The sequence below is a fragment of the Toxotes jaculatrix genome, chromosome 13 (genome assembly GCF_017976425.1).
Source record: "Toxotes jaculatrix isolate fToxJac2 chromosome 13, fToxJac2.pri, whole genome shotgun sequence".
NCBI classification, from domain to species: Eukaryota; Metazoa; Chordata; class Actinopteri; family Toxotidae; genus Toxotes; species Toxotes jaculatrix.
The window spans coordinates 16,258,512-16,313,710 of record NC_054406.1 but is presented as its reverse complement, the minus strand read 5'-3'; the positions used below and the strand labels follow the sequence as shown (position 1 = coordinate 16,313,710).

The window sequence follows — 55,199 nt, the reverse complement described above, 5'->3', positions numbered from 1 at the left end:
CACACACACACACACACACACACACACACACACACACACACACACACACACACACACACACACACACACACACCCTCTTTGTCTCAGTGCACTGCAGAGAGTACATTGCTCCCTGTGCACACACATGCGATAAATTTGAACACTCACACAACAGGCAGTTAGACTGCTTTGTTGGCCCTTTGTGAGTTGGCACACCCATTTCCTGCCTGAGAGCAAAGGTGAAAACAAGTGAACAGAGAGATAAATGAAAAAAAAGAGATGGACAGGAGGACGAAGGAGAGGGTTTATTATGATATGGAGACACACACACACACACACACAGTAAGACCCACACAAACCCAAAGTGTGTAAGGATTGAGACAATGACATTTATGTAGCCCATCAGACACAATACATCAAGGGTAAGCAGATTTGTCTAAAATAAGCACATTACTTACAATATGTGACAATAGATTATGTGCTGTGTGTGTGTGAGTGTGTGTGCCCTCCTAAGTGTTGCCCTGGGAAAAGAGTTCACTGGGTTGCTGGAAAAACAGGAAGGCATGTCATGCTCTGGATCGGGGAGGGTAGAAGAAGAAGAAAAAAAAGTACCGAGCGGCCCCCGCATTACATAACCAGGCAGGAAATATGCAGCAGAGAGAGAGGGAGCGAGAGAGAGAGAGAGAGAGCGAGAGAGAGAGAGCGAGAGAGAGAGAGAGAGAGAGAGAGAGAGAGAGAGAGAGAGAGAGAGAGAGACTATAGGAGGCTGTGCATAGACTGCACCTATGCCACTCTCCTTAAAGGCTTTTCACATCGAGTCACATCTCTTCATCTCTGCGTCCTTCTGTCACTTTTTCGTTTACTGCGGCCCCCACAGGAGCCAGACAGCGTGACAAAGAGAGAGAGAGGGAGCTGCATGAACTCATTGAACCTTGTTCGTCCCTATAGAGACACACACACACACACACATCAATAAATGATGGTCTGCACTTGGCTCTGGATGCATACATCACATCGCACTGAAATGTTTTAAAACATCATCTCTGGGCTGGATTAGGCTGCAACACACTCATTGTGAAGCTCTGGCCGTGTGTGTGCGTGTGTGCATGTGTAATCCATAATGCATATAGGTATAAACACACAGCTATTACACTTGTGCTGAGGGAACCACAAACACACTCAAGTGCTACAGGGGATGGAGCAGTTGTGGTGTGTGTGTGTTTCTTATTATATCACTAATATGAAACACGCAAAAGGCAGAACTCTCACATGTGCACACACACACACACACACACGAACAATGCTCTCTTATCTGATTGAGTCACACCTGAGAGTGTTGTGTTTCTCACTTGCTTATGCAACACGCAAGTTTTGAATTGTCTTTGTCCTCTTCCTCATAGACAGCAAAACACTGACCCTGAACAGAGGAAACACGCACACACACACTCACATCAATGTTTAAAAGACTATAAATGAGAAAATAATGTCAAAGGGCACAAATATGAGCACTCAGTATACTCTGTACTCAGGATAAAGCACAAACAAATTCACGCGCACAACAGCTGGCAGCCTGATAGTCGACCTTTTGCCACTTTCTTTCCTACAGTGATAAACAAAAAAGTTGCACATTCTTAACTAAGACCTTCACGTTTCACATACTTCTGCTCTGAGATTATAAAACAGTGTGGTGTCTAGGATTTTGCCAGTGCCAAATACTTGTCCCTCTGTATTATCTATAAACACACTCCACATTAACAAAAGAGACAGTTCTCATAAATAAAGATTCTTCTTTGTGGTCAAGAGGGTAGACCACAGCTGCTGCTCTATCTGATTAGCCGCTCGCATGTCTGTCTGCGTATGTGTAGGTGCATGTGAGTGTGTTTTCTGTCTCGCCAGGGCCAGATGGCAGAGAATGTTTAGTCAAATGGGATTAGAGATTAGGATTAAGTGGACTTCAAATTACCTAGACGCACAGTCACTGGATGACACACTACTACAGAGAAGCCCTGAGGTGGAGAGGCCTTGCAAGTTCAACAACAACAACAACACAGAGCCTGTCTTCAGCATCAGTAGCACACAAACAGAAAAATCAGGAAAAAAATTGTTGACTGAATAAATGTTTACACATAGGTAGCTATAGTAGTGTTGGTGAATTATCTGAAGGTACAGTATATTTCAGCATTTTGGGAAATACACTTATTGGCTTCCTTGCTGAGAGTTAGATGCGAAGACTGATACCACTCTCATGTTTGTATGCTAAATATGAAGCTAGCTTAGCTTAGCATAGAGACTGAGAACAGAGGGAAACAGCTAGCATCTTAAGATGACAAGATCAATCTACCAGCACCAATAAAGCTCACTAATTAACAATATAAATGTCTTTTGTTTAATTCACAAAAACATAAGTGTAAAAATGAAAAACAGCTGTTTTACAGCAGACGTGTTTTGGACTATATCTTGCTATCTCTCTGCTGGGAACAGTAACTTGGTAATTGGTTCCAGCCAAGAAAAAGTGAATTGTTGTTTTTAACACTTAAAAAAAAAAACAACAGGCATTACAGTTTATTTAGGGAAACACGAGTGTCTGTATTAAATATCATAGTCCAAAACCCAAAGATATTTAACTTACAATGATTTAAACCAGGGAAATCTGTGTTTGTTTGTTTTTTTTTTGACCTCTCGTGACCTACAAGAGCAACTGATTATCAAAATTGCTGGTGATTAATTTCCTGTTGACTACTTTTTTTTTCAAGCACGAAACCACACAAACATCACCCTGCACCCATTATGATACAGATTAAGTGGTATGTCACAAGCCAATACCAAAGTGATACACAGAGAAACTGAGGTCCAGTCAAAAGTATTAATCATAAGCATACGCTGGCTGCCAAAAAAACATGGTAAACAGGCCAGACAACAAGCATCTATAGGCTGCAGCATGTGTTACATAAGTGAGCCTTCAGTTCCCCACCATAGGCCCCATGTATAGGACAGTGTGTGCTGTGTGAACATATACACAGCTACTGAGCTGCTACAGGGCAGGACTGGACTGACAGAGACAGACAGAAATGGAGCGCTGAAACTGGGTGAATTACTGTACGGCTTGTTGACTGATGCTGCTATACGTTCACACACACACACACACTTACAAACACAGGAGAGCTCTAAGCAGTAGTCATCCAATCAAATACCCAGGAAAGCAGAAAACTCCACTTTAAGAGGGCTTATTAGTGTGTGTGTGTGTGTGTGTGTGTGTGGGAGGCCATAGTTGCAGGTTTCCCATTTCAAAGCTGGTTTGGTGTGTTGATTCTTTGTGCTCACCGTCTGCAGCTAATGAGTTCACTTGGTGTATGTGTGTCCGTAGATGATCCATTGCATCGCAGTGCGTAAATCACTAATTAGCCTTGTGACCGTGGATGCTGGCCTACTTCTCCACTTCTGCCAGTGTGTGTGTGTATGCGTGGTTCAAGGGTCATTGTATTGCGCAAGCTTTCTCCTTTAAAATGAGGAATGATTCAGCAGTGCCTGGAGGTGCCAGGCAAGACTTGCTGAGGAACCTGGTATGAGAACATACCCACATTAAAGTTGGATCAGATGACTGATGACACATTTTTTTTCTTATACAAAGATCAGTCTCACTGTTTCTGTTTTTGTAATTACAGTAATGACAGGGAAGAAAAAGAATAACTGGAGGGGAAAAAGAAACACAGTTGTAAGACTGATTAAACAATGTTCAGCAGAAGGAAAGAAAAACAAACAGAACGGTTTATAAAAGCTGGGCACCAGTTGCACGGTGATCTTTGCTATCAGTATGACTCCTGTACTGTATGGTAAGTCCCCAGTAAGCTGGAGGCCTGACCCAGTTTGGAATGAGGGAATGTGGGACAGTCACACACACACACACGCACATGCACACGCACACACGCACACACATACACATTTCCAGTTATTATGTGACTGGAAATATTTTTAGTCATGTGGATGAGGTCAAACACCGGGAGCCTGTGAACTAAACTTGTACTGAAAGAATACGTCTAAGACTCAGGCCGGAGACTTTAAGAAAGATATGGAGAGTTAGTCAGGAGCAGTTATGTTCTGATTCTTTGGAAAGGAGGGGAGGGGAGGTGAGAAGGAAAAGTGGCAGGTGAGGAGAGGGAAAGGGAGCGCCAAAAGAGGCTTTTGGAGAGACGCCAGGTATTGTGTAAGTGGTTTAACAGTAGGCAGGCACACCTTGGTCTGAAAGGGGTACGACACACCGTTGCATAAACAAAGACCTGCAATCACTGCTGGGAAAACACACTCTCTCCTTACAGCCTAAGCTGGTGGTTTATACTACTGTCGGAGCAGAAATGAGCTCAGCTAAGCTCCACTGAAAGACAACGGCACAAATCATGCGTCTAGTCATTATCAAACAAAGAGGTAGAAAAATGCATTTAATGACAGTAAAACAAGGCGGCAGCAGGGAAACAGAGCACAATAGTTGTGCTGTGAAAGCATCCAGATGAGATCTCACTGAGATAAAGGTAAAACTAGTGCAGAAGTCATGTGAAAAAGCTCTCAAATCCAATTTCGTGGATTTAGTTTTTGCACTTTAGTGATACAAAACAATCCTTCATTGGTTGAGAACATTTAAGATGTTTTGGTTTATTCAGTGTTTTCAAAACCAGCTGGACAATTTAAAAGTGCACGGTGGTTAGCCTTCAAACAAGGCAAAGAAATTTAAAGCCTAAAATATTTTAGAAATAGAAGACTTTTCATTCAGTACCAGCCATAAGAAAGGTCACAGCTTCAGTTAAGGCACATTTAGCAAAAAGAAAAAAAATAAAGATTTCTTCTAACAATTTGACCAAGGTTTTAAGGAGGTGACTTCTTCATCTGTACTTACAACTAACCTGACCTAACTTTCCTGACCATCAACATCTCAACAACAAACATGGTCTGCTTCATGGATCCATAGTCCTAGTCCACGAACACGTCCAAATGTGGACAAAAAGATATGCTCTTTGTTATCCACTTTCAGTAAGGATCAACGTTATAAAGTTTTAGGGCTGGAAGAGATTTCATCCTTTAGAAATTGAAATGCTTTGACAAATTATGTTTTGGATGAATTAGTGAAAATCAGTGGGAAGCAAGACTGTGTCCCAAGTACTCCCAACTCTCCCTGAAGGGAGATGGAGAAAAAAAAACACACACACATTTGTGATTCTATAAGAACTGTAAGGAAACTTCCAGTCGTTATTGCAGAACAGAGGCAGAAACCTGGAGAAACATGTATGTAGTCCAGAGTCAGTGCGATTACTCAAATGTCACATGTTCTTTGTGTGTTGTCCTGGTGTCTTGGGAAGACTCCTGAGAGGTTTCACTGCAGCCCGGGGCAACAGGAGCACAAGTGTCCTTTGAGAGAGTCTCACCTGCAGAGGCAGGAGCTGCAGCGGTACACTGGGACTGGTCAGGGGCCGGATCAGACTTCCTCTTCTTCCTCACATGATAGTGGTGCTTCTTGGACTTCAGATGAGCTGCGGGGGAAAAGGATCAAAACACAGGACATTGTTTAAATGCTGGGTATATTTTAAAGAGACTGAGCTCAGTGATACTTTGGATTATGAACCAATGTTTTGGGAGAAGTGGTTTGTGTTGTGTTTATACTGGCCCTGCTGAAATATTTAATTTCAGCTATATTTCTATAGCTGGAATGTCAAATAAATTTCAACTTAAGTTCATTACTTCCCAAATGATTTATGTAGATACTGACATCTTGTTATGTGGTTATTTAACGACGTGGGTCGACGGCCTTACCTGTCCACTCAAGGTCTCCAATGATCACTTTGTCACACAGATCACACGTGTGGAGGTTCCGCTTGTTTTTCTGCCCCGCCCCCAGCACTCTAACTGGTGGAATTACCGACTCCTCGCCCTGATTGGTTGAGCCAAAGAGTTTGACCTTACTAGAGTGTTAACGAAATATTCAGCTGTCAGACATCACACCACAGTCATTATTGCAAGTAAAAAAAATTGAGGAATTCTGCTGAAATTTTATACACGGAGTGATTTTGGACACTGTGATGGTTTGACCAATTCAGTGATACCTATGGAGCAGGATAAAAAAGTAACATGCAGCAAAACTAGAGGCAGGTGAGAAAGAAAGAGAGGAAGGAGGAAATGGAATTTTAAGCTGGTTGACTAATATCAAAGGGGGGAAGGGAAAGGAATTAAGAAATTAAGGAAGAAAAAGAAAAGGCGCAAGAAAAAAGAAATTTAAGGAAGAAGAATGGAAGAAAAGAGAAGTAAACAGGAGGAAGAAAAAGAGCTGGATAAGGCAGAACCGGACAAAAGCGAAGACATGAAGGAAGGACAGCGTGCAAAGCAGAGAAGATGATTAAAGGGAAAACAGGAAAATGAGACAACAAATGTTTGATGAAGATGAACTGTGGTAAAAGTGAAGAAAAGTGAAGAAAGTAGAAAAGAGGAGGAAAAGCAGCTGAAAAAAGGAAGGGAGCAAGGGAAGTAGCAAGGAATGAGGGAAAGAAGAAAGGAACAAAAAGGAGAAAGAAGGAAGGCGACGATAGGAAGAAGCTGCTCGTTGAGCCCACTGAGGCCCCACCTTACTGAGACTGTCCAGTATCTGCAGTGCAGGGTTCAGCACCATCTCCTCCCACTTCGACTTGTCCGTCACATCCAGGCCGTACACCGCTGGCACATTGTCTCCAGGTCCTACACGCACATGGAGGGCAAACACATACAGTTAACACACATTATGGATTTTACGGGGCCAACAGGGGCCGCCAATAAATGTAATGAGGGCGTTTCAAGGCTCATATTTTGATTCAGTGTTTGCACTGTTTTTTTTTTATTTATCTAATAAGAAACAAACAGGATCCAAAGTGAGTGACTGTAGATCAGAAAGGCTGAGGTTGACTTCAGGATGAATCCAGTACAAACTGGGAAATTTACTGTAGCAGTGATGTGCTGGAGCTGCACCCTGAAGCTCTGTCAACCTGCTGACTCACACTGGCTCGATAATGTCTCTCCGTCTCTCCCTCCTTCCTCCCACCCCTCCCTCTTGTGCACCATCTCTCTTTCTCTCTCTCTCTCTCTCTCCCTCTCTCCATCAGTCTGGCTTCGGCTTTCACTCACTCTCTCATTCTCCCTCTCCCTGTCTCTAACTCTTCCACCCCCGTGTTACTATTTTGCATCAGTCAGCAGTCTCTGGGCCAGGCCTCAGCACTAAACAGCAGCACCAGTCCCAGCCCTGCTTGTCTGTCTGTGTATCAGTCTGTCTATCTGAGTGCCTGTCTGCATCAAAAGCCACTGCCCCGCATTGACTGAAGACACACACATGCACAGGAAATGAGGATGTGTGCAAGTTGCAGAGAAAGTGAATTTTAACTGCTGCAAATGTATGTCGACAAAGTCAGATTTTTTGGTATGAATATCTCATTTATAGTGCAGCTATTATAGTTATAAATTAAGAATTATATTCAGATTAAAATATATACAGAAAATATGGAATAAATAAAGAAGAGTGAAAAATAAATGGAAATTACACCAGATAGCTTCCAGAAAACAAACAAGACAAAGTGTTTATAGCCTTGTGTGTGGCTAAGTAAGGTTTGGGCCTCTCATGTTTTAGCATATGCTACATAAAAAAATATTTAGTCAACAGAATAGTTTAAAAAAAAAAAAGAAGAGATTTTTAATCCATTTCCCGAGTTACACCTCTTTTCCCGACCCAAAACAAAGATGATACTCGCCGCCTACCTGGATAGGAGACAGAGATGTAACTGGCAACAGGATATAGAAAATGGATATATGGTGCAGCAGAGGGAATATTTCTTCATGCAGAAAGTTAGGAGAGTGTTTGAGTAAGTGACAAATCGAGTCACTCACTCAAGTGACATCACCTGAGGCAGTTTATCAGATTTCACACAGCTTCCTCTGAAGTCACAAAACTCACAGGGGCCAACAGCCATCTGCACTAGTACTCCATATGGCCTGTAAACAGACTTTCATGTGTAAAATCAGAGGAGTTTCCCTTTACCGTGCTGATGTTCAGATGTTTTACCACGTTCACCATCAGAATTTAGTGTGTTAAGTCGGGGCATCATCCTGACTTTAAAATTCAACCTAAGTAGGACATTAATGCATGTACTAAAATTTACACCCATTAGATGTCATTAGACATTTCACTCAAAACCACAAAGGTCAACCTCATGGTGGCGCTAGAGGAAAGTATAGGCAATCACCAAATTCATTAGGATACACTGTCTAGGAACCATGAACCAAACAGCTGGCACTCCATCTTTTAAGCCAAAAATCTGAAGCACACCCAAAACTGGCGTCTGCTCTACTCCGGTGAGGTTTTTGCATACATTGTCTGTGTGTTATGCGCATCCACTCAGGTAAATGGATCCCATTAACCTATAAGGCACAGTTGGTCAAGTCAATTATGGCTTAATCCTTTAAACACACAGACTGAACTGTGGAGTTGAAGGCAGCAGACACCCTATAGACTGAAGATACTAACTCCACTGGGACTCTATTATTCCTGAGGAACACAAAGTGCTAACTGTGTAACTGGTCATCTATACAGCCAACAGTATTGCCTCTGTCAGAGGGACGAGTGTGTGGTAACAATGAGAGTCTTCACACAGCTACGCCGAAGAGCTATAAACGTTTGCTATAAAATTTTGCCTGGGCTCTTGGCGCGAGCCACATTTCAGCTCTGTCTGGTCTAAATTTGCATATTGTTGGTTTAATCTGCAGTTGGCCAAATTTTAAACGTGATATGCTTTATTCGTTTCATGGTAAGGCCAGCCGTGCTTAACTGATTAACTGACAAAGTGGTGTAACAATAAAATACAGGGAAACAATAAACACAGGGAAAACACAGGGATCTTCAATCACAACGTCTAAATGCTCCTGCACCTGCATCATTTGGCTTCCAGTGTGTGTGTGTTTGCTCTGTGTACACTTCTAATCCCAAAGCTCTGTCCTGCATGAGTGTTTATACAGTCATACAGTAGGTCAATTTGTCAGGGTGGCTTTTTTTTTTTTTTTTTTTTTACAGCAGTGACTGTTAATCAAAGCCTCAGGTTTCACAGGTGTGGTTACTGTGTGTGTGTGTGTGGGGGGGGCTTTTGTGTTTGTGGCACAATGTTCGGCAGGTGGTGGTGGCGAGCGTCACCTGGCATACCTATACCAGATGAAGTGTTGGAGCTCTCCTGTGCCCTCCTGTTGCCACTATCTCTCTCCTTACTTTGTTCTTTTATCTCACTCAACAACCACCACCCCTCCCACAATTCCCCTTTGCAATCGCCAACCTCCCACTGGGCAGAGTGGAGGTAAATAAAAGGGAGATACTGTATAGTGGGTTGCCAGATGCTGGATGGAACCCCCCACCTCCACCATTCGTGTTTGGGATCTAGTGAAATTTAACTCTGCTAATCCTCTCTGTAATGAATGAGGGCTGATAAGAAATGCTGAAGGGACAAAGAGCAGGGTGGTCAACACACACACACACACACACACACACAGACACACAACAAACTGTGAGTGTTGCCATTCACTTTGCCAACAAGAAAGAGCATCTCCTGTCGCCAGGCAGCTGCTTGCCAGTGTTGATTGTGTGCGTGTGTGTGTGTGTGTGTGTGTGTGTGTGTGTGTGTGTGTGTGTGTGTGTGTGTGTGTGTGTGTGTGTTGAAACAGTAGTCCACCTGTTGCAACAAAGGGGCCAGGAGTCATTTGCTGTCTCATGTTTGCTGAGTGAGGATGTACGCTTGTGTGTGCTTTCCTATAAAAACTCAGTGCGGAGTCCCCCGGCCCAGCTGTGCTGCTTTGGCTGCGGTCCACACTGGAACACGACAGCTGCCCCTGTTCACTCAACAGCCTCCTTCCTTTTCTCCTGCAGTTCCTCTTCCACTTTTTGTCTCTCTTACCTCCTTTATTATCTGTTGTTCATGTTTGGCATCTCTAGAGCAGGTCAAGTATCAAGGGTCAAGAAGATTTCACAAGATGTGGCCACACAGAGCATCAGAAAATGGCTGTGCAGAATTTGAAATGATATTTTCTGGCCCCATATCCACATGTCAATAATCTGTATTGCCACTCTTGCCTCCCTTCTTGTTAGTCTCTTGTTTGGGATTTCTCAGTGAATTCCTCTCTCTCTCTCTCTCTCTCTCTTTCCCTCCTCTGCTTTCCTGTCTCTATCTCTACTGTCAACTGCCTAAAAAAAAAAGTAAAAAAGAAATTCGGCAAACTAAAACATAAATCACTTCATTCCAGCTACAACTTTTTCAAAAAGGCGTGACAAGATTAAATGATGAAACACCAGTAGCTCTAATACATCTTCCACTGTTTGAGTGGAAGAATGAAACAGTAAGCGGCAGCATGACCTGAATGTTTTGTCTGCAACAGAAGTGGAAGATGCAGGTACCACAACATCAAGTAAACATCTGTAAACATCTGTAAAATCTGTTTACATCAACCTTTAGAACATTTTCTCTTTTTTTGATATGTGAGCTTTTCCATCTTTTTTTCTTTTTGGTCATATTTTGGCACTGATTACAATTTTTAGTGTTTCCTCTGGAGCTGATAGTAACATGGTGCAGATTTGTTGTTATCAGTGTATATGCTGGCCAATAACTTAACAAGAAACTGCTGTACCGAAATGCAACCAGTGCCAACATAGTGTAGCCATTACATAGTTTGTCCACCAGAGAGCACTGACAGTTTTTTTTTTCTTCTTTTTTTCAACCCGAAATGTTCGATTTAGTACATATCATTGCCACAAAAAAAAGGATCCTTATCAAAAATATGTTGTTTATATTATGTTACATGTTTAAGTGAAAAAAAATCTGGACTTTTGTTTTTTCTTTAAATTCTATAATATCAATCTCGCCATCACGCTCAAAAATCCAGTATCAACCACGCTGTCATATAATAATAATAATAATAATAATAATGATAATAATAATGTCACATAAATAAGGGAGAGGCAGAACCAAAAGTAATTTCTGGTTCATGACTTTGTACCCTGTGGTGTTTTTATGAGCAGCTATGGTGATAGAGAGGAGGGAGACATGCAATAAGTGCCCTGTCTGGAGCTGAACCAAGGATGTTGTGGTTACATACCCCCACAACACCCCTGCTATTTTTATTCTTGGGGTTTCTAATGGAGAGCAGGCCTGTTTTATATTTCTCGATGCATCAACTTTTCCACTACAGTCTGACAAAATCATTTTTTGCAATATTTTGGATTTTTTTTTTTTCAATTTCTGGCATTTCCATTCAGCCCATAGATGGAAATGAACATATTGTATGTCCTGTAACCGTCGTCGTCATTCACACCTTCTCCACCCATCTCATGCCTTTCCCCTTCTACTGGAGGTGACAGGGAGGTTTCTGTGGCGACAATAACTCTTGCTCCACTTTATCTCCACGGGAGGAGGTGGCATTTGTGTGTGTGTGTGTGTGTGTATGTGTGTACATGAGAGCTTTGCACTTGCTGGAAGACAAGGGTGAAAACTCGCCCTACACCTGTTGCCCCAGCTGGATCAGATTACCTTCACTCTCCATCCACCCAGCTATCCATGTGTCGTTCTTCTCCCCTGTCGCCCTCCATCCATCCATCCTTCACTCACTCACTCACTCACTCACTCACTCTTGGGACTAAAAGATACCTACACCCCTGTTACTTAACACTCACAAGGCCTCAGTCAAACTACACCTGCGTATCCTGGTTACCGGTAGAGTATGCGTGCTTGTGTGCATGTCTTTGGGGAGTTAAAATTAAAAAAAAACTCTGAGGGCACTGGTGTTCTCAGCATAAAATGTGGCACTTATTAAAATGAATGTAACCTCATATTAACATTTTCTTTATGAGTAATTAAATCCACTAATTAAACATTCCCTTATACCCACACAGACACACATCCTATAAGCACACACCCACATACAGACACACTTAAAGGCAGGACAATTTAAGCTTGATTTAATTTGAGCTGGCCAACCCAGAGTTTCAATCCCCACAGCGACCAGGGCTGAGTTCATCAAGAACTGCAAAACCTGCTGAAAAGTATTTAAGACACTGAATGCCCACCTGCTCTTTCTCACTGTCAGTCGCCACTAAATGCTTAAAGTATGAACCATAAAACTGGGTTAAACTTGTGCCTTTGAGGCATGTGGTTCTGCCTCTCTCTGTATATTTACATGTACGGTCAACTTTCAGGTCATTTTCTAGCTTCTCTAATCTACTTCATTGTGTTTGTCTGACTGAGGCCTCTCTGTTGTTTCCATTCATCTTTCCCTTTGACCCACTAGACTCTGTATGCTTGGTTTGGTCCACATAGCCCTCTGTGACCCTGTTGCCCGAGTTTGTGTGGTCGGGGCAAATTCCCGGCAGCTCTGTAATGCTTCAAGAGATTAGCCTGCTCAGCTGAGGCCTGCTGGCATCTGAATGAATGTATGTGTGTGGCTCAGATGAAACAGAAAAGAGGTCAGCAGTCAGAGCAAGAGATGAAGGTGAACAGACACGATGCAGGACAGAAAGGTGGGACAAATCGGGTTAAAGAGTAAGGGTGGTTGCAAGGACAATCCCATCCTTTAGGCAAACACGTTCAAACTCTGACATTGAAAAACCATCTGAAATGGGTATTTACATATGGGAGCATGATCCTGGAGAGCTGTGCTCTAGACCTTGTAAAGGGAAATCCCTACATTTGTCAACCTGGGTTATATTCTCATATTTTTGTTCAGGATTAAAATTGATCATGATAACATTTTACCCACTCGCTCCATATCTATGGTATATATGGTAAAATGCCTTCAAATTCATGGATCTACTGGATTCCCTGGATTGTATTTAATTGTCTCACTGGTACCTGCAGCAACACGATGCCAACAATGCCTTTTTTTTTCTCTCAATGCAGGGCTGTTTTTGGTCTAAATACAAACTAAGATCCTGGTTGACAAATGCCAGAATTCCCCCTTTAAGACCCTAGAGACTCCTGCAGATTCCACAAATTCTGCAAAGACTGACATGGACACCTTTATAGTAGGGGGAGTGTTTTTTGAGGAGTGTCCTTACAGACTTCATGGGATAGAAAGTGTGACTTTTAACACTTTACTGATGATCATATCTGCTGCCTCTTTTACTGTCAGGCCCGATGTTGCAGACTGCTCTCAGTCAGCTTAAAAACTTAAAGAACTGGTCCCCTGGAAATCCTGCTGGCTCCTGCAGTGAACTGAACAGCATGGACAATAGTTCACTGCAGTAGCTAGAGGGATTTCCAGAGGACTACTTTCTGTGTTTACTTATGGTTATACTTGGAGACAACTGTCTGGGATGATTTCTGTTAAACTGAGGTTTTTGGGGAGCTGCAGGAGGCTCATGGTCCTTGACACTGGACACTCTGCTCAGCTGACTTCTGAGCAGAGCGTCCATGAGAAACATACACAGCCTGAAACACATGCGCAAAAGCACAGACAACTTCAGACAGATTACGGTATATGTAAAAGGGCAGTAACACAGATACACACACACACACACATGTGATAAAGACCATATGGTGTGTGCAGAGGGTAGGCAGGCAGTCAGAAAGAGGGGTATTGAGGTTTAGGGCCTGGCGTGGCCTAAGCCACTTGGGCCTAACAGGATTAGGAGGCTGGGTTACTACAGGGCATGCTGCTGGTGGGACAGAGAGGCCAGGTTTCCATTTGGGACAGAGAAACACACAGAGCCTACATATGCATTTTAAAACACGTCTGACTTTCACGGGTTGTGACCAGGGTGGGAAATCACCTCCTGCCAAACACAGACTGGTCTTGGCTGTGCTGGCTATATTTGTCTATTCTGCTGTGCCAGTCACCCTGGCAGCTAACCAGCCACTACACTTCATTTCTATGCATCTGATGCTACAGGGGACTTGGTCCTGGAAAAAAGGGGTCAGCTGCAGGTGGACACCACGGAAGGATGTTGAAAAATGATCCCCTCGATAGCGTCACAGCAGCTCATGTACGCTGCATAAAATCAAATCCAATTTTGTGTCAGTGAATAAATTAATCAGATATCCACAACTGAAATACAGAACACTATGACAAGCATAAAGACTGGAAGCAGGGGAAACAGTTAGCCAGACTCTGTCATATATAGATCACAAGTTGTCGTTTTTACACATTGGTGTTTGTATAGATTAAACAAACACAACATAACATCTTCATTACTGAGCTTATATTTTGGGGGAAGAGCTCAGCTAGCTTTTCCAGTCTTCATTTTAGGATAACCAAGTCCTGTGGTTAGCCTAGCATAGCTGGTATCAATATTCTCATCAAACTCTGGGCAAGAAAGCAAATGATGCTATTTCTGAAAATGCCAAATAAAAATTCACTTTTGCATTTTCAGGTTAAATTTGATCCGCAGCATTTGGATTTGCTGAAACTTTTTAACAGAAAATCAAGGCATGTAGTGATTATTGTGAAAGTAACATCCTCCAAATCCTGCTGTGCACACACACACACACACACACACACTCTGTAAACTGGAATACAATACAGTGTCTGAGAGGCTTATTGTGTGTCTAATGGAGTGCATGATTCGCGTCTTGTTAAAGAGACTGCTGATTGCTAAGGAACTGGACTGCGGAGGACAAACACACACACCCTTAGAAACATACTGAGTAAGGTGGGTGAAGGGTACTCACGTTTAAGGAAGCGGTTACGGACCCATTTATTCTGTTTGCGGGCGTAACGCTTTGTAGCCATCTTCACAGCTTCTATACCTGGACAGAGTTAAAAGGAGGCCGTTACAGAAGAAAAAAAAACAGGAGAAAAATCTTTAAACGTGTCAGCCAACCAGTGAATCTAAACCTATCTCTGTGACTTTGATCAGGTATTTTTCTGACCTTTGTTGCGTAGTGTCTCTTTCTCCTGCTGGGTGCTGCTTTCAGGACCGGTCAGGTAGTCATGAAACTCCTTAAACCCAATCGACTGGAAAATCCCATGTTGATAGGTCTGACTGTAGAGGACAGGGGAGGAAGAGAAGGGAGGAAAGGATAAGAGAGAAGGAAATGAAACATTATCCATCAATACAAAAAGTTTCCGTCTCCAACTTGACATTTCTAGACACCCGGTGGTGACTCATGTCACCTTCTCCTCCTCCTCTATCTCTCCTTCCCGGCCTGAACAAAGAATATCAGTCTGAGCAGATGCGAGGCCCTTCAGGGGACAAAGTGACAGACTGACATTAAAAAAAACTGAATGGCACTGGCAGAGAAACCCACAGGTGCTGGGACTCAGTCGCCTGACCGGAGTGACATCCGGTTGGGGCAGAAACCCGCTGGTTAGCTCACCAGACAGTGGCAGAACCTTTACTCTGGATGTTGTTATGAGTAATCATCAGTACTGCTTTGTTTTGTGTGTTCAGTTGTTTTCCACTGCCGTGTATACGCTTCACATGCGTACGTATAAGTTTATCTGGCAACAAAGTTCACAGAACAACAAGTCTAACCAGGCACTTTTTATCAGTGAAATAATAAAACCATGACTTGTTTATTTAATCTGTACAGCTGTAATGTGTCCAGGTGAAAGTATTTTTTGGCAGGTGAAGACGTGCAGAAAAGAAAAACCTCCCGGGAGCCAACAGGAAAGAGAAATGGAAGAGAGAATGTTTGCCGATGACCTGTACGCCGATAATGTTCAGGTCAATACGTTGGACATGGGAACAAGATTTTTTTTTGGGTAAACCACATGTTTGAACTGACTTGATTTATATACTTGCTTTTATCTTATCTTTTATTTGGGGCTTTTAATTCCTCTGGTTTAATTTTTACCTAACAGTCCCTGTTCTTGCGGTCAATTTTGTCTCTTTCTAAAACATTTTCATTTTCTTTATTTAAACATACCATAGACCAAACATTATAATAACAATAATTACTATGTTTGGCCCATAACTTATAACTTGTAACAGAAACAAGAGGAGGAAATAACAAAAATAAATCTGGCTAGACGGGCAGAGACAGAAATTTGAGAATAGCGACAGAGCACAGGAAATGTACAGTCAATGGAGGGAGGAAAAGAAAGACAGAGGAAGAGAAGGAAAGAGGGAGGGAGAGATCTGACCTTGATGTCTGGCCACAGCAGCCAGCTGGGGATGGAGATGTGAGGGTAAAGGAGACACAGACAGAGAGAGAGAGAGTGAAAGAGAGGTTGGGGGGGTAAAGTGCTTGGTTGATCAGATTGCTGAGAGGGCAATAGTGGCGGGGATGGAGGGAGACAGAGAGAGAGGAGGAGGCTGGTTGATGAGGTGGGATGGGGTGATGGGGTGATGAAAGAAAGGAGGGACGAAAGAAGGGAATTGGCAGCTTCCTGGGCATCATTCCACCAATGCATCAACTCCCTGCAGCCACACCCCAACACACACACACACACACACACACACACACACACATACACACACACACACACACACACACACACACACACATACACACACATATATATACAATATCAATATCTGCTCTCAAAGACATGCACACAGCAGTGTGCTTCCACATATCTGTTTCAGCTATTAGTGAAGTTCATACACGTTTCAACATATGTCATGTTGTGCACAAAAACAGGCCTAATTCTACTGTAAATGTTTGTTGTAAATGCTAAATTTGAACTCAGTGAATATATTAAGACTCATATATTCCACATGCCCGGAGATTAGAAAAAAAAAATATCCAGATAGTACAATTTGAGTACAATTTGATGCATTTATCTCTTTGTTTCTGCATATGGTGAGTAGGTAGCTGCTGTAGCTAAATCTAGAAACGTCTCGTTTGAGATTATGTGGCGACTTTGTTCCTGCCAAAGAAAGTGCTTGTTGCTAGAAAGTAAAAATAAAGCTTGCTGAATCAATTGGCGTGTGCTCGTAAGTGGAAGTGTCAATCATGACATTTTCCACGGTGACTGTGAGCGGTAATTCACAGACAATTACAGGGACTCTTTGTCTTACGAGCTGTCTGAAATTGTACATGTAGTGCTTGAACATTACGGTGCAAGACAGAAGTAAATGCACCCAGACGAACGTTCTGTTGGCTCAGGTCGCATATTATGAGGTCTGTGTTTTCTGAAACACTTTTCCACGGGTCAGAAAAGTCTCACTGGCGATTCCAATAAATTCCAATTCTCACCCTTTAACAAGAAAAATCCTTTCCTGTATGTGGCCAGTTGAGTTCAATTATTAGCATTAATGTGGACCTTATAGTTAACTATTAACCTTTCAGTCCAATTGGGCATTCATAACAGGTCACAGCCACACACAGCAAAGTCAGGTGTGAAGTAATTTTTCCTCATTTGGTGGCCAGTTTTCTTGCCTCTTCTTGGCAGCCGTGCTTGAAAGACCATTGTGGATTTGGCAGAAGTGTGCTGACAAATCTGGGTCATAGTGGTTTTGGTGAAAATACAGTTACTGCTATTCCTGTATCAATGAATTTGAAAATGATTCAGTCTTGAAACCTTCCAGGATTGACATCAAAAGCGGCAGAGCTCTTTGAAAGTATAAGAGGGGGCTGCCCTATTAAAACCATAGGAGGTCGGTTATTTGATAATGAAGCACGCTGAGAAATGGCCTCTAGATCACAGTAATGCAGACACAGCCCCATTCATTGTACAGAAAACAGTAGATCCATACAAATCAAACTCATGCGGCTACTGTTAAGACACAAGTTTGGTATTGTGAGAGAGACAAAATATCAAACTTTATCAAGTTACAATGTCCTCAAATAGAATCCATAGTATGACAAACAACTATAGCACTGTAAGTAATTTGTTCCAGGGCCACCACAATGTCCATTCAGTGTGGGATAAATTTCCTGAGGCCCCCGAGGTAATAAGCTCTAATCACAAGACTCCCTTGATGGTGCTAATGTCCTATGGAGCGGCCTTATCGCTGCAATTATTAATAATCACTGGACATCCTAAAGAAATATCAGTCCCATCTGATCTAAACTCGCAACAGTGTGGGCTGTATCTAAATTGGTCTTCGGGCTTTTGGGAAACGAGGCCGTACAGAACAGAGTGACCAGTCAGACTGGGAAGGAGAAATAAATAACTGGATAGCTGCTTGGCTTCACTTCACTCCTACTGCCCTGGTTACACAGACGAGAGGAGTTAACTCCGTGTCCGGACTGAATGTCTGGATTATTCATTTAAGATACAACATTTCCCAAGATCCTAAAATCCCAATTCCAATGGTTTTTTCCTTGAGCAAAACAACTATCCAAAAAAAAAAAAAGAGATTTATTAGCACAAACGTAACTTAGGATAAACAGGATCTGGATTACTGTTCATTTTCAGGAGGGTGGACATGTTTCGCTGCTGATTTGCTTACCTGTCCTCCTGGACTTTCTGCTGATTGTAGCGGACATGGAAGTCTCTGAGCTCCTCTATCAGTCCTGCAGACAACATCTCATCTACGCGAGCGTCCAACCGCTTGTCTAGAACTGGAGGGGAACAAAGATAAAGAAATGTACCAAGTGTAACAAGAATAATGAAACAAACACACGTAAAGGTTTATTTCATGCTGAACTGAATCTCCCACATAAATATCAGCGTTTCTGTTTGTGTGCATGGAAATGGATGCAATCCTTGCTCCTTACCCTCCATGTCAGCGCGCAGCCAGAAAATGCAGGGGTCCGGGTACCTCAGCGGCCCACCCAGCCCATCGCCTCCGTCTTGCCTCCTCTGCTCCTCCAGCCAGTGACTATGAGGGATGCCTGTCTCCTCATGGATTTGCAGACTCCTGTAGATAAACATCCAAGCAAAGACGTAAAGGTTAAATAAAACCCTAAGCTGCATTTCCCACAGGAACACTGTGTACATGCAACCAAATAAAACAAATCATTTAAAGAGGTTTTTCAGACTGATACAAATTCCTATGATTTCCACTATATTGTGAATTTACGTTCCCATCCCTGTATGTCAGGCCTCGGTGGGTAAACTGGGAGTAGCTGAGTTAACCATCCACTCATCCATTAAATCCAATATGAATTAAAACTCCCCTTCTGAAGAACAAATTAAGAAACTAGTTCAAGTAGAGCTTGAATGTCACCAAAAAGATGAAACCATTTACCGTAGGAAATCACACTCTTTTTCTCACCAGCACACCCTTCTATCTTTCAGCCAAACTTTTAAGATGCTCAGATTTAAATCCAAACCAGATTCTTTGCTGTGCCTGGCTGCACTCTGACGTTATGATGAAAAGATGATTCCTGTCCTCTCCTGTCAACTGGAAGAGCAGGGTAACCTAACCTGCTCACACAAAAGACCAGAGTGCGCTGACTGCTACTCATCAAGATGGTAGTGTTGTGCATATGCGTGTGCATGTGTGTAAACAGACACCCGTTCTGTCAGCGTACACTGGGCGGAGGTCATATACTGTGACTGTCAGCCTGAGACAGATCTTCAGAGTTTCAGGACATAACATGAGAAAACTCGAAAATATTGTGATGCACTCATGTACGTACAAACAACTTACCACAAGACACACCTACAAACATGATACACCACGAAAAGAGAGTTTCCCCAGTTCACTCATATAAAGATCTGGCAAAATGTTACCGAACTAGAAGCACTCGCATAAAAAACATATTCACAATTCTTAATGAATTATTAACAATTATGCTTCCAGTACAATGTAATTTGTACAAAGTAAAAATTGTTTCATATTTAATACTAGAATTAATATAATTTTGTTAGACAGGACATTTAAAAACAGCAAAACTGTGACACAATTCAAAATTCAATCACATTACACAGCAAGTAAGCCAGACAGCTAGCTAGTTTAGCTAGCTAGTTTAGCTAGCTGATAGCCCTCGGACAATCTGTTTGATAATTAGGCACCAAAATGTATATTAACGGAATGAAAAACATTTCTATTCTACATACTTCACTAATATTGCTAGTGTTTCTTTTCTTGTTTGCTACCTATCTATCAATATAGATATTCACGATAACACGCACAGCAGTGAAGATATTACCAGCTGTATCACCTGGCAATCTTGCGTTTGTCATTGGGGTGCAACATGGCAGCCATTTTGGGGTCCACCTCTGCCAGTCGTTTGTGTAACTCTGCTCCTCCCAGTTTTTCCAGCTCCAGTTTCCTGTTTGGAGCCCCATCGCCTCCATCCCCCGACTCTTCGTTCTCCTGCTGTGAAAGATATTTCATTTAAAGTTTTAGTTTTACAGAGGACAAAGGGAGGTGTATTTGTGTTGTACTGTTATGGCACTCACCCCTGTATCCACGAGAACTTTCCACAGCAGAGACTCAATGTAGTAATTTGTTCCTCCAACAATGATTGGCAGTTTGTTTCTGCTGTGCATGTCGTCTATGTTGAGTGTGTTAAGGAGGAAACTGATGTTCACACATTTTATGTACATGAACGCACAATAATTAAACACCATTCTGAAATGACCTGTGAAGCTTATTTAGTGGCATTCAAACTCTAATGGCATAAAAACAACTTGCTGCTGGTTCCAGCTGGTTCTAATTCAATCGGCCATTCTGAGACGCTGCCAGTCACATTTTACTAAATTGCATTCAACTCCTCAGGTTATTCATATCAACTGTACATTTTCAAAGAAGCCTGTTTAATGGTTTTATATTTTGTGCACATTGAAGAAAAGAAGAGAATCCAGGCGAGAGAAAATTGAGTTTTCTGCCTCTTTGATATCAGAGAGTTCCTATTCGAAGTAAAGTATTCAAATAATAGCAAACATTGAAGCGAACATACCACTTTCACTATAGCTCCACAGAAAATAAACACAAAACAAAGAATATGATATTAATCTAGCACTGGGTGGGCTGTCTAATCCTTAGTGGGAAAACGTTTGTTTCAGAATATTTACCTGGAAGAACAACATGGGAAAAAAAACAGAAAATTGAATAATATCTCATGACAGAGGAGCTGCAAAGCAGTGTACAGAGAAAATCAGTGTAGAGAAGGGAAAAAAAACCCAGCAAAAACCTCAACACACTGGAACTGTCTTTTAGTGATTCCACAACACAGCACGTGGAACATAAAAGTAAAAGCCACAGCAGCTGCTTCAAGCTTCTGCTCCACTGAAGAGACGAAAAATAGCGGCAGACGAAAACACCACATCCGCTTGAACCAATGAGGAGACTGTAACCTTCCTCAAATTAACACATGAAACAAACATAAATGTCATATTTCCTCTACATTTTTTTTTTTACAGAGTGTTTCACCACCCGAAGTTTGACAGGTGCACTTTTAATGAGTCAATGTTCCAGGCCCAAGATGTAAAACTATCCAAAAGATTCACAAACAAAGCAAAGATTATAGATGAGTATAAACAATGCATTTAAATCTGTGCAGTATGACTTTGTTTTTGTTCTTTTCTATCCCATCAATCATCTTGTGGCCGACTAGAAGGGCTCTGAACCCAGAGACTGGGAATCCAAGCTAAAGGAATACATCAGCTTGGACTATCAGACAAATTTGCTCTATCTTCTAAAGCTTCATAGACCATAAAATCAACCGATTAATTGTGAAAAACATCAGGCAGGTTAAGTCATAATTAAAATAACTGTTAGCTGCAACCAAAGAATCGACGCCTGTCTTATTACAAACTCAATATCAGCCACACAGTTTGGTCCACCTCTAAAATTAAACACAAAAATCAAAATCAATATTGGAGTTAAAAAAAACAACAAAAAAAACCAAAACCTTACTGGTCACAAAGACACATCCTACATGCCACACCTTTTTCCTCTCTCTCTCTCTTTTTCTGTCGCATTGTTTCTCTCATCTTGCACCTTTCCTTCTCGCTCCCCTCTTCCCTTCCTCTTGTCGCCCACCTTCTCTACTCAGGGATAATTAAATAACCACTCAAATGAGATCCAGGTCCACCAGCCATCGTCACTCACCTCCCCCTCTCTCTCACACACACATGCTCAGAGGGATGCATCACTGTGTTTTGATGGGGGTGGGCAAGATATAGAAAGAGAGTGAGGATCATTGACTAGAGGTGAAGAAAACTGAAGGAGGGACAAGAAAGAGCAATAAAAGAGAAGCAAAGCAGGGGTTGAGGAGGGAATTTATGTGATAGACACGTTGAATGAAGAATTGAAAGCTGATGATGTGTCATTAGGTCCTGTGTCTTTGAACCTCTCAAGCTTGTCAGCCCTCTCATGGTATTTATTACACACACACACACACACCCCTCCTTTTTCCCCTCTATCGTCTCTCTTTCGTGCTTTACAGTTTAAAATCCTCCACACCACTTCTATCCCTTTAATCTGTATTTATCCCTTTCCATTCCTCCCTCTTCCCACCAGCAGGCTCGCACTGCACTGAGCCTATTCTTGGAGCTACCGCATCCCCTCACTGCACTGGTGAGAGAGTGTGTGTGTATGTGTGTGTGACAGAGCGAGAGAGAGAGAATAAGAAAGAGAGAGAGCGACAGAGTAAGAGGAGTATGTGTGTGCATGCCATCCTGATCTATTTATACCGTCTCTAGTTATCGCCTCCTCTCTCCACATCTGTGTGACGGCCGTTGTCTGCAGGAGGGTGTGACTGCCCAAAGTGTGTGTGTGTGCGTGTGTGTGTGTGTGAATTTTAGTTCAACACCATTGTCGTCAGGACATTTTAGCCAGTCCTCACTCATTCAAAGAGCCATTTGAGGGTTAAGACTTAGTTAAGGGCTTAAGGTTAGCATTACATTTAGGTTAGGGTTAGCCATTTAAATAGTGAGGGGGGGATAAGGGGCTATGGAATACAATATGCCAATGAGGGTCCTCACAACTACAGAAGGGACCAACATTTGTTCGCATGTGTGTGTATGTGTGTGTAGACGAACCACAGACACAGACTCCTCTAAAAATATCGTCTCTAGTGATCTCTCTCTCTTCTCATTTTCAGTGCAACATCTGCAGTGAGACACACTGACAAAACAAGGACATAGCAGATCTCTCTCACTCACACACACACACACGCACACACACACACACACACACACACACACACACACACACAGACACACAGACACACAGACACACACACACACAGACACACACACACACCTGCCGACCAATTAGTATGAGTCAAATCGACTGAATTCCTTCCTGCAGTTTCCACTTATTAATAAGGGGGTGAAGATGTGACAGGGTGATAGCAACGTGTGGAAAGAGGTGTTACAGAAAATGTTACTCTTCTGCTTCCCTGTGTTTTCACGAAAGGATATTAGAGCCAGGGCTTTGTTCCTGAAGTCCACCACCGTGTAGCTGCTAACCAGAGGGTCCACAAAGCTGATCATGTGATGTCTGCACTGGACGAGCTCCTCGGGTGTCACCTTATTGGTGATGATGTCGAGACCCTGGTACACCTGAAGGCGACACAGAAGGAACCAATTAACAGGGGGGCAAAAGTACAGAAAATAAATGCTTTTATAAAAGCAGAACACACACTGATCAGTGTGTGTGTGAGAATGAAAATCACGATGGACTACTGTATGACACCCAGCTGGCACATTCCAGGCGGGAGCCTGGTCACTGGGTGATGTAAAATGGATAAAGGAGGTGTGCATCATCATTTGCGGGAACGTTCAGATTCACTTCATGTGGACGACAGACCCACTTCATGTGGTCAACTGATTCCTTCCTCCATAACAGCCCTGCTTCTAGTTTCTGACACTGACAAATACACACACACACACACAGGACATACACACAGGCTTGTACACACCCTACCACCAGTATAGATTTCAATTTCCTGACCTGTTTGTTTAATGGAAGCTTTTTTCTACACTGTTAACAGGGACTTTATGCTTTCTAGGACAAAGAACTTCCATTAAACTCCTACTCTTACAGCGGATTATAACAGACTTTTGGGGCTTTTATGCCATCATTTACTATTTTTATCTCCTCCATATAAAGTACACTAATCAGCCACAACATCCCACAGATGCTAGATTGGACTGAGATCTGGGGAGTTTGGAGGACAAGTCAACACCTTGAACTCTTTGTCATGTTCCTCAAACCAATCGTGAATGGTTTTTTTTAGTGTTGCAGGGAACATTATCCTGCTGAAAGAGGCCACTGCCACCAGGGAATACCATTGCCATGAAGGGGTGTACTTGGTCTGCAGCAATGTTTAGGTAGGTGGTACATGTCAAAGTAACATGTACATGAATGCCAGGACCCAAGGTTTCCCAGCAGAGAATTGCCAAATGCATCATACTGCCTCCGCTGGCTTACTATTTCCCCATGGTGCACCCTGCTGCCATCTTTATCCCAAACAACGCACACGCATTGGGCCATCCACATGATGCAAACAGACTCATAAGACCAGGCCAGTTTTGTCCACCACTCAACAGGCACTGTCGGCAGTGGACGTGGATTAGCATGGCCACTCTGCATTTTCAGCACTTTGTGCTACTGTAGCTCTTCTGTGGGACTGGACTGCACAGGCCAGCCTTTGCTGTCCACGTGTGTCAAATAACCTGTCCGATGTCCCTGTCGCTGGTCCATCAGTTCTCCTTCCTTGGACCATTTTTGGTAGGTACTAACCAACCACTGCATAGCATGAACTGAGTGATGTAAAGACGAGCAGCTTGGGAGAGGTTCTGACTCAGTCGTCTAGCCATCACAATTTGGCCCTTGTCAAAGCTGCTGACGCCCCTGCACATGCCCATTTTACCTGATTCCAACACATCAGCTTCAAGACTGATTGTTCACTTGCTGCCTAATATAAACCAATATATCCCACCCCTCGACAGGTGCCATTGTAACAAGACAATCAACGTTATTCACTCCAGCTCTCAGCGGTTTTAACGTCATGGCTGATCGGTATAAGCTTTCAGTAAATTTGTAGCTCCTGCATAATGCAGCAGTCGCTGTGGTTTGAACTGTTCTTCCTCTGCTCTCCTTTTCCAAGCTGTCATGGCTGTGGTGCAGTTAATCTACGGTTAACGTCCTCCACTGACAAACCTCTGTAAGGCCTTTATTTTGAAGCAGCTGGCAGAGGTTAGTGGCCAGCTGCTAACACCTTGTTCAACGGGTGTATATAAGACATTTTCCGCTGCAGTTTTATTGGTGGATCACTTTTAATTATAGAAAGGGATGAAAGGAAAAAAGAGGGTGCAGATGTAGTGAACTGGTGTCAAGTAACTGCAATTTAGGAGAATGTACAACCTCTTCAACTCTCAGCATTTACCACACTGCAACGTAACAAACGCAAGAGGAAATGTATGGCAGCATCGGTCCATCTGTCAAAGTATTTTGGTGTTGTTGGTACTGTAGATGAATTCTAGGCCAGTGCAACAATATTTTGACAGCAGAGAAACACAAGTTAAACTTTGATCTGAAGTTGTTCAGTTGTAGATGACAACATATACACATCTAACCTCATTTATAATGTGAATACACCCCATGGCCCTGTCTTCTGCTGAGTATTTATGTGTTGTCTACCAACACCACTCAAAGTGTGTGTGTGTGTGTGTGTGTGTGTGTGTGTGTGTGTGTGTGTGTGTGTGGCTCAAAATGTGAATCAGTGTGAAGATGCCAGGAAAACCTTATAAAACCCTTCTGAGTTTAAAAAAAACAAAAAAAAAACAAAACAAAACTTCCCTAACACTTTTAAGGGCTGAAACTTTTCTTTGGATTCAGCCTTGATTTGGGAAAAAAAAATCTTGGTGAACCTTTCCATTGTTCAAAAATTCAGAGAAGGAAAATAAAGCATTTATAGCGGCTATTGGGACTGAAGCAATGAACACACTAATATTATTCATACAGCATGAGAAAGAAAGAATGAATGAAACTGCCCTTGACTTAAATTGAAAGTTGATTTTCCCCATCTGAATATGATAAACAACACATTGTGGAAAGTTTTTAAGTCTTTAAGCACAACATGTACCCCTTTACAGAGTTCTCCTTGTTTAAATTTTAAAGCACTTCAATTAGAAACATCACAAACTCAGCCAGGGCCAACATTTTCAACAAACTCATGGAGCTAATATTAACTAATTTAGCTAACATTAATTAGCAACAACTGAAAATCCAATAAAATTGATGTTTGCCAGCTAAAACTGTGAAAACTGCATTTGTGCTCTGAGCTTCTTTGCTCCAAAGTTTTATACTTTTGTTTTCATTTTTCTTCCTTCTTAGATTCAGTTGCACTTTCTGATTGAGTTTAGTTGTAGTGTTTTGGTTTAAGGTTTTTTGAGTTGTAGATTTTTTTCCATAGTTGCTGTTTCATTTTTACTCAGTTTGTGTGAAACACCTATTTTGGATCTATTTCTGTGTAATTTTTGTCGGGTCAGAAAAAGGCAGAAAATGTAAGGGAAAACCAGACGTCTTTGTCATGTTCAGACATAGTTTTTTCAGTTTAGGAAGCACTTTGTGGTGTAAGGCATGCCCACATCCTCTTACATAGCCACTAACTTTGTTATCAAGCATCTTCCTGTAGTCTAAATCTTATATTTCAAGGCAACATTACAGACCTTTTAACCAAACATACATGGATGGGGTAGTCAATACAACAGTGCACAGGTTATTGATCCTATCCTTGGTGATATGGATGTGGGTTGCCTGTACTTCACCAAATGTTCTTCAGCGCCGCAGCAAGCCAAAAGTGGGGAGCAGGGCAGGGCAGAGCAACCCAGCCTGATAAATTATTCACGGCTTCCCTGCACGACACCACTGTCAGCCGAGGGAGAGATGGATGCATGCATAGATGGATGGACGGATGGATGGATAGATGATGGAGATGAATGGATGAAGGTGAAGGTCTGAAGGGAGGTTTTGTTTTGTTTTTTTCCAACTCCAACAACAGTGTTGGAGAAGATGAGAGAGAAAAGGAGATGAACAGACAGAAGAGCGCTGTGTACTTGTTACAGAGAACAGGATGCTCCCTGACAAATCTGCACACATTATCCACCATCACCCCTCCTCTGTCTTCACTGCTCTCTCTCTCTCTCTCTCTCAGACACACACACATACATACACACACACACACACTCACACTCACACTCACACTCATGCAGATTGTACAGAGAGAAGACAGGATGATAGGTAGCAGAAGGATGGTGAGAGAAAGCCAGATAGAGATGCTCAGTGAGATAGACTGGCATCAGGTTGGTGTGTGTGTGTGTGTGTGTTAACACAGAGAGAGAGAGAGAGAGAGAGAGAGAGAGAGAGAGAGAGAGAGAGAGAGAGAGAGAGAGAGAGAGAGAGAGAGAGAGAGAGAGAGAGAGAGAGAGCACCACTTACTGAGTAAGGGTCATGTGTCCCTCATTTTGAGCCACACACCTCCCACATTGACACACTTTTGTTCACCACATGGTGAAAAGACAAAGGCTCTCTTTATAATAAACACTCGCAACTTTTTCAAAGTTGACGCAACATGCTCACCACATGGCCCGTTCAGCAGCTGTCCGGGAGTTTTCAAACCACTCATGTGAGCTTCCTCAAAAGATGGAGTTGCCCGGTTGCCGTGGAGTTGCAGACATACATTTTTCTGAGGACTTCTCCTCTATGTCAACTTAAAGATGTTGATATCATGAATATTGGGCAAAACTCCATCTGCTGAGGAAGATGTGATGTGATACTGACTGAAAGCTACGGACCAGCTATTAAGTAAGATTTTGTCGACTGCTGCCTCCAAGGACAAGAACAAAAGTCAGTTCAGCTATCATCCGTATAGAATTACAGCACTGTGCTGGTTTTTTATCATCTTATCCTCTTTTCATCTCCTGAATCTTGCCTTTATTTCACTTGAGAGAGTAGTAGAGTGGCCTCTCCTCCATCTGTCCTCCTCCTCCTCACGATCCCTCTCATTTTGTCCGTTCTGTTACCTGCCGCTGAGAGTACACAGCTAATTGTTACGTAACCACTTCTTAATGTACATTTATGTGTTCTCGTGTGAGAGTGTTGGAAAAAACAGATTGTGATGATTTTAATTTCGCCTTAACAAGGACAAGGAGACCCATGAGTAAAAGCGGGCAGAAGAAGACGGGAATGTACATAAGAAAAATGAAAACAGCCACTTGAGTGGAAGATATGAGGAGGAAAAAAAAAATGCTTTGAGGGGAAGCTGCAAATGAGAGAGAAAATGAGAAAGAAATTAACACTTCCAGCAGAGGTGGTGGAAATGAGCTACAAATTGCAGTGATGTTCCAGCTCAGAGCCATAAAGGAATCAAAGATAAAAATATCAACACAGCTAATCGTGTTTATATGTCTTCTGGAAGGAAACAGAAAGAAGATGTCACAATAAAAGGAGATGATTGGGTGAGTAAGTGTCAAGATTTTTTAAGTAAGCATTTGAAATGATGCAAAAAAATTTAGTCAGGAAATTTCTGTATCAGCTGGGTTGGAAGGAGGATTTCGAGTACTGTTACAGAGAGAAAAACATGACAAAAAGAGGAGGAAGAATTCAATAGTGCTGAGCAATTTGTTTGGTCGCAGCTAATGCTGGTCATATTTCATGCCATCTGAAGACCAAACATGAAAATGCACTTAGCGGTTTCCTTTTAATCAGCAGCATGTTCATGGAAATGCCAGCATGTGCAACATTTCTAGGAGGTGGACAGATATTTTACAGCCACCTCTAAACTTGCGAAGGGATGAAACAACAAAGCCAATCCCGGTGTTATTTTTTCTTCCCATAAATGTTCCGATCTTAGCATGTTGTGTCATTTCTTTATCACTGAAAAGAATCAAATTAAGAGACTTGTGAGGGGTGTTTCCTGGGAAGTTGATGAGAAAATACTTTGGCGATTTCTCTCATCACATTCATCTTATTCTAACTGAAAACGTCATAATTCACATTAAAACAGTTCAAAGGAAACCCAGCTAACGGGGGTTCAGCTGCCTACTCTTTCCTGTCTCGCTTTTTAAATGGATGTGAATAGATGTGACGGCGTTGGCTTGTATGTGAGTAAGAGAGGAATGTCTGTGTGTGAGTGTGTGAGTGAGACAATGAGCTCAGTGTTCGAGCTCTGCAGAGCCTGCAGCCGGCCTGCCTGGCCAACCTTACGCCCTGCACGAGACAGCTGTTCCTCTGCCACATAAATAAGGAGGGGGGGGCATGGCCAAAAGAAAGAAAGAAAGAGGGCAAGAGAGACTGAGAAGATTGAGAAAAAAAAGAAAGACACAGAGAACAAACCCTCATTGACACATAAAATAAGATTCAGAGAAAGTCAAAAAAAAAAGAAAAAAGGAGATGAAGCACACCTTTCAGTGTAGAGTTCCATTTTTGTCCAACTCTCCACCTATTCCCTCACAGGTCAGCACCATCAACGTGACTTACAGCAAGTTTCCCAAAGCTGAACACGAGGTAAAAACAAAAACAAAAATTCCCTCATGAGTGAACCCCACGGTTGTGACCATTTTATGGCCTTTAGACACGTGATGGTGTGTGTCTGTCATAAATCTAAATCAAGCCCAAATAAGATATTGGTGTTTGATCATTCCCACTCTCCCTAAGCAAGGTTTACAAATTTTAAATATTGGAGGAAAAAGGTTTATCAGTACAGAATCACTCAGAATCAGCCAATAACTTTAAAAATGAGTGCACTGTAAAAGAGACCTTATATGAGCCGCAATTTTTTATTTCATTAGTAGTTTGGATTCCACTGAATCCATGAGGATCTAAAATATGTTTCAGGGATTTTTTTTTTTCTCCAAGAAAAAAAAAGGGAAAAAACATTTGTCCTTGACATTTTTTTCTTGCACAGAAATTTTCAAAAAAATTCACTGCCATAAAATGCCACAAATGTCGAAAACGTTGTTCAAAAATAATAACAAGGTCAGCTGTAGTAAGTCAGCCGTGGTCCAAAAAAGCAGACAATGAAATTCACCCTTTATCTGACCCCTGGACATGGCCCTATAGGCACACTGTCCCTGGTTGTACACTTATATCCTTCTCTCTGAATCCATTCCTCCACTATACTTACAACAGAATACCTATCTGCCTTTTTTTTCTTTTTTTTTCCCCTTCTATCCTTCCCCCTCAAGGCACCATCCTTCAACAATTTATCCCTCCATCCTGCTCTCTTCTCTCTGTCTCCGTGGGGACTGGCCCAGTAATGCCAGACTAATAAATCATTCATGGCGTTGGCCCCCAACCCCCCCACCCCTTCCTCTTCCTCCTCCATCCTGCCATCCTCTTCTCCCTCAGTGCCTTACTGTAGCAGTGACCGCATCACCACACCCGCAGACTGCAATTTACACACACACACACACACACACACACAGGCAAAAATAAGAGTTAATCAGCTCCCTTTTTTGGCACGCTCCTTCACAGGCTTAGATCACTTAAAAAGATGCATCATAAATCGGATGTGGGAGGCGGCAACATCGCCTCAGTTACAATACAAACAGATACGTCAAAGCCCAGACAGGTCATAGCCACACCAGACAGATAGAGAGACACTGGGGGGGAGAGAGAGAGAGACAGAGAGATATGCAGAGAGAGAGAGAGAGAGAGAGAGAGAGAGGAGGAGGGATGACTGCGAGTGAATTAGAGGGATATAACACATAGCTGCACAGTTTTTGAGTGTAGGATGTGTTTAATACGTAGATGAGCAGTTGGGGTGTGTGTGTGTGTGTGTCTGTGTGCAACAACCTCTGGCCAATAATAAGAATAACCTTTGAAAGAATAAGCAGCTCTAACAGCGGTCAAATCACTTGGCTGCATTGCCATCAAAAGACAAATCGGCCCTCGGTGTATTCACTAAGAAAGACCTCCTTCATTCCACTTTTATGGCACTACAAGGGCCGAGGTGACACATGACAGCTTTTCTACAGTTTCTATTTCTCACATTCAACAGAAAATGAATAAGCCACACAAATTGCCTTCCTTTGTCACAACCTCCACTACTCACGCTGTCCTGAGGGAAAGAGAAAAACGGTAACTCCTTCTTTGATACACGCATAAAGCAAAGGGTCACCCGGCCACCAACACTTCCAATGGTCCCACAAACTAATGTAATGGTGCGTGCATGTGCATGACCTGTTAAATTGCCCCCGAGGACCTCTGATGGCCCTTTAGCAGAAAGAAATCCACAGCCCTACCAGCACATACACATTCAAACACACCCCTTTATATACCCTGCAGTGAAACAATTTATTTTGTGGGAACAATGTGTTATTAGTTAACGCATCAAACAGGTGACTGTGAGTAAGTGTGAGAAATTTAGAGAGTGGAAATCATCAAATCCATTAAGTGACTGAAATCTTAATATTGAATAATGTTAATACTGAATAAAGTATTAACAGAACTGCACTGGTGGTTTTGTGTGATTTAGTCAATTAAACCACAATTGAGCAGACGTAGCATTACTAATGATCATTTTAGATTAATTTCCTACCTTCGAGGCTGCAATTGCTTCCCATTAATTTCACTATTCAATTTAAATAAACCTGAAATGTTGAGATTGTACAAGTCATCTGTTTCACTTCCCGGTTCCTTCAAGTTAATGAGTAAACTTTAGTTTGCACGCCTCAGACAGAGACAGGGGAAAAAAAAAGAGGTAATAGACAAGACGTATAAAAACATGGACAGTCTGCACACTGTCTGCGGCATGGCTCAGTCGCTGCCAATTTCCTTAAAATGAAGAGTGAGACGGGGGACTGAGCGGCGCTTCTCATCGCCGTAATGTGCAACCGAACATAAACAAGGCGGCGTACGAACGATGATCTAATGTTTCAGTCTCAGCACTCCTCACATGAATCACCTCTGAAGTGCACTCACTCTGTCCCCGTACTGTCACCGTCTATGTCAACTGTTTCTTATTACCGATAATGCCTTGCAAAGAGTTGTCATTAGCCAAGCGGCCTGATAAATCATCCTCTCCCTTGGGGTCACACTTGATTAACAAATGGTGTCGGCTCATCAAAAGCCTGATTCAAACAATTAAATACTACGACTCGTGCATTTTAAATAATCAGTGCAACAGTAACTCGTGACCTTGACGTGGCATTATCATAGGCAGGTAGATAGATAGAGACAGGAGTATACAAGTCTCCAGTTGTACACTTTGGCTGTTTCATCTGTTACAACTTTAAATTAAAAAAATTGTACATTCACATTTTAAAACATTCAGCAGCTGTGAGAAGCTTGAAAATGTTCTGATATCAAGAAGCTGATCCTCGTCTATTTAAAATGTTCCAAAATAGCCCAGGGAAACAGGGTTATTATGCATCTTTGAGGACTCAAATTGGGATTTTAGACTCTTTCGGGTGATTTTAAACAGACAAATTTAAGCCTCTGAAGACTAGAATCTATTTTAAAAACCAAAAACTCTAAGTGCACAGTACAAGAAAAGGAACCTCAGGAAATTAAAATGTAAAAGCCCACTGAGTCCAGTTAAATTTAGTAAAGCATAATTTGTACTGTACTACTAACCCAGATCTTGATTCCTCTAAACATGAATAGGGTGCACAGAAACCCAGGATTCTCTGTGTGAGACTTTAAATGAATGGCTAATTTAAGACTTCTCAGACTTGCAGTGAGATAAAATCACACTGATACTCTCACATTTTCCCATAATTCCAACTTTTAGGGAGTAAAAGCTCTGGAAGCCTCTGAAGGACCCCCCGCTGGTCCCCTGGACCCCACTTTGGGAACCATGGGTTTACACTATTTGGCAGTGCCTCATTCAATGACAGTACAGCGAAGCACTTGTGTGTGTGCCATAGATAGCATGTTCATTTAATGAGTGAATAATATCCCCCTGCATGTCCAATGAACTGTGGGTTGGGGGCATGGGCCAGGGGTGGGAGTGGGGGGGGGGGGGGGTGATGATAACACAATAGGAGTGTTAGGGAGTGTGGGAACCAATTCTCCCCGGGACAATAGACACTTCCCAGTGGCCACAGCGTGCCCATTCACTATCAGCTGCTGGGCCGGCGTAGCACGGCGCTGAATATGCACCAGCTCAGCACAATGCTGCTTTCTCCCAAACAAGACCAGACTGTTTCCTATCCCAAAGACAACACAGGCCAGCTCTAGCCTATACACAGCCTCATTCTCACATAAGCAGTCTCTTTCTCACTCACTCCATGTCTGCGTGTCTCTCTCGCTTTCTCTCGCTGTCACACACACCAACAGGAGGGTAGCAACAAGGCCAGGGATTGTGGAGATAGGCTGGGGCTCCGCGCTGCAACTAGGCCACTGTTTCTCTCTCCACCAGAAGCTGCTGCTAGTTGAGATATTCTGGGCTGAAATGTTATTAGCGTAACCCAGTTTACCCAGTACTAGGTGACTGCTGGAAGAATCACTCCCTGCAGGGACACACACACACGCAAACTCTCAAGGACAATGGCGGGAAGGAGGGGGAAGCAAGGTGTTGAGGAAGCAAGAGGAAGATGGGATAAACTGGGAGTTACTGTGTGTGTGTGTTTCTGTGTGTTCATGCAGCGCCGTAGTGTGACCCAGACTCAAACCAGAACCCAACCCTTTCTTCTATGTGCGCGCCCTCTGGTTGCTGTGGCAACGGAGCCTGAGAACCAAAAGGGAGGGCGGGGCTGAGAGAGAGGAGAGTGAAGCGACGCAAGCATGAGAGTTTTTAAATGTTGCTGACTGACACACACACACACACACACACAGAACATGTATTATACCGATTTCAATACAGCATACTCACACAGCACTGAGATCTTGCTGTTTAACATATACATTTTTAACTGTTTCCTGTTGAATCTGATAAAAGAAGCAATGCCAGATTAACTGGATTTGCTATAAAAGTATAAAATAAAACAAAAGTAATCACTTTACAGTATGTAATCCCCCATGACTCATCTGCACTCACTGTTACTTTGCTTTCCTACATAAATTATTGGGGGAAAAAAGTCATCCTGGGGCCAGTCAGTATATTTTATAATCACTGTGTTGTTTATCTTGCAAGCAAAGTACTATTTGTTTTGAAGTTGCCAAAATTTCATTAAAAAAATTCGTATAAAATGTTAGTTTTCTTATATGTACCATCCATACAATTCTGTGCTTCTTTTTACTACTGTCCCTGAGTTGGATCAGTTCCATTTATCTCATGAAAAAACAGCACAGGCTTCGGACCCACTCCTTTTCCTTTGTGTGTGTATGCTCTGGGGAAAGACACTGTATCGATATTTTAATGGACTTCACTGCATTTGATCTGACCTCTGCACAAAAACAAAGTCTGTAGCATGTTTTTACTGGGGCGTTTTTATGGCGTGTCCTGTTTTTCCTCATGTCACTGTCCTGTCCTACAGGCCGTTCAGACTGATGCTGGTGCAGATCAAACCGTGCCAACACATCTGCGGCGATGTTAACAATGCTGGATACGAACCTTTGACTGTTAATAGCTGAGAAATGATGTGATTGTATAGAAATGTTTGTCATTTTCCCGATGTTTGCTAACCCCTGCTCTCCTGCGCAGTGATATTCAGCTTTCTACAAACTCTTCACTGTTAAAACGCCGAGTTAGACGACAACCTGCTCGATTGTACATGGATTTGTACAAATCTGGCTGAAAAGCAGACGTTTTACTCGATTTATTTCAATAATCTGTGTCATCTAGAGCATTATGGCTGCCATGTCAAGGTCTCCCTACGCATTTCCTCGTCTTAACGCTTCTCCTACCTGCATGGAGTCGGCGCTGATTATTTCTCCCTGAAGCCGTTTTCCGATCTCGATCGCCAGTTTGGACTTTCCGGTGCCGGTAGCTCCCAAAATCACCACCAACGACGGGGTTATTGCTTTCCGTAAAGCGGACTGCACGCTACGACTGGACGCCGCCATGATGCTTCTGCCTCAGCGCCCAGCTGACTGCCGTGCGCATGCGCAGCGAGCGTAGAATAGAGAGGTGGGCTCTGTTACCAGGCAACAGGCAGCCGTTACTGTGACAGCGTTGATTGATGGGAGGGCTAATGTAGAGGGGTCTTTGATTTTTAGACTAAATAAATGAAATTCTCTCAAAACATTTCAGCCTCCTCTGATTGGTTCCTGCTGCTTTAGCTACTATTTAACTGGATTAAAAGCAGTTCAGCTATAACAATGAATCTCTGAACGGACTCATCCCTTTTTGTTGACATTTCCAATGACTATGAAATGTCTTTACAGGGAGGGCTGCAGAATAGTTGCTATTGTTTCTATGGAAACTGTCAGAGCTCTGCAGCGGTGAGGAAAGATGCTTGTTGCCATGGCAAAGATGCCAGGACGGGTTACCTTGGAGACTGCTCAGAACAAATGGTGAGTGGGGAGAGGGAGATGTGTGCTCACTCATACAGGTGGTTTTTATGGAAAACAAATGAGAGCAATACAATAACACTGTGATCCAGTTTAAAGCCAGACACTGGAAAAATACAGGACCAGATGATGATTATTCGTGTTGTGTGTGTGTGAAAGGGATAAAAACAGAGATGACAAGTCGTTTATGATGTCAAACCATGAAATTTATTAATTTTCTGACTTACTCTTCATACATAGAGGTTTATGAGGTACAGAAAAAAACAAAGTGCTGAGACAAGGCTCCAAAATCACCATAACTGAACTCCCAAAGTAAGCAAGCAATGTTGACTGCTACCATGACTGTGCCAACCGCAGAGACCAGTGACCAATACAAGTTAAACAAAATAAAAGTATGGGGCAAACCACTGCTGGCGGTGCTCCCTCTTTAAAAAAATAAAATAAAATAAAATAAAATAAAATCAGAGCTATTGGTGATTTGTGCTGAATTAATTAGCAGTTTTTATTGAAGAAGAAGAAGAAAAAGGAAAAGGGAAAAATTTATGATGATCTCCTTTCTTCAACCAAGTACATCATGAATCCTCTGATTAAATCCTCTCTCATCTCTGAAAGTGGTTTCTGAGGTTATATTATACACACAGCATATAATATTAGGCTTGTTTTTTTCTCAAGCACAAGACCTATCACAAGAGCTACAGACTACTTGAGGGTTTCCTGAGTGCTGGTAAAGCAGGGGATGCTACTAGTTATGAGTCATTTACAGTACTAGATCCATGGCTACAGTGTTCTCTGTTGCATGGCTTATGGGACAATGGGGAGCACTGGGCCTGCAAAAAAGCAAAGAAAGCAGTAACATTAAGGTCGCTAAAGGCTACACACTGCCTTAAGTTTAATCGGTAGATCCTCTTAACCACCCCCCCACCCCCCCCACACACACACACCAGATTTAAGAGAGCGCTACAGCTACAGTGATTGGATTGAATAGAGCTTTCAGGTGCTTTCCACTCCAGAGAGACACAGAAAGAGAAAGCAGACCTTACATGCCAATTTTCAGCACATAACCACCAATAAAGCCCTGCCAGCTACATAACAAAAACAGTCATTAGCTCACACTGAAACACAACTCGGTAGGAAAATATAGTATAAAACTTTTGTCAACTGTGACTTGTACAAATAAAGAAACCCCAGAGACAGAAAAGTAATGAAAACAAAAAAATGTGACAAAGTGGCTAGTGTGTTCAATGTTCAGTAAGTGTTTTATTTTGACTCTTTTTCATAATCATTTTTTTAACAAAAATAGAAGCTTTGAGTTATCTTTGAAAAGCCAGCAAGCCTGGCCCCGGTGTAGCACACAAGGCTGAACAAAAACTAGGATGAGTATAGTAGACAGCTCTGGTTTTGGTTTGGAAGGGACTGTACAGTGAGGGTAATATATACATAATGTCTACATTGAAAGGCTTCTATAGGCATTACATCAAATGCAAAAAAAAAAAAAAAAAAAAAATGTACAAATATAATCAGACAGCAAGATGACAGAAATATATTGTTGGAACTCAGTGGGCTTCAAGTCCTAGCAAAAGTTGGCATCTTTGATAACAGACAGATTAGATTTGAGTCATTCTCTAAGGGCATCTTTTGGTTAATTAACTGAAGCCGACATTCACCTTTTGGCGGGTCTCCATCACACAACACTAATAAAGAGTGTGAAATCCTGGTTACAATTTTCATACTGTTTTTGCAGATTGTTGCTTGAAAACATGATAAATCTCAAACAATGCCTTGATGGCAGCGTATATTCTCATTTTCTCCAAATAATGCTACAGAACAGGCTGTTACTGCGGGCAAAGCACTGCTGTCGAAAAACATCTCTGATGCAACAAGAAAACAAGTTAATCAGTGAAAACCTGCAGGCACAGATGTCGGGACTTAACCTGAGCTATTTCAGAGGTGCAGAACATATTATATCCATCCAGTTGTAACATCACTGTTGCATGGCTCAGTACAGTCCAACTATAGCTGCCCTGCATCTCCATTACCGGCAAGCATAAAGCTAGAAACTTCAACTGCTGACAGGGAAAAAGAGAGAAGGAAAGGACAAGAAACAACAGAGAAGAGGTCAGATCATACAGAGAGTGAGGGGGAAAGTAAAAGGAAAATGGAAAAGAACATAGAAGTAAAAAGACTCAACCTGATGTCAAAACAAGTTGTATGCTGAGCGTCTACCAGTGTAAAAAAAAAAAAAAAAAGTTGAAATTTGAAGAGGGAAAGAAACTCTACAGGGCTCTTCAGACTGATAGAAAGAGGAGACAATACTGCTGTGCAAGCACACCAAGCCCTATCAAAAAGAGACGTCTGACCAGACCATGCAGCAGTTAAACAGCACAGTTGTAGCAGTTTATCAACTGGAAGCTGCTGCATCCACAGCAGGCCTTCCAGTAGCAAGCAACAGTTTTGACCATTTTTAGCAAGGGGAAACAAAACAGTTTGACAAATCTATATTGAGTAACCATGAACATAATAATCAGCCCGTAAGATTCCCCATAAGATCAGTTCCTAGCTTGCTGTCTCGACCGGCTTGTGACCTTGTCAATCACTCGTAGCTAATGTGCAAACCACAAAAACAGAAGGGAAAAAAAAAAATCCACCCGCACTATTCCAACGTGACCAACTCAAAGTGAACATTAGTGTCTTTTCTCCTTCATGTAGTCCCATTGAGTTCTGTGAGTGTACGTGTGTGGTGGCAGCCGACCCCGGCGCTCAGGATCGTTTGAGCTGTGCCAGCCTCTGCAGCAGCTGCACTTGTCTGGCCTTCAGCTGTTTCCGCTCCTGAGCCTTCTGCCTCTCGCTGGCATGCAGCTGCTGCAGGTACTCGGTGGCTCGTGTGAGGATCGCCACCTTGGGAGTCTTGGGGCAGTCCGCTAAGCCGGGGATCTCGTCCCGCAGCGACAGGAAACGCGAGCGCAGGTCGTTCCGTCGCTTGCGCTCCAGAAAGTTGTGCGCCTTGCGTTTGTCTGTGTCCTCGCAGTCGGAGGACTGGGGGCTGGATAGGTGAGAGAGGGAGTGGGGCTTTGACGGGGAGCATTGGGGATGGGAGGAGGAAGAAGAGAAGGAGGAGGGAGGAGATGAAGGCGATGTGGAGGAGGTAGGAGAGGAGGCGCTGAGGTTAGGTGACTCTGACCTGACTCCAGCCATGTGAGACTTTCGGCTGTCCAAGTTCAAAGGGGTGTGGCCAGGCCGGGGCTGGTGGTAATGAAGGTTCGGGTGAGGCTGGGTCGCCTGGGTGGATGCCTCCTGCCGAACCCTCTTCCGAGGTGGCTCGGCTGGCGTGGGGAGAGTGTCCGGGGATGGGGCAGCATAGTTGTGCTGCTGTTGGTGGATGGAGATGTGGAAACGCTTCATGCCGGGGTCGAGAGGGTCAGCCCGCACCGTTATGGTCACAGGTTTACGGGTGTTGACCAGTCGACGAGGTTTACGCTGCTGCTGCTGTTGCTGCTGCTTGTGCTCCACCGTCACCACATCGATCTCCTCTTCATCCTCATCCTTGTCATCTTCATCATCTGAAAGGGCAAAAGAAATCAATTAAACAAAGTGTTTGATTGAAAAAAATGTGGTTAGGACAACAAGTGACAGCTGAGGTGAGAAAGACGAGGCAAATGAAAAATGACTGAGCCACCTCACTCTGCCTGACCCTCTGACTCCTCAAGCCAATTAAATGCTTCTGTAAAAATAAATTCACACAACCTCATGAAACCTGCGTGATCTCTCTCACTCACACACACACACACACACACACACTACAAAATACACACTCTCACTAATGCTGTGAATCATCACAACATTAGGTCAGCTCCCTGAGAGGAAATTCTCTCTCTTCATTCATGTGAACAGAGTGAGGATGAGAGGCAGAGACAGGCTGGGTTAAGAAGCACTCGGGTGAAAATCAGCAATTCTTCAACTTGTTAAAACAAGCCGGCTAATATTCAGCACCGCACGCATTTAAAAACCCATTTGCTGCTCTATTTACTAGAGTGGAAACGGTGTATTAAATATAAGGGAAGGTCTTATTGACTTGATTCCCGCCAACTGACTAGACTCTTGGGAGAATTTCAATGCTCTTGTGAACTGAAACACACTTTTAAAGTAATTGCACCTCTATGGATTTGACTGCTCAGAAAGTAGTAATCTGTACAAGAATAACATGGTAAAGAGGGGACGGACAAAGAGTTTTGGAGGGAGGGGTGCCAGCCTCTTATTTTCAAAAGCTATTATATGACAAAAGATGACATCTCATATTACCAGGCATACAGAACAAAATCCCTGAAGTAGCCCTATACGGACTCTTTATTAGAGCATACATGTATTTCTTATGATGGCTCTTCTTTGAGCACACGTTATCCCCTGACAGTGTGAAATGCTGCCTCAAAACTCACGTCAAAGAATTCTGCAGGCCTAGCTGACCTCCTAAACGGCTAATCCTGCTCTATTCACAGCCCGGGCTGGCTGGGACCAAATCCACCCACTGACACAATTGGCGCTGCAGCCTGTTGAGTGGAGGAATGTAGCAACAAGTTCCCTTTGTGACATTCCACACACCATTATGCATGGTCCAAGCTGCACATCACATGGCAGCCTACATACCAAACTCGATCATATGGGTTCAGGGAGTGAAAACGAAAAAGGCTAGGCTCCGGTCAGAGAAAATATAGGCTAAACACAATAACTAAAGAGGGGGTGATTTTTTTTTTCCTCTCTCCCTTCCCCTCCTGTCCCTCCTTGTTACATAAAGTTCCAATAATGAGCACTCTTTATTGAATTCATGTCAAATCCTAGCCAGGGAGTGCAGGGAGGATATTGTTATCATAAGTCAGACTGGAGGAGCAGGGAAAGGTAGCAGCTGGTCTGCTGGAGCCCCGCCAAGCAGCAGATGTTTCAATGGGCGTGTCACTCTCTGGGCCTGAAGCATGTGTTGCATGCACCAAGGTAACGCAATGCAGTCATCATGTGCCATGCCAACCCTCATTGCCAGATAAAGGCTAACCAAAGCAAAAAAAAATAAATGTTGACTAAATTAGAGAGGGAAAAAAACCATGACATTATAAACCCAAAGTCACCCTTGAAATAAACTGTCAATAAAATGTATGTGGAATATTATTGAAATACCAAGAGAAAGCTACTATAAAATGTGTGATCACCTAATAGGCTACATAATTTATAAACAAACATATAGCTCATTTCAGCATAGACAAACTAGAAGATACAGAACACTAGAAAAAAAGATTCACAATATAGAAAAGTCCTATGCTGCATATTCCGTCTGTTACTGACCTGATGAGTCGGTGTGAGACTCTGAACCAGAGGACACTTGTTTCTTGCATCCACCGGATCCACCGGTTAAAGGGAAAGTGAGCACCGCAGCGGGGTCCACACAGTCCGCCGCCAAGCCGCTGAGGGCTGGCGTGTCTGCGGGCGCACACTGCGTCCTGCCCGGGGACGCAACGGCAGACCCGGCAGCGACTTTGGCAGCCGCTCCCGTCCCGGGACAGGAGGCGCAGCGCTCCCCAACAACTCTCTCCAGCTGCTGCCCGGCCGAGAAACCGCTCCACATGCAGTCCTGGATGATGATGGAGCTCAGGTTCCCGAAGGAGTCATTGGCCGTGGTCAGTTTGCAAGGCAGGTCCTGCTGCTGGTCATCCTCCTGCCCCAAGAACTGAGAAACCCACTCCAGCTTGTCTCCCAGAGACGGGTACAGCAGCCCGACCCTGCCCGACCCTTCTACCGCCCGGATGGGGGACATGGGCGGGGTCGGTACCAGCTCGAATTTCTTCCATATGTCCTCGCTGGGCGCCGTGGACTTGAAGAAATCCTCATCCGGGTCGTGGTCGTCGTAGAAATAATGTTGGTAATGGTCAAGGTGGTCCATGTCCCAGTTTTCATATCGAGGCGCGGTGGAGCTAATGCCCGGCATGGGGGCTGCAGGGTGGGGTGGGTGGGTGTGTGTGTGAGTGGGGAGGGTGAATCACTCCCTGTTCCCTCGGTCTGCAGAAGGATAGAGCCAATAGTTGTATCAAAACTGAGCCTTATTCTCATCACAATAATCACACCCCTGTCTGTGGACATGTTGCCCTCTGGGGGGGAGGAAGGGTTTTTTCTGTGGCCATATGGGCTATAACACTGCAATGATGATGATGATAAATCATACTAGGTAATTTCATTCTTTGTCAATATTAAAAATAATGTCCTACCTGAAAAAGAACACATTCTAAAGGTGTAACATAAACTTGTGCACCTGCATGAGAACATTATGTGCCAACCGAGCCCCTATAAAGGTCACAGTCAAGCTGGAAAAGGCGTAAATACGAACTATCCTATGCTTAAATGCCGCACAGTTAAAGTTAAACTACTCTGTGCTGCTGCTGAGAAGTTCAAGTTTCGCAACAGTGTTTCATTACATAACACTGTTTTAGTAGTATACTGTGACAGAGAGAGAGAGAGCGAGAGAGAGAGAGAGGGGAGGGGGGTTAGGGGGTTCAACTGACTGCTCAGCAGAAAATAGAGTGATTAAATTAGATTGAAATAGATTAATTGGATAGAGAGGTACCCGACCAGCCTGCCAATGTACCTGTTCAGACCGAGGAGTCGTATGTAAAGTAGTTTATAAGGCTCCTCCTCGGTTCAACTCCTTATCAAGCTCAAAGAATTCAGCTGCGACTAAACAGCTCGGATCAGTTAATTAGGCATCAGGCGCCTTGGAAAGCTGCAAACCCTCAACTCCGAGCGCTTCATTTATGATCTGAAACCTATATATGCTCGCGCTTCTAAATCAACATCCTCAAAAGGGAAGTTTCTGTGAAAAAAAAAAAAAAAAAAGATAATAAAAAAATAAATAAAGAGAGAGAGTGTTACCTGGTGCTGAGAGTGAAAAACCTGCCTGCGTCTTCATAGATCCGCCGTGCGCAAATTAAGTGTCCAAAAAGCAGCAACCACAATGGTTCCTCACCAGAGAGAGAGAGAGAGGGGGGAAAAATCTGTTTGTTTGAAATGTGAGCTTTCCCGCTGATCCGTGCGGAGGCTTTCTCAGGTGGTAAACAGTCACTGGGGTAAATGAGTCCGTCTGGTCGCAGTCCCACCGCTCAAAGGGCTGGATAGGCTTTGGCCGTGGTCACTTTCTTTGCAGACTACTGCACTATATGATCCGGTAGAAGGAGAGTTGGCTATTATGCATAAAAGGCGGGTCGTAGTAGGGAAGCCACGCCTGCCGTTTAAAGGTGCAGCGCGCTCAAAACCCGCCTGAAGCGCTGCAGAGGGGAGTCTTATGAGAGCAGAGGGTTATATGACACTGATTTCATAAGATGACACTGTTCTGCTTTTTGCGGTAATTATGCAAACATAACAACGTGTGTCTGTGTGTGAGCGTGTAAACACATTTGTGCAAATGCATGAGCACCTGTGTGTTATCACCGAGGGATGTAATAAGGAGGGCGCCTTCCACAGCAGGGAGAGATGAGCATTGTGTGTGTGTGTGTGTGTGTGTGTGTGTGTGTGTGTGTGTGTGTGTGTGTGTGTGTGTGTGTGTGTGTCTGTGTGAACATATGGCTGCAGTATCTGGTGTCTTCAATGCATCTCATAGTCTCTGTAATCAATATCAAGCTTATGATGTAGAGCCCTCCCCTTGAGAGAGTCATTATAGAAGCAACACTCTGTGTCTGCCATGTCATGTGTGTGCATGTGTGTCCGTGTCCTCAACAGCTGCACACACTTACTCTGACACACACCAACAACTGCTGACACTTGTTTTTCTTGCCATGTGAAACCGTCTCACTGCTGCCTTTTTATTTTTTTTCGAGTCATGAAACTTTGCCACACTCGCTCTTGAGGATGATGATTGGGAAACATCCTTCCTATAACTGCTCCTCTGAAGTTCCCCCTCCAGCTCAGCGGGGAGGCAGACACCGTGAAATCCCTGTCTGTCCACTTCATCCTCCCTCACACACACACACACACACACACACACACACACACACACACCCTCCTCCTCCTCCTCCTCCTCCTCCTCTTACTCTTAAACCTCATCTTCTGTCACTCATCCTCTATTCTTCTCTCCTCAGTTTTACTCTTGCCTGCTCTCCTCTCAACTCCCCCACCACCACCACCACCCCTCCTCTTGCGCTTTTATCCCCAGTCACCCCTGATCAAAAAGATCTTGACCCTACATGAAACGGGGAGACTTTAGAGGGTTATATCCTCCATTTCCCAGGAGAGAGCCTACAAAGACACAGAACTAACAGACTGGAGGAACAGAAGCGGCAATCTTTCGGTTTCCCCGTCTGCATCACTTTCTCTCTCTCAGCTCGTCCCGTTCCTGATCTCTCTTTGTCTTATCGCTTTTATCTCATCCCTCTCTGTCTTCTGCCTTGTTATATATTTTGAAATGCTTAATGCCTCCCTGCTTTGAATTAATCATCAAAAGTAAACGGGTGCAAGGACGGGCTCCGTAACATGTACAAAGAAAGGACTTTTTAGATAAAATAAGTAGATTAAGTGCATTTAAGGAGTAACTCTTTAAATCTGTTATATAAATTTAAAAAATGTGCATGTTCCTAATGAACAGCAACATGTCAGTGACATTTAAATGTGAATGTGATTCGGAAAAATGTTCTTTCCCTGCAGATCCTCACATGGATGTGTTGTGTTTTTTTCTCTAAAAAAAAAACAAAACACTCATACATACAGTACAAGCATGCAGGAGAAAGTCTCATGGGATTAGTGAAATGTTATTGCTCATGAGGTGCCAATTAAGTGATATCTGTTCCCAGAGAGGTTGATAGTGTTGAGCTGCACCATATTAATAAGTATATATAAACACAGTGCATATGAATCTTGGTTAGCTAAACAGTGTAACATGGACCTTGTCTTTCCTCTGTTTACCCCTTGACTGTCAAGACAAAAGTTAAAATAATTCCTGTGACGACGTCCCAGCTTTGTAAAATGCTGTCTCATAATATTACAAGCCTTCAGATTCACAGATGTGTTACTCAAACTGGCCCTTCTGGTTTGCATTTTCATGTCTCACAGGTATGTAAAGAAACAACCCACCCGCCAGCGCAGCCCTTTGCGTCGCTAACTCTCGGCGAGCAATGGCATAAGCGTGTTTCCCAAAACACTGAGCTATTGCTTTAACCAGCAGCAGCCACGATAACACTTCATGTCATCATCCATCACCTCACTGTCCAGTTTGACCTTTTGTCCATCTATTGACCTCTCACATTTTTCCTCCCCAGATATCTTCGGGGAATTAAACTTGAGGCATTTAGAGTTTGGAGCTTTCTTCCTTTAATGAAAGATTGTAACACTCATTAATGTTAATCGTTTGCTGTTTTTCTTTCCCAGCAGCCTTTGGTGTAACATGGCATGCACAGAATTGTGTTTCATTTTAATGTTGATTCTGATCATTAGATTGGATTAAATGAAGCTGTAATAATCCCCATGGGGCTGTCGCGGCAGCAGCAAAGAGCAGGATATGAATTTATCATAAAGAATCCTGCAGATAATAAAAATGATCACACTCATTATGCAAAGATAAGACAAGAGCAGTGCAGGAAATATACAGTAGAAAGAAATGAAGGGATGCAAGTTTACTTGGATAAATCTGTGTGTGTGTGTGTGTGTGTGTGTGTGTGTTTGTTAAATATGTACATGTGAACTGATCAAATATAGACATGGTCTTACAACACATGTTCAGATGTAGCTGAACATGCAAATGTTTAATGTTAGCTCTCTCCATGTCGGCCTGAAAAGAAGCAGATAGAACATAGAAATATAAATGTAAAGAGGCTTCTTATGCTCACTGTCACCTCACTAAATACACCAATTAAAACCTTTTCTGATTCTGACAGGAATATTAATTATGACATATCAGGTAAGTAGTCAATTAGTGTGAAAAGATGATGTATTTCACAGAGGAGGAGAAAGGAAAGAAGAAAGGGCAAAGAAATAAAAGAGAGATAGAGCTGGAGAAAGCAAAGATGGTCAGGAAAGTAGGTAGAGAAAGGAGACGACAAGTGTTGACCCCCCTCCCTCTTCCTGGGTCACCCTTCACGTCATTCCTCCCCCGCTCCACCTGACTCTGACCTTCCAGACTGATCAATGAATGACACCTAGTCTGGGACCCACCCATCAGTGTGTCTGTGGTGTCTGGGCGACCACAGGTTCACTTCATATAATCTGAGAGGCTGGAGAGGAATAGTGACAGCTGCTACCCACTGGATGGTGTTGACCTCCTACTGACTCTCACACACACACACACACACACACACACACACACACACACACACACGGTGAGTGAGAGGATTGTCTTTCAGTCCAGATGCTCATTATATCACACGGAGATACACATACACAGTTTCATTTTCTCTGTCTAGCAGCCCTTCACCTCATGCTTAGGTTTTTAAAGGATTGTTTCACCCAAAATACAATTAATTTTCTCACTTCCCTCTTGAGGTTTCTAGCAAAAAAGAAAGTTTTGGTTTCTGTTGTCCAAGTTGTGAGACATTGTTTCTCAGAGTTTCTTTTGAAAACCAGCATCCATGTGTCTGGCAGAACAAGGAACAAAGGCAGAAAGAAAGAAAGTTTTACAGCAGTGCGGTAAAAGCATTCTCCGTAGTAATAGGGACACTTGAGTTGCTCTTAATTTCTTAAATGGTAACTTTTAAATACTGTGAACACCACAAATGAAAATCCATTTGCTGAGTGAGGGCCAAAATAGTAGAGATGGATATCTTAGAAGTAAACTTTCTCAATCAGCTTCTTACTATGAATGATGGGATCCTACGCAGACGCACACATTTCTGCCAATACTAGAACAGTATTGAGGGTTTTGCAGAAGAGATTTCCGTATTTGTGTTTGTCTTTGCTTTTCTCACCAGTCCAAAGTGCTTCCATGCACCAATACAAGTATAGAAAGATTTGAATCACAATTTGGTGACAGCTGTGGGGTTGCTGGACCTGTCAATAAAATCTGATCAAACCTGATAAAGCTGATTTTTTAAATGTTAAACTCTTCATGTTTTCTCCCTATGTTTAACTTTGGCTATTGCTAATTTTAAAAAAAATGAAATTTAATATTATAGAGAAATATTTATTTTTTAATTTTTTTTTTAGGTTTCAGGGTCATTAAAAGCACACGTGCGCACAAACAACAGCTGGGTGTAATCAAACTGAACTGAAAATTTGATTTTAATCAAATGGCTGCACAGCTAATGATTAGCAGTTATAGAAAAAGCAACAAGGTGGCAGGAAATCCATTCAGCCTGATGTGGATCAGACTCAGTGGCAAATACAGAGAGAGCAAACCTCTCCTTGCTTTCACATGTGACAAACACACTGTCACTGTAATGTATAGACCGATAAATCAACTTCCTGCCTTGCTTGTATATGTGTCTACATGAATGCATATAAGAGCCCACCCCAAATTACACACACACACACACACACACATCAGCAGCTCTTATTAACAAGTTGTTGTCACTCAGTTGCTTCTCTTCTCTCTTCAGTGACTTTTATTGCATTCTGGGTAGAAATCAATTCTGGAGGAACAGGCTGTCAGCACAGACTGTACCCTGGAGAGACAGAGAGAGAGAGAGAGAGGGAAAGAGAGAGGGTGTGAGTGTGAAAAAGAGGGGTATATACAGTATGTGGTGTGTAAGAAAGCCAGGGAATAGCAAGTGTTTGCAGGAGGAAAAGCGAAAAAGAGGGGCAAATGGAGGACAAAAGATGCTGTGCAAAATAATGAATTGGAGGAGGGTGTGAAGAATATAGAGACAACTGGGGAAAAGAGGGAAGGGGTATTATACATCAGGGGAGTGAGAGGGAAAGAGGGAGGGACGGGGGAGAGAGAAAGAAAGAGGAAAGAAAGAGCATGGTGGAGATTTAGGGAGGTGAAGAGATAGTTCGCAGGAACAGACTTGAAGAAAACGATGCAATTACATAACTGATATTTGGCAGGGCGGCGTTATTGAGCATTCTTGAGGCATTGCACACACTGACACACACACACACACACACACACACACACACACACACACACACACACACACACACACACACATACACACTGAGAGATATGTATACATGAACTCATACACAGTCAACACAGGTTTATAGATAATCCCCTATGTATGTATACAAAGTGTAGTAGACAAACATAAGCAAACAGTAGTCAGCTAATATTTTCACAAATAAATCGCCTGCTGCTTTGCATTCATGTTACATAACTGTTGTCTGGGAAATTATCTGTGTGTGTGTGTGTGCGTGTCTCTCTGTATTGTGACCGTCTGAGCTGATTGTTTTGAATGTGTCTACAGAGCAAGGATGCACTCCTGCTCTGCTGGCCATCACTGATTTGTGTGTTGTTCTCTCCTTATATCACAGCTTCTCCGTACCAGCAGGTCACCTGCTGAGAAAAGGGTCAGCTTGTACGAAAATGAGTACATGTGAGGTCTTTATCAACAGCAAGCGGCGTATTATATTCACTGGGAAAAAAGAGATCCCTGTCTTCAGCACTTCAGGCGTCCTGCAATTTTTGCAATTATCGATGATGCAATGGTTAATATAAAAGATTGGCTAAGCACATGTGGTCTCCAGCTGGTGATGGTCTAAACCCATAAACAAAAACAAACATTTATCCATGTTTTTGTGTCCAGAAATGGGGTGTGCGACATCTTAGCTTGTACTAATTAGAATCCAAATGATTATAAAAGACAGAACAATAAAAACAGTCATTATTTACTGATCTTTAAAACATTTAATGCAGCATGAACCTATTTTTGGCCACTTGGGGACAGCAAAAACAAGCTGAAAACACAACACTGACATATAATGACCTCATAAAGTTGAAATGGCTTAACTTACTAGCAAACAGTTGGCTTTTTAAAAATATATCCAGGATATATAAAGCAAGACAATCATTCATCTGGAGTCATTTCTGGTCACCTGATGAATAATCAGCTTCAATCAACAATCAGCTTTAAGCAGTAGCAGTAATGTTATTTTCAATCCATAAATTAAAAGGCAACCAAAGTGAGCAAAGGTTTTCCCAACATTACATCCATTAAAACATCATGATGCTGTCACATTAAAACCAAATGCAGTGTCTATGTGTCCCTGTATTATCTCTTGGTACATTGCATGAATACCTCACCTACTGCGTCCTCTCTGCATCAGATCAGACCTCACTGTTCAGTAGTGAGACATCTAGTGGTGAGAACTAATACTCTGACGCCAGACTGGCTGGAGAGCACACTTCTCTGAAATCTGGACCCTCTGAGGTATCAGTTTTCAAATGATGGGCAGTTCTGTCTCTCCGCTGACCAGCATGTGGGTTGGACTGTTGAAGGAAATCCACTCACTCTCTTTCTGTGAAGTGACAGTGCTAACCCAAAGTTGTGCAGGCGACATATTTAAAGCTGCACTAATCAATATTGTTATCTATAAAATGTTTCAAATATCTGCATGTCATGTGAAAGTGGCCACTGGCAGTGACAAACCCACGGAAAACTGTCATCTGACTTTGCAGTTCATCAGCTCTATGTAGCATTTTAGCATCTTTTAGCTCATTGTTTGAGTTGTAAGGGCCACAGTCATTTTCTGGTTCACTCTCACCTTGTTTCCATAGCAGCAGGCAGCTGTTCTCAGTGAACGAGTGCTGATAAACCCACTGTAAACAACCTGCCCAGCACCAAACAGCTAAAGAGCCAAACATTTCCCTCAGGACTTGATGCAGTTCACAACAGAGCCAAACGGAGGGTGAATATTGGACTTACATTCGCCAGGTGAACACAGACACAACTTCAAAGAAAGCCTATTGTTGCTCCTTGTCTGGCAGATATACAAATAGGCGACTGCTAGGTGTTCACCATATCAACTTTATGAGGTAATGATGTGTCAGTGTTGTTTTTACACCATTTGCAACCCACATTTTTCCTGGGTATATGTTGACTGTGAAATGCTATACTTGAATGCTTCAGCCCATAGATATTAAGGGTGAAAGCCTGAAAGGAAATTGTGTCTGAGAGGCTGAACACTGAGTCAAAAACACAAATTTTTATTTTAGTCTACAGTGGAAATCTATCTGTGGCTCCTCCAGATGGTGAGAGGTGTGTGGTGGGATGGGACACCATGGTGGTCCCATGGGGAGCTAAATAACCAGAGTCATTGGTTGAAGGCTAATATAACTCGTTAAAGCAGCTGGGGGTGTAAAGGCTCAGTCTTTGTTGTTCAGACAAGATGCAGGATTTCCAAAATAACTGAGAATGAAAACAGAGAAATAACTATTTGCATCTCCACCTTCATGGGTGAGGCATGTTTCTTGGTCGTATTTTCTGATTCAGGTCAATACGATTTATGTATTTCTATATTAAAAGTTCAACTCTTGCAGCTTTAAAGGAGAGGTGGGGGAGCTAAATGTGATCCATTGCTGCTGAATATTGGTCCTGTTCTGGTCTTTTAGCCTGGAGGCAGGAGGGGCAGGGATGTGTGGTAACCTACAGATGGGCGCCCAGACACAGATGGATGCATACACACACACACACACACACACACACACTCGCACGCACACACACACACACACACACACATACACGCACACACACATGCACGCACACACACATACACACACGCACACACACACGCACATCCTTGTACACCTTTTGCAGGGACCCATCATTGACATTATGCATTCCACAGACTTATTCATCACAACTAAATCCCTAACCCAGTGGGCTCCCAGTTTTCAGACCCCACAAATATAGTAAAACAATACCACACACTCACACACACACACACACACACACACACACACACACACACACACACACACACACACACACACACACACACACACACACACACACAAAGCACCCTGCAGAGAGATCAAAGCAGGGAGTGTGGCTTTGGCTTGTCAACAGTAAAGACTGATAGATGGAAGCATCTGTGTTTGTTGGAGAGTAGAGGAAGTTGAGAGAGAAAGGAGAGATCTGTGCATTATCATCACATTCAGTATATGTGAAACAGTATATGGCTGCTCTTGAAACTTGGGAGGGACTGACTTATTTAGCAGAGATAAACTGCACAAATGACCTAAACTATTGAAAAAAGAAAAAACAAATCAGCACGTGTGTTGTTTCTCCTGTAACAGTTATGTGTAACTGATCATGGAGTCTTGACTGAACTCTGTCTAATTTCCATAGTGGAAGCTTTGAGACATGCTATTTGTTATTCAGATGAACTAACCCTGCTGCTGCAGATGAGGTGGGAAAACCACGTCTGGTTTCTTTCTCCACAGGCTCTTGTCGGAAATGTACAAGCTGTAAACAGAGTTTCCTACACAACAGAGGAAGATAAGTGGAGATGAAAAGGAACGGGAGAGACCACATCGCCTCATAATTATTCCTAATTAAGATTAATTGCCTTTTGCAGAGTGAAGGTAATTCCTATTGGCCCTGTGGGTGTGATTTCCCCATACAATGATGATTCAAAACAAAACAAAAATGTCAGCAGAGATCACTTGTTAGTACACTGCCTAATTTATTTCACTACACTGGTACATTAATCTCCATATCACTTAGGAGCTCTGAGACCATTCATCTAGCAACCAAACACTCGAAGCATGAGTGGTGCTTAGTGATGAGCGTAAGGTAAGCAACCACCAAAATAGCAAAAGTCTTTTATTTAAAGCTGCTGTGGTCAATATATTTATGTCTCAGTAATAATGGATCATGTGACGTCTTGTATGTGCCCGAATCGAAGGAGCTCCAGAGAATCATCACACAATTATGCTGTTCCCCTCAGCTCTAAAGAGAATTTTAGCATCTTTCAGTTTATTAGTTTGGGTTTTATGTCCCATAACTTAACTGTTTTGGTTCAAACACGGCAGGACACAGCAAGTGAATGTAATATAATATCAAATTATAAGGGAAATTTAAAAAAATCCCATTAAACCCACTGTACACTACTTTTGAAGCGCTAAATAGAAACAAGATTAGAACAAGTAGCTGGTGAACATAGTGGAACATTTAGCATCTCAGACTTCTTAAACAGCCACAGAAAACTTTATACGCTGAGGAGTCCTCCTCATAACTCTCTACACTGGCCTTCAAGTCAGTGGCCTGCCTCTTTAAACCAAACTCTGTTGACCTAATGTGTCTTCACTAGTGTCACAAAGTATGCACACAGTGCTAGGCAAGGTGTTATTAGGTGAAAATGGTCTTGCCGTGTTCATAGGGCAGAAGACGATAGACCTCTTCCAATCAAGACTGCGATCTTTTCTACAGTGGAACAAGAGGAAAATCCAATTTAATTTTCTTTTTGGGTAACGGTGTTCACTGAGAGGAGGACACTGTCTCCCAGACAAAATACCATAATACTCCCACAGTCAGTATGTGAACACACACAGAAGCAGAGAACATGGTGATGTGTCGGTAGGAGTAAATATAGTACAGAATTTCCCTAAAATGTGGCTGCATCACACTTGATGGAAACCCTGAACCTGTGGGAGTTTCTCTTCATTGTCCAGCGTTTGACGTAAGGTGTCTTCCAAATGACACATTGTGAGTTTTCAGTACCCACACACACAATCTGCTGAACACCATATATTCATGGGGTCTCTGTGAGTCCTCACCTCGCTACAAAGACTTGCTGCTCTCCCCTCACCCCTCACAAACTCCTTACCTCCCCCCTCCACACCCAGCAATTGTCTCTCACCATCCCTGCTGAGGAAGACACAATGGTTAACTTTAACAATACCTCCTCCAGCTCCTCCTCAAATGTTGCCAAACTGTGGCAGCCAATTGTTTGTGTGAATGCGTGTGTATCTTCTCCTTATTGTCTGTGAAGCATATGGCCTTCTGACACTGCAGCCAGAAGGTCACCGCCTGAAGGAATTCAAGTCATTCTGGGAATCTTTCTGTCTCCCTTTCTGCTTAACAGACTTAGTTATAATGCACTCATGCTTGAAAGTGCACACACACACACACACACACACACACACACACACACATAGACACCTACATGTCTGAGTGCACACACCCACTGTATCAAACAGTATATATTTTGCCACAAATCATTTGATTCACAAATTTTTTTCACCATTTGGTTCAGTAAATGACCTGGTGTTGGTTTGCTACTCATCCGTTTTGCAGCCGGCTAAGCCTATTACAGCTTATTTACAGTATATATACTGCCACTGTGTGCTCATATGCAGTGGTGGATACTGACACATTCCTTTTTTTCTCGTCTTTTCTCACTGACAATGTGTGTTTTCAGAATAAATGTGAAGAAGCCTTTTTTCTTTTGTTCTCTCCACTTTTCCTAATTCACACCAAACCATGACCTTGTACAGTCTGTGTTTTGTGGTACATATTTGTCCTGTGAATTCTGCATACCAGCGCAGCGCCTAACACACACACAGACACATGGGCTAGCCAGATGTAATCAGGAGCAGATATCAATGAGAAGCTTCTTGTTACATCTTAACTGTGGAGAGGGAGTGGCTCTCTGAATGATACACACTACGTTTATTGTGATGCTACTACCTTGGGGGAAGGGGTGAGGGGTACAATGTGGGATGAATGGGAGGGATGAAGATAAAAAAAAAATGCAAATGTTTCTATAGTCTTGGCTGAGAGTGAATCTAAAGAAGAACAGAAAATTGGAAGAGGCAAAAAGATGAACAAATTTGAGGAAACAGCAGAAATTTAGACGAAAAAAAAGAAGGTTAAATGTTGTACTGCTGCTGGGTTTGGCTAAAGAGATGGGGTGGGTGGGGGCGAAGTGATCAGACCCCAGGGACAGGCTCTGATGGTGGCCCGTGGTCTCTCAAGTGGCAACCTCTTGCCTCGGGGCTCTGGGTGGGCTTCCATGTGTCAACCCTGGCTAGTGACAGATGTGTCTCTGTCTGAAACAGCAATAATTCACCACTAATCAGCATGAGGTGTATGATACTGTATAACAGAGGAAGAGGAAGGGGGTTTGAGAGGACCGACAGAGAAGAAAGAGAGGAAGGGGGGAGGGAGTGGAGATTGTGAATATTCATTTAATTTCCCTGAAAGGGTGTGATGCAGAACTTTTTCTGAGGAGCGATCTTCTCAGTAGCCTATTTGCGCACACACTTGCACGTGGCAGCATTAAATCTAACATGGCACTGTATATCACTGACCATGAATCTGCTCTCCCCCTCCCTCTCCTGCTCTGGGAAGATGCAGCAATCATGATGAGAATGTGTCACTGACATGAATATATGGTAACGATCACACACGTGTGTGTGTGTGTGTGTGTGAGTCCCTGTCATGGCAATAAATCCATTCGCACTCAGGCTACTGTAATCAGACCAGTATCTGGGTGTATTGCTCCTTTACAAACACATGACTCAAAGGCAGATGGGGGAGAAAACCAGCTTTTCGGTTCTGTCTGTGTGCATTTGTGTATGTACGTCAGTTTCTGTGCACATTTGTGTTCTTCAGTGTGCATCATGTGTGTAAGTGTGGATTTTTTTTGTGTGCGTTTGTGACCATATCTGACTGCAGTGATGTAGTATCCTCCAGGGATGCTGATCCTCAGATCGAGCCTGTCAGTCACTGTGATTGATCAGTCTTCTGCCCCTCCCTTCCTCATTCCAATCCGATTCCTGTCGCCCTCTCCTCCCACTCCGAGCCCCCTGGTGATTAATCACTCAGTCAGTCAGACAGGTAGCAGTGACATCATCCAATTCCTCCCCCGCCCCGCTTCAAGGCACACACTGAGAGCTGGTGGTCAGCTGAGATCCACTGTGTCTGCAGCAGTCCCTGAAGTAAACACTGGCCCTGTTCACACCGGGCAGTACCATGCATCTGGATGATCCAATCAAAAGAGGACACCTGTACTTACATCAGCTCACACCTGGCATTAGGATATGACCATACCTGGCATTAGGATGTGTCTTCACATGCGTCTCGAGTGACCACTTGTGATTGGGTTTCCCTTCCCCACTCTATATGCAAATAAACATGTGCATCAGTAAACTTGCATTTTCAAACTTAAGAGAAGAAGAAATTAAAACAGCACTATGGGCTTTAAAAAACACTGGACAAAGCCAGTTGACGTGATTTGAGAATGAAAGTGAATGGGTATTTCTGTTTACACAGAGGACATCAGCTGAGCAGGTGGTCCAGGACACATCAGTGTTCACAATGCTAAAAGAATGTGGTCCAACGAGGCCCAGGCCTCCTCTGAACGTGGTCTGAGCGATCAGATCTCAATGTGCCCTCAATACGTCTGTGGTGCATTCATACCTGTAATTGGAGCTTGCGATAGGATCACCTGAGACTCATAATAATGCCAGGTGTGAACAGGGCCAAATTTATATTCCATCATATTCACTTTGTGATACAAAGCAGTGTAACACGGGTGGCAAAGAAAATGTCTGCACTGGAGATTACGTTATTGCTTCATTACAAAAAAGAAATCACATGTTGGCAAAAATGTGTCCCTATGTCCCTTTGAGTACTACAGTTACATATTTAGGGAAGTGTACAGGATTTACACAGTAATTCTCTGCAGGTCTGATTGAAGGTACCAGGTAACACACAGAAGTCAAGCCCTCTGTATTTTGCCAGGAAGTTTGGAGGATTCTTGTCAATTACAAAATCAAACAATATATATACAACAATATATAATCTATATTTTATAATGTTTTGTAATTCAGAAACATAGCTTAGCCTCTTAGTTGTTGACGTGCAGATATCTAGTCGAGCAAAATTTCATCAGTTGACCATACAATTTGGACTCAGCGTGTTTTGTTTGTTAAACTGTAGATACATGATCAGTCAGGTATATATGGGGGGTGAAAAGCATCACAATATCATAATATGATAGTGCTTAAGCACAAGGAAGAAATTATAAAACTATATTTTACTTTACAGTCTGATCCAGTTTCTAAAAACAAGTGTTTTTTCAAGCTATTCAACAT

General features: G+C 42.8%; 2 protein-coding genes across 4 annotated transcripts; both read right to left on the bottom strand.

Annotated features, from left to right (window-relative positions):
• Positions 1-3,841: 3,841 nt before the first annotated feature.
• trit1 (tRNA isopentenyltransferase 1) lies at positions 3,842-34,762 on the bottom strand. Of its 3 annotated transcripts, none has more exons than XM_041052850.1 (11): positions 34,598-34,762; positions 23,221-23,361; positions 20,251-20,349; positions 20,010-20,167; positions 18,618-18,760; positions 18,350-18,461; positions 14,877-14,989; positions 14,676-14,753; positions 6,581-6,690; positions 5,776-5,893; positions 3,842-5,495 (listed from the first exon to the last, which is right to left on the bottom strand). In XM_041052850.1, exons 1-11 carry the CDS (start codon positions 34,754-34,756, stop codon positions 5,275-5,277), a joined length of 1,452 nt encoding a protein of 483 aa, XP_040908784.1. In that variant the 5' UTR covers positions 34,757-34,762; the 3' UTR covers positions 3,842-5,274. The 3 variants fall into 3 exon arrangements, 2 of the variants coding, with proteins under 2 accessions (XP_040908784.1, XP_040908785.1); XM_041052851.1 differs by having other exon boundaries at positions 20,010-20,164; XR_005895126.1 differs by having other exon boundaries at positions 5,394-5,495; positions 6,586-6,690.
• A 632-nt stretch (positions 34,763-35,394) lies between these two features.
• myclb (MYCL proto-oncogene, bHLH transcription factor b) lies at positions 35,395-42,371 on the bottom strand. Its single transcript, XM_041054066.1, has 3 exons — positions 42,107-42,371; positions 40,529-41,239; positions 35,395-38,760 (listed from the first exon to the last, which is right to left on the bottom strand). Exons 2-3 carry the CDS (start codon positions 41,166-41,168, stop codon positions 37,961-37,963), a joined length of 1,440 nt encoding a protein of 479 aa, XP_040910000.1. The 5' UTR covers positions 41,169-41,239; positions 42,107-42,371; the 3' UTR covers positions 35,395-37,960.
• Between the last annotated feature and the right edge of the window lie 12,828 nt (positions 42,372-55,199).

What these genes read in the sequence shown, in the direction of transcription:
- trit1 (XM_041052850.1), bottom strand. Translation starts at nt 34,756, where the DNA reads ATGGCGGCGTCCAGTCGTAGCGTGCAGTCCGCTTTACGGAAAGCAATA. An exon ending in GACAAACGCAAGATTGCCAG is followed by an intron (nt 18,761 to 20,009) that starts GTGATACAGCTG and finishes GTTTATCTACAG; the next exon opens with GAGTCTGCAAATCCATGAGG. An exon ending in TGGAGACCTTGAGTGGACAG is followed by an intron (nt 5,496 to 5,775) that starts GTAAGGCCGTCG and finishes TTTCCCCCGCAG; the next exon opens with CTCATCTGAAGTCCAAGAAG.
- myclb (XM_041054066.1), bottom strand. Translation starts at nt 41,168, where the DNA reads ATGCCGGGCATTAGCTCCACCGCGCCTCGATATGAAAACTGGGACATG. An exon ending in GTCTCACACCGACTCATCAG is followed by an intron (nt 38,761 to 40,528) that starts GTCAGTAACAGA and finishes TTGCCCTTTCAG; the next exon opens with ATGATGAAGATGACAAGGAT.